Here is a 72,089-nt window from a genome sequence, read left to right on the forward strand (position 1 = left end):
ACCGCTCCTCCCAAGGGCTGCTGACTCCCAGAAGCAGCAAAGTGCCTCCTGCCAAAGACCATAACCTCCACGTGGGTCTGTAAAGGTAAGAGCCACTTCCAAGATGGCAGATCACAGGGTGAAACACCACATTTTACTTTCTTTGGCTCCACATGAACAAGCATCTCTTGTTAAAGACAAGTTCAGGGTGTTGAGATAGAAGTGAAATACTAATGAGGTGGTGCTGTCCCTCAGCTGACATGCTACAGTTTTATTTTCTTCAGAATACATCATCTCATTCATCCTCACAATACCCTTGTAAGATATGATCTGTCCTATTTTGCATCTGAGGAACCTTAAGAAAAATTGACCAAAGTTGTAAGTAGTTTAAGTTACGAACTCCCAACCCCAAAACCTGTGTTCTTTCTCCGCTACCCTGGCCACTTACTTCTAATTTTTGTTCTATTCTGGATTAAGATGGAATATCTTTGTTTTCTATCGATGTAGATTTCACAGATGTGGTATTTGTATGAGAAAATATGTATCTGGATGTCTAAACCTTTTCTATAAACTCTAAAGCACAGTTTAAATGTCTTGTGACTCATCTATTGCTGAAACTGCTCACCTTTAACAACAAAATGAACTTCATAGCAAGATCTTATCCCCAAAATGGCTTGTTCCTAGGAATAAGGCTTGTTGCGTAAGTAACTATTACTAGTCCACTAAGAACCTTCCAATATTTTTTTCTGTGAAAGTGTTAGTTAGTTAGTTGTGTCCAACTCTTTGCAACGCCATGGACTGTAGCCTACCAGGCTCCTCTGTCCATGGAATTCTCTTGATATTCCCTTCTTCAGGGGATCTTCCCAACCCACCGATCAAACCTGAGTCTCCTGCACTGCAGGCAGATTCTTTACCATGTGAGCCACCAGGCAATAGCCATTAATTTTTAACAAACTGGGCAATGCAGGAAATATGGTTCTTTTTATGTGTCCCAAGTGTCATCAGAGAAAATGCCTTCCCCATTCCACAGCAATACTGATCATTCCATGAAGAGATGGAGTAGGGTGTCTACCTCCCCCCTGCCACCAGCCCTACAGGCCAGCACGTTACATCAACTAGCCAAGCAGACCTTTGCCAAAACTACAGGAAAGATTTTCTCTTTTTGAGGTACGTGCGAGCTGAAGAGATGCTGTGGCTTGATGCTGCTAATTCCAATACTATTAGCAAACGTAGAATTAAAACTGGAAATGATACCCAGCAAGGCTGAGAGGTGGACAGAGTAAGCACTCCTATTTTAACCTCCAGAGCAAACTACATTTTCTTGAGCCTTCCAGATTCAAGCCAAAATAATCTCCTGGTTCAGAAATTTAGGTATCTGTCTTTTACCACTTAAAAAGTACTAATGCAAAACTCTTCCTAAAATATTCTCTTTCTCTGGATGTAAAATGAGACTAGTGAATGCAGTCTATTACCTGTGTATGATACATTAAAAATGCCAACCGCCACATATAGAATTCAACAATACCACATCATTCCCCCTTTCCTCCATTACCTTTCCAAAATATCAACAACTTGAGCATCAGATAGTTCTAAGTGTTTTTCATGCATCAACTCATTTAATGTATGCAAGTACCATGAGCTAGAGACTATAATTAGCCCATCTTATAGAGGGAAAGGGTAGTATCCAGGGACACACACATTGAGGGAGCTCTGAGACACAAATTGTCACATTAAGTGATTGAAGTCCTGGGTTTTTTGGATTTCATTGTTGTTTTATGAAGCTAACTCTCACTCCTCCTTATGTCACTAAACCTGTCTTCAGAAAACCTTTCCAAAATTTAGCTATTCTACTCATTTGTAGATGAGGAAAGCAGCTCATCAATCACGTTGCATGGTCAGTGCTGAATACAGTCAGGGATGTGCGAAGCACAGGCCTAAGAGGCACGATCTATTTGGTGCAGATGTCTTAATTCAGAAGTTTAGAAGCTCTTTTTGCTTATATTGTACTCAAAGTATAGTGTCAGTCTATCACGTACACATCTATGCTCTATTTCTTTCCAATTATTCCCTCAAGGAAACTCTCTAAATAGCTGTGACGACAGTTGATGTTTACTGTTTGTCAGGTACCAGGCACCCTGCCAAACCTTAACCTAAGTATTTACTCCTCATAGCACATCTGACTCTTTGTGGCCCCATGGATTGTAGCCCACCAGGCTCCTCTGTCCATAGGATTCTCCAGGAAAGAATACTGGAGATGCCCTTTCTACTCAAGGGCATCTTCCCAACCCAAGGATTGAATCCGTATCTCTTGCATTAGCAGGCAGATTCTAGCACCACCTGGGAAGCCCAAGCAGGATTATAAAAGACCAGTGAGTGCTAAGGAACCCAAGGACACCTAGGGAGTGGACAAAGGGCAGGGGTTGCCTCGCTCCACGTCCACACTGAGGGTGGGGCAGGGCCTGACTCTTCCTGGCACCTAATGCTGAGCGGGGCACCCTCAGGAAGCAAACAGTTAATGAATGAATACATGCCATGCCCTTCACAAAAGTAAAAAAGCACTTTCCAGTGATATAAAAGGGGACTTTAATGTGAAAGGGGCACGTATTGTGCAGAAAGAAAAAACGCTGTAAGAGCAGATCCTTTCTTGACAATTTATGGTAATTTCTTTAATCCTAGAAAGTCCACACTGTCACAGTAATACGAATTTCCCAACCCCTTTTCACCAGGCAGACTTGCGGGCTCTACCCAAGTAACACCCAGCCCAGGACAGCAGAAGTGAGGCATGTCTGAAAATGAGGTGGAGAGGAGGGTCAGAACAACAGCGAGTCAGCCATGAAATGGGTTTATGACTCAGTTTAATCCTCCTTACCTTTGAATATTATGAGCAATATATGCCATTATGATAGCTATTAAGGGTGAAATGAATAATTAAAACTAATTATCTGATAAGACTAAGCATACTGTCTAACCTGATTTAAGGCAAATTCATCTACTTCAACTAAAAATACTGAACAGGAAAATTAAAAAGGTGAATAATGAAATAAAAACCCTTCAGGTCTCATTTCCACTATATATTTCCTAAGTGACCTAAGGAAAGTATCATTCAAACAGAGTCACAGTGTATTTTAAAGTTTTATTAGTAAGAGTTTGGAGTACAAATAAAATTAGAATACTTTTGGCTGAAAAATTAGCAGCTATGAAAAAAATTAACATTATATAATATTGTATCAAGAACTGCATTACAAAAATATTGCAGCTTACATATATTAGAATGATTTACAACATAGTAAATGCTTATTTATATCAATCCAAAAATCTCTTTATAAAAAAATTTGATATAGTTTAGCACTTTTGAGAGATTCAGTTCCTAATAAGTAACAGGAACACAATTTAGAAGATGTAGGTAGTACATCTTGTAATTGGAGACCTAACCAGTAAGTCTTGTCAGATAAATATGAAATTGTATTCAATAATCATTTATAAGAACTCAAGATAGAAACTCTGATTCCCTGATCAGTATGTATGCTTGGCATCAGAAATCCTACTATGAACAAATATGTAGCAAATTCTTGAAAACTACAGTTCACTTTAGAATAAGTGCCAATCACCACTTGTTCTTTCCCTGACACACTGTTTCCACCACTCTTCATTTGCACTGCCTTTTCTCCTAGGTTGGTGGTATATTTCTGCTTCTTAAAGACCAATCATGCCCAGCATAATCCAAGGTCATCAACTCCTTTGCAGTTGAAGTGGGCTATGAAACAGCAAAAAAAGCCCAAACACTTTTCAACAGAAAAATCATCCACCCAACTCAGCAAGGGAGGAGCTCCATCTGTAAAACACTTTTCACCAAGGCTGCTTTAAAACTAGTCCTCTTAAGTCCAGTGGTAACACATGATCATCGTCTCTTTGGTTTGACAGTAAGTTCAAATCTTGAAGTACATGTTAAAATTTCCAAGTTATGTTACTCTGAGTTGAAAATCTTGCTCAAGTGGGATGAAATTTCTTCCATTCTGTGCATTTGGTATGACATCTCACACTCAATCACTGAGATACAAAGAGCGTTAGGAGTTCAAGGAGAGGAATTACTGATTACACTTCACCGGAGCCTCTGGAAGCCAAGACAGGGAGGGCGTCATTCCTGCGAACAGAAAGACGTCTTCTGAATCCAACCTGATGAGTTAGCACAGCTGTAGGTGAGTGATGTACTGAGACTCTGTCACTGAGAAATGAGTAGCACTTAACTGTGGTTACTTCCAGAAGAACGGGAAATTCCCACGTTGTCACCGTTTCCACTTAAGAGTAGCTCAGCCTTGGCATGTTAGAAAGGGACCCCCCTCACTCCTAGTCGCAGTGGAGAGGTTCCTAGTGGCACCAGCTCCCCACTTCTGGTAACTGCACTTCCCTACAGCACCTCTCACTCTTCATTTCCACGCAACCATCAGTGGGAAAACTGTATTTAGCTCAGTGAGGACAGGACCAAAAATAATAGGGATAAAACAGAAAATGAATGTGTATGCCAATGGAGTAAAACTCCTCATAGAGCTGATTCAAGAGGTAAAACCTATTTGCAAAAAGGAAGTGAGATACATCTCTATTTGCACAAAGAAAGTAAGATACATCTCTATTTTCGGTTTCATTCAAAAGAGCCTCCTTCCATATTGGCAAACTAGCTACACTGTGTGGTATGAGCTACTTTTCACTGTATTTATATACTAAAAATTATTCCTTAATAAGGACTTTTTAATACATTAATAGAAATATATTAATAAAATATAATACAAGAAAATATACATTGATAAAATATATTAATAAAAATATAATACATTAATAAAAATGTTTAAAAGTCCTTATTAAGGAATAATTTTTAGTATATAAATACAGTGAAAAGTAGCTCATACCACACAGTGTAGCTAGTTTGCCAATATGGAAGGAGGCTCTTTTGAATGAAACTGAAAATAGAGATGTATCTTACTTTCTTTGTGCAAATAGAGATGTATCTCACTTCCTTTTCGCAAATAGGTTTTACCTCTTGAATCAGCTAAATACTGTATTAAAATATCTTAATTACAATTGGAAAAAGACATTCTAGTCAGTCATCTCAGCACTACTTCTTCAATTTCATCTTCTACAGAATCAACTGCTTTTACCGCTGGTTTACTGTTTGCATGTCTTAATCGGTGTCTGCTTGGATTAAAACTTCTTCCTTTGCTGAGGAAAGACTCATCATCATCTCTATGTTCCCTATCCCAGCTGCTTTTATCCCCAGGGAGAAAATTTAGAGAGTCACAGTCTTCTTTAGTGGCAGCCAGAGAACTTGGGTCACTGCTTTTGGAGGAAAGGCTGCTGCTGCCACTGGCACCAAACAGCAGTTCCATCAGGCTGGCTTTTCTTTCTCGTCGGGTAACTGAATCTATACCGTCTTTACTAAATTTCTCTGTATTATTTCCTGAGAAACCCAAAAGGTCACTTTTTTGGCTAACTGGATTTGACCTCACTGGTGTTTTTGCAAATGAAGGCACATAGCTACCAAACACAAGCTCAGCTGGAGAGGCTGGGCTTCGAGTACGGCCTGGATCCTGACCATCTTCTCTGGTCGTTGAAAGACTGAGGTCTTGCAGATGATGCCCGTTAAGTAATCTCTCTGAGGATCCAGAGGACATGTGTGTTCTAGGGTTTCTCTCTGGGGAACGCAGTTTTGGTTTCAAGTCAGGAAGCGATGGCAGCAAAGGATATTTTACATTCTGAGAGTCTTGTTCTCTGTTGATTTCATTCAGTTTAGCAAGTAGCATTTCTCTCCTTACCCTCCCTTCTTCCAGTTTATCAATTTTCTGAACTTGGTACATTTCCGCTTGGTATTGTCCAGTTTCCAACATTGGCTTTCCTACTCTTTCCAACAAAGATGTCTTTTGCTTTGTCTTTTTAGCAAGTTTTTCTCTTTCCCATCCTGTAAGAAATCAAATTTTTAAAATGGGATTTTATAATAGTCAGTATTTTCAAATAAGAAAACAACTCTCATCTTAATTTACAAACCAGTTTCAGCTAATTTGTGTATGCTCAGTACACTATAAATTTCATTTTTATACTTGATATTCTGGGTTTAAAAAACATACTTAAAGACTTAAAGTCTTCATTCTTTGTCTTTCCTTCAAAACTTCATTCAGATGTTTGCGACTCTTGATAAAGGGGATATTAACCCTTTCTTTCCCAAGGGATGTTTACTCATCATTTGCTTAAGCTCTTACCATTCTCCAGCTTCTCAACATCCTGTTTCACAACACGGAGTCCTTGATCTTTAGCAAATTTGTCTTCTCTTTCCACAGTTGGGTTTAGAATCCGAACTTCTCCAAGATTCTCTCTCTCTTGAGATTCCATATCCTATTATGTGTTTAAAAAAAAAAAATGCAAAGCTCACATGCCGGAAAAGGGGGAAAAGTAAGTATCATAAATTTATCTCCCATTAAGCATATCTCCCATTAAGCAACTAAGTTAGAAATTAAAGCAAATTTTCCATTTCCAAAGCAGCAAGCCACAAGTTACCACCTTTGAAAGATTTTCACAAGCACACAAAATTCTTACTTTAGTTAAAATTTTTAAAGAGGCATTTGGAAGACATATCAGAACCAATATCCTACATAAAATTCTAAAGTACCCTTACTTCATACATTTCACAACAAAATCTGATGAATTCAGTTAACAAGAAAAGGCTATTCATCAACTATTAAAGGCCCAAGTGACACACTCAATCTTTCAAGTTTATACTATGCCCAAGGCCTCCAATTAGTAAATCTCATAACATTTAAAATCAATTAAAAATATAAACTTAAATGTATTGTTTCTTATAGTCCCTTTCATATGTGTGTGTGATTTTTCTTAATAAAAGTAGAATATATAATTAGTGGACATGCAGAAGAAAGAACTGTCTCCTAGTACCCATTTCCTCCTTCTTCCTTTTAGTTACAGAATCCCTGGAGTTTCAGCAGAATATAGGGCTCCCTAACTGGAGGTCTTATTTGCTAGCCTTCCCCTGAAGCTAGACAGGACCAGTGGAAAGTGAGTGGAAGTACATATGCAACTTCTGACCACATTTATTTAAACAAAAACTGCTTGCCCTGCACTTCCGCATTCCTCCTTCTCCCAGGTGTGGTAAGCCAATTCCAGCCACACAGATGAGGATACATTCTTTATGACTGAAAAACAGGCCAAGAATGGCTACCATGGAACAAAGGTGTCCACCCATCCTGGACTATCCCCTGACCTTCAGTTTATTACAAGAGAAAGTGTCTTGAATCTTGCTTGCACCACTGTATTCTGGGTCTCTTTCCAATAGTAACGGCTCCCATCTGCTGGGACCCCTTAAAGTTACAGGATAAGCTTCCTGATTAGTTACTACCACAGACCTGAAGGGTAACCCGCCCTTGTTTTATAGATTAGGAAACTGACGTTCCAAGAAGTCATACAAGTCACTAAAATGTTAGAATCATAATTTAATTAAAAAGCAGCGCTAACTCCAAGGCCACATCCTCTCTTTCACCACACCAGACTGCTGCTGCTTGTGCTGACTCTTAAAAAAGAGCATTTTTTTTTTTTACTTTTCTAAGATTAAGAATTACTTTGGTATTCTACGCTTTACCTTTAAAAATAAACCAACATGATCTAGTCTTGACGGGCTTTCCAGGTGGCACTAGTTGCAAAGAGCCAACTGCCAATGCAGAAGACACGAGAGACGCGAGTTTGGTCCCGGGGTTGGGGGATCCCCCGGAGGAGCTTCCTGTATTCCTGCCTGGAGAATCCCATGGACAGAGGAGCCTGGTGGGCTACAGTCCATGGGGTCGCTAAGTGGGACACGCTGACTTAGCACACACACACAGTTTCAATGATATTCAAACGTAGAAAGAAAAGAGATACCATAACTTATATTGTAAAACAAAATAAAGGAAAAAACTAGAGTACACACAGGAACCAATTTAGTCCATCCTTTTTATTTTATACCACAGGAGGAGATCTCAACTGTAAACACCGAAGACAAAACCCTATTAGAGAAAAGGACCTTTCGATACTCAATGAATCCTTTTTAATGAAGATCCAACACAGAGCTCCTGAAGGCCACTCTAATTTGAATGATATAAAGTCAGATTCTACTGCAATTACTTGGTTCAACATTCATCTAACCTATAAAAGTCTCTTATGCAGGAGGCCAAAAAAATAGTCAAATTCTAACAGATCATTTGAAAGCTACTATAGTTTGCTATTAAACACAAAAGCAAGAAGGATTGTGAGACTATCTGGTAAGAAACATAAAAGGTAAGACACTTAAAAACTTTTCTTCTTTCTCCAGCCCAGAAAGTACAACCTTTCTGAAGCACCTGAAAGATAGTGCTAACTGACAGTCAATCCAAAGGAGTTTAATAAAATGCACAGATGTTACCTTTTTCCTTATAAAAGGCTAGCTGCGTATTTATACAGCTACAGCACTCACTCCATTGTTGAAATTTGTAAATGTTTGATATTGTGTATTTAGGAATACTTTACACCTAGACTTTAGTACCTAATCATATTGCTAAACTCACCAAAGAAAGACGTTCAGGTTCTTCCCTTTTGTTTTCATAACACATAACTGTCTGTGGTGTTATAGGATAGTCCTCCAGCTTGAAGTCGTCACTGGTTTGTATTCCTTTTGTACACTGGTTTGTAAAATCACTCTGGCATGCAGCTACCATGAAAATTATAAAAGAATTTTTCTAATCGTACAGTGCTAAGATTTATGGAATTCAGCTGGTATATGTTCACGCTCTACATGAGATAATGCATGTTTCTCAGCTCCATGACTACTCACTATTACTATTTTTTCTTTTATTTCTAGGATTTGCTGGCAATTTTGTGACTTAATCCCATGGATGGACGAGCCTGGTAGGCTGCAGTCCATGGGGTCCTGAAGAGTGGGACACGACTGAGCGACTTCACTTTCACTTTCACTTTGTGACTTGAAGACAGTTCTAAGGAATAAATCCTATTAAACTTTTAGGAAGTTTATGTTTTTAACTCTTCGGAATTCAGAGAAAAAGGAAATTTACACTTTTGTTTTTTAAAAAAAGTATGGATATGCATAAAAACACCAAAGTATTTATGAGTGAAATGAACAACAGCTGGGATTTCCTCTAAGGTAGAAAAAAGTAGACAAACTAGATGAAATAAAATTAGTAAAATGTATAACTGTTAAAAGGCAGGTAAGCCATAAATAAAGGTTCATTATACTATAATCTCCCATTTAGGGTATGCTTATATTTTTTCATAAAAGATAAAAAAAATAACATATTAAAATTTTTTTAATTATGTAAAATAATTTTAATGACCTCAAGGGAAAAAGCTGAGAAAGTGAAAGATTTCTGAAAAGTACCTATAAGGGAATTTAAATTTATTTCAATAAAGTTTTTTCCCCTCAGCTTCCTTCTACTTAAAAATTAATTTATTTTATTAATAAGAAAAACTGCAATATGTCTTTCAACAATAACTACTATACCATTTTTTCTTGATGCAAATTCTTTTTCTTTCTTTGAAGTCTTTGGCAGACGATTAGAATATCTGTTTTTTATGTCCAGTTCTCTCTCCTTTTCCTAAAAACAAACCCAATATAATTAAGAATGTATAGAGTTTCAGTTTAAAATAAAAATCCTCATCTTGTCCACTGGTATTTTCCTCATCAAATTGGAATATACCTAAGTCCAGCTTCCCTTTGCAACTACCAACTATAGAAAGGAATGCTTTTAGGGCATTTAGGTTAGGGTAGACCAGTGATTCTCCATTAAAAATCCAATACACACTAGCAGTCAAGAAAATCAGAATAAGGCAAAAGTCTTTTTCTACCCACTCCTATTGTCTTCAACTGACTTCCAGGCCTAGCCTCAGAGATAAAGAATTTAATTAGCATCTCTCAAATTTGGGTTCCAAATTAATGATGAGTTAAAAATTAGGCCATTTTTTAAAACACAAGTGTTCTTCACCATTTTGCAGCTAAGACTTTCTCTCTCTCAAAATCTGATTAACAAAATGAAAATTCTATGAAAGATAACGCATAAATGCTTTAAGTCGCACAATGTGTCAACCCATCAGTGACCTTTGGGTAGAATTAAGAACATCTACTTCAACAAAATTAAATAATTCGAATGTTCCCTCTAAATACTATGAAAAGAAAGGGCATTATTTGAAACAACTTTAAAAATAATCAATCATGGGGTTATATGAGGAAGAACATTGGATTATTCAACCATGCAACACAGAAAGACTCTAGACCGATAATTTTTCTTCCAGGATTCTATAACGTTTTTCAGTTGTAGCATTCCTATCTACATTAGTGAATCTAATGTCTCATTTTTAGTTACAGTGATTATATTAATAAATATTTTCTTTATAAGTGTCAAAATCAAAGTTCCAAATATAAATGATAACAGTGTTAAAATACTGAGTTTTCATCTAAGATGTATCATGGGGAGAAATGATGCAATTTAAAATAAAATGCTTACCTTTAATTTGTCATATAGTCCTTGTAGCTCCTTTTGAAGAAGTTTATTTTCATCATGAGCCTCACATGCCCTTTTCCTTTCAGCAAGCAACTGTCGCTGCAAACTGTTAGTACTTAGCTCAAGGTTTCTTGATAGTTCCTATGATATATATAAATACATAGGAAAAAAGTACTTAAAAAATAATTCAACAGTAAAATACTGCACACAGTGTCAAATGACATTTTCTGTGGTACCAAACAAGACACACAAATTAGACTGGGCTTCGTGTTCATAAATATACAATGAAATGGAACACAGATTTATCAACAATTTAGTAAGATATTTAGCCTATTATTTCACTTACTGTATTTCACAATGATTTATACATAAATGCTGCATGAAGAATACATGGATAGTCATTTAAATTGGGAGCAAAAGACAGCTAAAAGATGTGATGAGAAACACTGGCTTTGGGAACCATTGTTTAGCAAACAGAAACTGAGACAGCTGTGTAAAAACACAGCACTATTCAAGGTGCAGAGAGCATCATCCCAGTTTTTACTTATTTCAGCTCAAAAGACATACGAGATCAAAGTGAAAGGATGGAATATGGTATTTTAAGCAAACAGAAATCAGAATAAAGTGGCACAGTTTTACTTATATCAGATAAAATAAACCTCAAGCCAAAAAAGGTAACAAAAAACAAAGGTCAATGATAAAGTAGTCAATACATTAAGAACATATCATAACATATACACTATCAACACCCAAACAATGAAACATATTAAGCAAATACTGATAGATATTAAGGGAGAAGTCAACAACAATACTATAACAGTAGGAAAGTTCAATACCACACTATCAGCAATGGAAAGACTGTCCAACCAGAAAACCAACAAGGAAATGTTGGAACCACACTTTATATCCAACAGTAGCAGAATACTTATTCGTCTCGAGTACACATGCAACATTCTCCAAGACTGATCATACTGATCACAAAACAAATCTTAGCAAATTTAAGAATGAAATCATACCAACTATCTTTTCTGATGACTTATGCTTATGTGCTTGTGCTAAGTCACTTCACTCATTTCTGAATCTTTGCGACCCTATGGACTGTAGCCCACCAGGCTCCTCTGTCCATGGGATTCTCCAGGCAAGAATACTGGAGTGGGTTGCCAGGCCCTCCTCAGGGGATCTTCCCGACCCAGGGACTGAACTCTTGTCTCTGCACTGACAGGCAGGTTCTTTACCACTAGTGCTATCAATCACAAGAACAAAGTTAAAAGATTTTAAAATGTGGAAATAAAAGAACACAGTTCAGTTCAGTTCAGTCGTGTCTGACTCTTTGCGACCCCATGAATTGCAGCACGCCAGGCCTCCCTGTCCATCACCATCTCCTGGAGTTCACTCAGACTCACGTCCATTGAGTCAGTGATGCCATCCAGCCATCTCATCGTCTGTGGTCCCCTTCTCCTCCTGCCCCCAACCCCTCCCAGCATCAGAGTTTTTCCAGTGAGTCAACTCTTCGCATGAGGAGACCAAAGTACTGGAGTTTCAGCTTTAGCATCATTCCGTGTTGGAGAACACTCTTGAGAGTCCCTTGGACTGCAAGGAGATCCAACAAGTCCATTCTGAGGTAGATCAGCCCTGGGATTTCTTTGGAAGGAGTGATGCTAAAGCTAAAAGAACACACTTCTATACAACCACTAGGTCAAAAAAGAAACCAAAAGGGAAATTTTAAAAATTATCTTAAAACCAACAAAAATGGAAATATTTAATACACACACCAAATCTTGTGTAATGCAGTGAAAACTCAAAGTTTAGAGCATTAATGCATATATTTAGAAATTAGAAAGATCTCAAATAAGCAACCTAACTCAGATGACCATTATATCTACTACTGTGGGCAGGAATCCCTTAGAAGAAATGGGAGTAGCCATCATGGTCCACAAAAGAGTCCAAAATGCAGTACTTGGATGCAGTCTCAAAAACGACAGAATGATCTCTGTTTGTTTCCAAGGCAAACCATTCAATATCACGGTGATCCAAGCCTATGCCCCAACCAGTAACGCTGAAGAAGCTGAAGTTGAATGGTTCTATGAAGATCTAAAAGACCTTTTAGAACACCCAAAAAAGATGTCCTTTTCACTCTAGGGGACTGGAATGCAAAAGTAGGAAGTCAAGAAACACCTGGAGTAACAGGCAAATTTGGCCTTGGAATACGGAATGAAGCAGGGCAAAGGCTAATAGAGTTTTGCCAACAGAACGCTGGTCATAGCAAACACCCTCTTCCAACAACACAAGAGAAGACTCTACACATGGATATCACCAGGTGGTCAACACCGAAATCAGATGGATTATATTCTTTGCAGCCAAAGATGGAGAAGCTCTATACAGTCAGCAAAAACAAGGCGGGGTGCTGACTGTGGCTCCAATCATGACCTTCTTATTGCTAAATTCAGACTTAAATTGAAGAAAGTAGGGAAAACCACTAGACCATTCAGGTATGACCTAAATCAAATCCCTTATGATTATGCAGTGGAAGTGAGAAATAGATTTAAGGGTGTAGATCTGATAGATAGAGTGCCTGATGATCTATGGACGGAGGTCCACGACATTGTACAGGAGACAGGGATCAAGACCATCCCCATGGAAAAGAAATGCAAAAAAGCAAAATGGCTGTCTGGGGAGGCCTTACAAATAGCTGTGAACAGAAGAGAAGCAAAAATCAAAGGACAAAAGGAAAGATATAAGCATCTGAATGCAGAGTTCCAGAGAATAGCAAGAAGAGATTTTAAAAAAAGCCTTCCTCAGCTATCAATGCAAAGAAATAGAGGAATATAACAGAATGGGAAAGACTAGAGATCTCTTCAAGAAAATTAGAGAATACCAAGGGAACATTTCATGCAAAGATGGGCTCAATAAAGAACAGAAATGCTATGGACTTAACAGAAGCAGAAGACACTAAGAGGTGGCAAGAATATACAGAACTGTACAAAAAAGATCTTCACTACCCAGATAATCACAATGGTGTGATCACTCACCTAGAGCCAGACATCCTGGAATGTGAAGTCAAGTGGGCCTTAGAAGGCAGCACTACAAACAAAGCTAGTGGAGGTGATGGAATTCCAGTTGAGCTATTTCAAATCCTGGAAGATGATGCTGTGAAAGTGTTGCACTCAATATGCCAGCAAATTTGGAAAACTCAGCAGTGGCCACAGGACTGGAAAAGTCAGTTTTCATTCCAATCCCAAAGAAAGGCAATGCCAAAGAATGTTCAAAAGTGAAAGTGAAGTTGCTCAATCGTGTCTGACTCTGCAACCCCATGGACTGTAGCCTACCAGACTTCTCTGTCCATGGGATTTTCCCAGCAAGTGTACTGGAGTGAGTTGCCGATTCCTTCTCCAGGGGATCTTCCCAGCCCAGGAATTGAACCCGGGTCTCCCACATTGTGGGCAGATGCTTTACCCACTGAGCCACCAGGGAAGCCCCAAGAATGTTCAAACCACCGCACAATTGCACTCATCTCACACTCTAGTAAAGTAATGCTCAAAATTCTCCAAGCCAGGCTTCAGCAATACGTGAACCGTGAACTTCCTCTGATGTTCAAGCTGGTTTTAGAAAAGGCAGAGGAACCAGAGATCAAATTGCCAACATCCGCTGGATCATGGAAAAAGCAAGAGTTCCAGAAAAACATCTATTTCTGCTTTATTGACTATGCCAAAGCCTTTGACTATGTGGATCACAAGAAACTGGAAAATCTTGAGAGAGATGGGAATATCAGACCACCTGACCTGCCTCTTGAGAAATCTGTATGCAGGTCAGGAAGCAACAGTTAGAACTGGACATGAAAAAACAGACTGGTTCCAAATAGGAAAAGGAGTCCATCAAGGCTGTATACTGTCGCCCTGCTTTTTTAACTTACATGCAGAGTACATCATGAGAAACGCTGGACTGGAAGAAACACAAGCTGGAATCAAGATTGCCGGGAGAAATATCAATCACCTCAGATATGCAGATGACACCACCCCTATGGCAGAAAGTGAAAGGAACTAAAAAGCCTCTTGATGAAAGTGAAAGTGGAGAGTGAAAATGTTGGCTTAAAGCGCAACATTCAGATAACTAAGATCACGGCATCTGGTCCCATCACTTCATGGAAAATAGATGGGGAAACAGTGTCAGACTTTATTTGTTTGGGCTCCAAAATCACTGCAGATGGTGACTGTAGCCATGAAATTAAAAGACACTTACTCCTTGGAAAGAAAGTTATGACCAACCTAGATAGCATATTCAAAAGCAGAGACATTACTTTGCCAAGGTCTGTCTAGTCAAGGCTATGGTTTTTCCAATGGTCATGTACGGATGTGAGAGTTGGACTGTGAAGAAGGCTGAGTGCTGAAGAATTGATACTTTTGAACTGTGCTGTTGGAGAAGACTCTTGAGAGTGCCTTGGACTGCAAGGAGATCCAACGAGTCCATTCTAAAGGAGATCAGTCCTGGGTGTTCTTTAGAAGGACTGATGCTAAAGCTGAAACTCTAATACTTTGGCCACCTCATGCGAAGAGTTGACTCATTGGAAAAGGCTCTGATGCTGGGAGGGATTGGGGGCAGGAGGAGGAGGAGAAGGGGATGACAGACGATGAGATGGCTGGATGGCATCACTGACTCAATGACAAGAGTTTCAGTGAACTCTGGGAGTTGGTGATGGACAAGGAGGCCTGGCGTGCCTGCGGTTCATGGGATCATAAAGAGTCAGACACGACTGAGTGACTGAACTGAAATGAACTGTACTTTACTTTGAGGAGCTCAAAGAAGAAGACCGAATTTAGCAAAAGGAAGGAAATAATAAAGATCAAAATGGAAGTAAGTGAAATAGAGACCAGGAAAACAACAGAAAGGATCAATGAAACTAAGAGCTGGTTCTTTGAAAAGGTAAACAAAACTGACAAATCTTTACCTTGGACTAAGGAAAAAAGAACTGGAAATGAGAGGGGAGAGATTACAGCCAATACTACAGAAATGCTCTGCATCATAAGTGACTAGTATGAACAATTATGTGCCAAAAATTTACATAACCTAGAAAAAATGAAACACACAACCTACCAAGAATGAATCAGGAAGAAACATAAAATGTGAATAGGCTAATAATGAGTAAAAAGACTGAATCCGCAATCAAATTCCTAACATGGAAGAAAGGAGATCAAGATGGTGGAGTTAAGGGGACATGGAGTTCACCTGCCCCAATGAACACATCAAAAATATGTCTACAGATTGAATAATTCTCACAGAAAACTAACTAGAAACTGAAAAAAGGGCTGTATAACCACAGCTGTAAGGAAGATAAACAGGTAAACAGGAATGAGAGAAAAGTGACTGGGTAAGGACTTGTGCTTCTGGGCAAGAACTCAGGAAATGAGAAATTGCATGGGGAGCAAGTATGTTTAGCCACAGACTGGGGTCCCAGTCCTGGGGTCTTAGTGGAGGAGAGAAGCACTCTGGACTGCTTGGACAGACGGAAAGGCTGGGGAACCCTGGACTCCACTGACGAGGAGCACATGAACACTGGCCTGCCTCTGAGGCTGGCTGGAGTAAGGTCCACTCTAGCAGCTACTGGGTTTCCCACAACCGTGTCACTCCAGGCCCCAGCTGAAGCCAAGTGAACAGTCAAGCCCCGCTCACTCCATGCCACCACGCAGCAATGAATCTGGGGTAGCCAGCATCAGGGGAAAGACTCAGCTTTGGGACACAGAGGCAGCAGAGTCCTGGGGCAGGGCCTGGTGTGTCTGCAGCAGCCATTTTCGGCACTTTTTAAAGCAGTGCCCAGAAGCAGGACGTATTTCTGGGAGCAGCCACTGTACCACACCTCAATATCCCCTGCCACACAAATGCAGAGAAACCACACAGGCTCCTCCTCCCCTGTGGAGCGAGGTGGGGACTGGGGACAGTGATCTGCTGTGAGGGGTCTTGCCATGCCTCTGAGGAGAGGTCGGGCTGGTTTCTGAGTTTCCTGAAACTCCTTCACTGTGTGCCCCAGCCAAAGCCAAGCAGATGCTCTATCCCTACTCAGTCCCTGCCACAGCGTGGCTCTGGATGTGGGATGGCCACGGCCAGGGAAAAGACTCTACCGTGGGCTGCATCTAAAGGAGCCAGACACCTGCCCGAGCAGTGCGCTGAGCCTGTCTGTGCACAGCCCCACCTGCTTCAGCAACCCTGCCTGGGGGCGAAGGTCCTGGTGCTGAGAGAGAGAAACATACACACTTAAAGGGAACAGAGGCAGCTTGAGCCTGACAAGAAGAGCTGCTGTTTTGGCAATTTGGGATCAGACCCTGGCCCTGACAAAGAGGTGACAGCCACTGAACAGAGAGAAGTCCCATCTCATACCATGAAATTATGGCTGAAAACTTCCCAAACCTGAAGAAGAAAACAGATATTCAGATAAAGCACAGAGGGTTCCAAACAAGATGAACCCAAACAGACCTACACCAAGACATACAATAAAATGGTAAAAGTTAAAGAGAGAATTCTAAAGGCAGCAAGAGAAAAAAGTCATATGCAAAGGAGAAAGGTGTCCCCATAAGGCTATCAGCTGATTTCTCTGCAGAAACTCTGCAGGCCAGAAGTGAGTGACATGATATAGTCAAAGCCCTGAAAGGGAAAAACCTGTAACCTACAATATTCTGCTCTGAAAGATATTTATCATTTAGAATAGAAGTGATAAACAACTTGTCAGACAACCAAAAGTAAAAAAAATTCAACATATGAAAACTACCCTAAGGAAATGTTGAAGGGTCTTGTGTAAATTGAAATGAAGTAAGAAAATCCCTGTAGGAAAGGCAGTATGTAGATTAAAAGATGAAAAAAGTAGAAAAGCAACTGTAACTAAAACAGTTAAAGAATAATCAGGAAGATGTAAAATGTGACATCAAATACACAAAATGTGGGTTATGCAGCTTAAAAATGTAGATCTTTCAGAATGTATTTGAACATTTAAGTTCAAATGTTTAAGATTACCCAGTTTAAACCAAGTAGATATGAGTCAACGTATGTGAACCCCATGGTAGCCACAACCAGAAAATAAGCAATCAAATGGCAGTAAGTACATACCTGTTAATACTGACTTTAAATGTCAACGGACTAAATGTTCTGGTCAAACGATGTAGGTGACTGACTGGATTTAAAAACAAAAACCAAGACCCTTAAATATGCTGTCTGTGTGAGACTCACTTCAGGGCTGAAGACAAACACAGTGTGTAAGAGAATGAAAAAAGATGTTTTATGAAAATAAAAATGACAAAGTGTGGGTAGCAATACTCACACAGTCATATCAGCCTTTAAAATAAAAACTATAATGAAGGCAAGGAAGGCCTTGTATAATGATAAAAGGATCAATATAATAAGAGGGTATTACACTTGGAAGGAATGATGCTAAAGCTGAAACTCCAATACTTTGGCCACCTCATGCGAAGAGTTGACTCATTGGAAAAGACCCTGATGCTGGGAGGGATTGGGGGCAGGAGGAGAAGGGGACGACAGAGGATGAGATGGCTGGATGGCATCACTGACTCGGTGGACGTGAGTCTGAGTGAACTCCGGGAGTTGGTGATGGACAGGGAGGCCTGGCGTGCTGCCATTCATGGGGTGGCAGAGAGTCAGACATGACTGAGCGACTGAACTGAACTGAACTGAACACCTGTTAACGTATACACACCCAATACAGGAGCACCTAAACACAGAAAGCAAATACTAACAAACATAAAGAGAGAAACTGATACTAATACAACAGTAGTATGAGATGTCAACACCCCACTGACGTCAATGGACGCATAGTCGAGACGGAAAACCAAAAAGGCACAGGGGCCTTAAATGACATAACAGACCAGTTAATCTTGATACCTACACATGAAGCTACATGCAAGAGAAAAGCAGAATACACATACATATCATATGCACATGGAATGTCCTCCAGGATAGATCACATACCAAAATAACAAAACAAGCCTCAACAAATTTAAGACAGAAATTATTTCAAGCATCTTTTCCAGCCACAACAGTATGAAACGAGAAATCAACTACAGAAAGAAAAGTAGATAAAGAACATATAGAGATTAAATAACATATTAATGCTAATTTAAAAAATGGGTCAATGATAAAATCAAAGAGGAAATCAGAAATACCTAGAGACTAATGAAAATGAAAACACAACTCTCCAAAATACACCAAAATGAACCCTTAGAGGAAAGTTCATAGTGATAGGGGCCTTCCTCGAGAGAAAGAAGAAATCTCAAACAGCCTAACTTACCACCTTAATAAGAAAGAGAGTAAAGAATAAGAAAAAGAACAAAGGCCAAAGTCAGCAAAAGGAAGGAAATAGTAAAAATCAGAGAGGAAATAAAGATTTAAAAGAAACAGAAGAAAAGATCAAATGAAAACAAGGGCTGTTTTTTTTTTTTTTTTTGAAAGATAAAATTGATAAACCTATAACCGGGCTCACCAAGAAGAAAAGAAAGAGGACTCAAGTAAATAAGCAATGAAAAATGATAAACAGCAACCAATACAACAGAGATCCAAAAAAATCGTAAGAAAATACTATGAATAGTTATATGTCAACAAACTGGACAATCTAGAAGAAATGGACAAATTTCTAGAAGCACACAGTCTGCCAAGTCTGAGTCAAGAAGAAACAGGCAATTTAAATAGACCAATCACTAGAAGTAACATAGAATCTTTAATTAAAAATTAATAATTAAAAAAAAAAACACCCAGAAAACAAAAGTCCAGGCCCAGATGGCTTCATGGGGGAAATCTACCAAACATGTAAAGCACTTATACTTATCTTTCTCAAACTATTCCAAAAAACTGAAGAGGAGAGAACACTGCCAAATTTATTCTACAATAAATTATCATAATTTATTTAACCATATTCTGCTTCTCAACATCCAAGCATTTTCAGTTTCTCCTATGGTGGACATCCTATTATACACACATTTCAACTTAGTTTTATATTATTTCCTCAGGGTAAATGTAAAGAAATGAAGTTTCTGGATTGATAGATATTTATATGATTTTAAAGCTTTTTGAAAGGCATTATCAAAATGCCCTCTGGGAAGACTGTAAACAATAACATTCTCTTCAAAGGTCTAGTAGCCTTTATTTTACTATATTCTTGGAATGATTGGATACTGACATTTTAAAATCCGTGGACTAGCAAAAAACAGAATATTACTGTTTTAATTTCTATTTCCTAGATTAATAATCCTGAAGTTAATTTTTATGTTTATTGGCCATCCATATCCTTTATAAACAGTTTTATACAGTGTAATAGGAATTTAGAAGACAATGACAAAATGGGGAAAAACAATATTAAAAACAAAACAAAAAGGCTACAAAATTTCTAGAACTGAAGATATAAAGAGAGAGATTAGAGCTGGAAAACCATCATGATAAAGATTGAATTACAAAAGAATCATCAGTGGATGTTAAATTTTAATAGGGAAAAAGATATATATACATCCCAAGTGGCTCACCACAGATTGCTTATTGGTTTCACTGAAGAAGGAAAATAGTAATTTTATCAAGCAATACATTGGCAAGGTGATCAAAATTAACATCAACAGTAAAGGACAGGTGAACATCATGTACCTCCAGCTGTGATAGCTTAACAAGGAAATAACACATCACTTATTCAGTATTCTGCAGAAGAATACAAAAACCTCAGTCTAATAAGAAAACATCAAAGAAATACAAATTAACAATATTCTATTAAATGAAAAGGGATGGGGTACCATATTCTTCAAAAACATGAATGTTGAGACTTCCCTGGTGATCCAGTGGTTAAGACTGCCTTCCAATCAGGGGACATGAGTTCAATCCCTGGTCAGGGAACTAAAATTTTTTAAATGTGAATATCGTAAAAGAGACAACAAAAGTATGAGGCAATGTTCCAGATTAAAGGAGGCTAAAGATATCTGGACAACCAACACAATACTTGACTTTAGATTGAATCTTGTACTACAGCAGTGAAGTGGTATAAAAGACACTATTACATCAACTGGAAAAAAACAATATAGTGTGGAGGGATTCTGGCAAATCATTTTATAGATGTAAATTTATATCATAATAGTACTATGTTTATACAAGGACATATCCTTACTCTTAGGAAATAAAAGCAATACATTTAGAGGTGAAAAGCATATGTATAGAACTTTCAGGAGCTTGCCAGGTGGTGCAGTGGTAAAGAATCTGCCTGCCAATGCTGGAAACATAAGAGACACGGGTTTGATCCCTGGGTTGGGAAGATCCCCTGAAGTAGGAAATGCAATCCACTTCAGTATTCTTGCCTGGAGAATGCCATGGACAGTGGAGCCCAGAAGTTTACAGTTGACAGGATTACCAAGGGTTGGACACAACTAAGCAACTGAGGAAACACATAGAACTTTCTCTCAAATAGTTGAGAAAAACGTTACATGTGTATGAATGTGCACATGTATGTTTGTGTTCACACAAGACAGAGAAAGAATATGTGTACATAAGACACATGGAGCAAATGTTAACAAAAGGTGAAGCTGGGTAAAGAGAATGAGAGTGTTGCTAGAACTATGTATTTATTTGCAACTCTCTATAACCTTAAAATTATCCCCATATAAAAACTTAATTTAAATAAGTGTACCTTTAGACACTTAGAGGCAAAACAAGAAACCGCTGAATTCAAACAAAATGTTTAAAAAGCTGCAGGAAGTAAAAAGAGAAAATCAAATTCTAAATGATAGTAACTGTCAACCAGCAATCCAAGACTCAGTAAAATTATCATTCAAGAATGAAGATAAATTAAATAGAAAGACTAGAAAACTAACCACTCAAAAGCCCTCATTGAAAGGATGACCAAAAGGATCAGAAGGAAAGTGAACCCTGAAGGAAAGGTGAACACTAATGAAAAATAGTGACATGCAAGTAATAACAGTGTGCCAAGAAACTAATTGTAAACCTCAAAAAATGATTGAAGATTGAGGAGTTTTAAAATAAGGTAAATTAAAACAGACAACAATAATATGATACTAGAGAAAATGCTTCACTGTCCTGATGGAATCTGAAAAAACACAAGTACTAAGACTTTCAGTTCAGTTCAGTCGCTCAGTCGTGTCTGACTCTTTGCGACCCCATGAATCGCAGCACGCCAGGCCTCCCTGTCCATCACCATCTCCCGGAGTTCACTCAAACTCATGTCCATCAAGTCTGTGATGCCATCCAGCCACCTGATCCTTGGTCGTCCCCTTCTCCTCCTGCCCCCAATCCCTCCCAACATCAGTCTTTTCCAGTCAGTCAACTCTTCGCATGAGGTGGCCAAAGTACTGGAGTTTCAGCCTCAGCATCAGTCCTTCCAAAGAACACCCAGGACGGATCTCCTTCAGAATGGACTGGTTGGATTCCTTGTAGTCCAAGGGACTCTCAAGAGTCTTCTCTAACACCACAGTTCAAAAGCATCAATTCTTCGGCGCTCAGCCTTCTTCACAGTCCAACTCTCACATCCATACATGACCACTGGAAAAACCATAGCCTTGACTAGACGGACCTTAGTCAGCAAAGTAATGTCTCTGCTTTTCAATATGCTATCTAGGTTGGTCATAACTTTTCTTCCAAGGATAAGCGTCTTTTAATTTCATGGCTGCAGTCACCATCCGCAGTGATTCTGGAGCCCCCAAAAATTAAGTCTGACACTATTTCCACTGTTTCCCCATCTATCTCCCATGAAGTGATGGGACCGGATGCCATGATCTTCGTTTTCTGAATGTTGAGCTTCAAGCCAACTTTTTCACTCTCCACTTTCACTTTCATCAAGAGGCTTTTTAGTTCTTCTTCACTTTCTTCCATCAGGGTGGTGTCATCTGCATATCTGAGGTGATTGATATTTCTCCTGGCAATCTTGATTCCAGCTTGTGTTTCTTCCAGTCGAGGGTTTCTCATGATGTACTCTGCATATAAATTAAATAAGCAGGGTGACAATATACAGCCTTGACGTACTCCTTTTCCTATTTGGAACCAGTCTGTTGTTCCATTTCCAGTTCTAACTGTTGCTTCCTGACCTGCATATAGGTTTCTCAAGAGGCAGGTCAGGTGGTCTGGTATTCCCATCTCTTGAAGAATTTTCCACAGTTTATTGTGATCCACACAGTCAAAGGCTAAGACTTTAGACTCCCTTAATTCAAATACAGATTATCTTAAAAATTCGAGGCTAAACTCTAAAAGAAGAGTAGTAGAATCTGTCATTCTGAAATCAATGCAAAGGCAGGGTAAAGAGTAAGAGGCAGGATGAAAAAAAAAGCAGAGAAAAGGTGACAATAACTTTGTTTTTAAAAAATAACCCACGTAGATCTATCTACCTCAGTAATGCCAACAAATGTAGTAAATAAATACGGAACAAGATATTCTTATGCTGAATTTGTTTAAAAAATTAATTTAGTCAAATAATGTACAAGCACAGAGATAAAACATTAACACAAACAAGATGAAAGGAAAAAATATATTAGGCAAAAGAAAAAAAGAAAAGTAGTGTCGATTAAATAGGCTTTAAGACAAAAGTATTAGAGAGGATTTTTCATTTAATGTAAAAGAAAACAAAACAATCACCAGAAAGGTAAAACAAACCTGAACTGGTTTTACTTTTTATTTATTTATTTATTTATTTTTAATAAATTTTTTTTTAAATTTTAAAATCTTTAATTCTTACATGCGTTCCCAAACATGAACCCCCCTCCCACCTCCCTCCCCATAACATCTCTCTGGGTCATCCCCATGCACCAGCCCCAAGCATGCTGTATCCTGCGTTAGATATAGACTGGCGATTCGATTCTTACATGAGAGTATACATGTTAGAATGCCATTCTCCCAAATCATCCCACCCTCTCCCTCTCCCTCTGAGTCCAAAAGTCCGTTATATACATCTGTGTCTTTTTTGCTGTCTTGCATACAGGGTCGTCATTGCCATCTTTCTAAATTCCATATATATGTGTTAGCATACTGTATTGGTGTTTTTCTTTCTGGCTTACTTCACTCTGTATAATCGGCTCCAGTTTCATCCATCTCATCAGAACTGATTCAAATGAATTCTTTTTAACAGCTGAGTAATACTCCATTGTGTATATGTACCACAGCTTTCTTATCCATTCATCTGCTGATGGACATCTAGGTTGTTTCCATGTCCTGGCTATTATAACACAGCTTTCATACATGCTACATTTTTTGGCAAGCTTTATCAAGAAGAAGAGGAACATATTAACTGTATTAGGAATTAAAATGGGGCATATAACTACAGAAGTAATAGAAATTTTAAAATCATTTCTTGTTATTCAGTTGCTAAGTCATATCTGACTCTGTGGCCCCATGGACTGAGGCATACCAACTCCTCTGTCCTCTAGTATCTCCTGGAGTTTGCTCAAATTCATGTCCATTGACTCAGTGATGCCACCTCACCACCTCATCCTCTGCCATGCCCTTTTCTCCTTTTGCCTTCACTCTTTCCCAGCATCAGGGTCTTTTCTAATGAGTCAGCTCTTTGCATCAGGTGGCCAAAGTATTGGAATGTCAGCTTCCACAAAAAATCTAATGAATTCAGGGTTGGCTTCCTTTAGGATTGACTGGCTTGATCTCCTTATAGTCCACAGGATCCTCAGGAGTCTTTTCCAGAATCATAATTCAAAAGCATTATTCTTCGGTGCTCCACCTCCTTTACAGTCTCTCTCTCACATCTGCACATGACTACTGGAAAAACCATAGCACTGACTATACAGACCTTTGTTGGCAAAGTGATGTCTCTGCCTTTTAATACGCTGTCTAGGTTTGTCATAGCTTTCCTTCCAAGAAGCAAACATCTTTTAATTTCATGACTGTGATCAGTGATTTTGGAGCCCCCCAAAACAAAATCTGTCACTGCTTCCACTTTTCCCCCTGCTATTTGCCATGAAGTGATGGGACCAGATGCCATGATCTCAGTTATTTTTTAATGCTGAATTTCCAGCCAGCTTTTTCACTGTTCTCTTTCACCCTCATCAAGAGGCTCTTTTTTAGTTCCTCTTCACTTTCTGCCATTAGAGTGGTATTATCTGCATATCTGAGGTCATTGATATTTCTCCCGGCAATCTTGACTCCAGCTTGTGATTCATCCAGCCCTGAATTTCACATGATGTACTCTGCATATAAGTTAAATAAGCAGGGTGACAACATACAGCCTTGTCATATTCCTTTACCAATTTTGAACCAATCTGTTCTTCCATGTCTAACTACTGCTTCTTGACCTGCATACAGGTTTCTGAGAAGACCAGTAAGGTGGTCTGGTATTCTCAACTCTCTGAGAATTTTCCACTGTTTGTTGTGGTCCACACAATCAAAGACTTTAGCACAGTCAGTGCTAAAGTAGATGTTTTTCTGAAATTCCCTTGATTTCTCTGTGATCCAATGAATGCTGACAATTTGATCTCTGGTTCCTCTGCTTATTCTAAATCAAGAACATCTGAAAGTTCTTGGTTCACACACTGCTGAAGCCTAGCTTGAAGGATTGTGAGCATTACCTTGCTAGCATGTGAGATGAGTGCAATTGTGCGGTAGTTTGAGCATTTTTTTGCATTGCCTTTCTTGGGACTGGAATGAAAACTGACCTTTTCCAGTCCTGTGGCCACTGCTGAGTTTTCCAAATTTGCTGGTATATTGAGTGCAGCACTTTCACAGCATCATCTTTCAAGACTTGAAATAGGTCAACTGGAATAGCTCACCTCCACTAGCTTTGTTTGTAGTGATGCTTTCTAAGGCCCAGTTGACTTCACATTCCAGGATGTCTGGCTCTTGGTGAGTGATCACACCATCGTGATTATCTGGGTCGGGAAGATATTATTTGTACAGTTCCTCTGTGTATTCTTCCACCTCTTAATATCTTCTGCTTCTGTTAGGTCCATACCATTTCTGTCCTTTATTGAGCCCATCGTTTCATGAAATGTTCCCTTGGTATCTCTAATTTTCTTGAAGAGATCTCTAGTCTTTTCCATTCTGTTGTTTTCCCCCTCTATTTCTTTGCATTGATTGCTGAGGAAGGCTTTCTTATCTCTCCTTGCTATTCTTTGGAACTCTGTATTCAGATGCTTATATCTTTCCTTTTCTCCTTTGTTTTTTGCTTCTCTTCTGTTCACAGCTATTTGTAAGGCCTCCTCAGACAGCCATTTTGCTTTTTTGCATTTCTTTTCCTTGGGGATGGTCTTGATCCCTGTCTCCTGTACAATGTCGTGGACCTCCGTCCATAGATCATCAGGCTTGCTATCTATCAGATCTAGTCCCTTAAATCTATTTCTCACTTCCACTGTATAATCATAAGGGATTTGATTTAGGTCATACCTGAATGGTCTAGTGGTTTTCCCTACATTCTTCAATTTAAGTCTGAATTTGGCAGTAAGGAGTTCATGATCTGAGCCACAGTCAGTTCCTGGTCTTGTTTTTGTTGACTGTATAGAGCTTCTCCATCTTTGGCTGCAAAGAATATAATCAATCTGATTTCAGTGTTGACCACCTGGTGATGTCCATGTGTAGAGTCTTCTCTTGTGTTGTTGGAAGAGGGTGTTTGCTATGACCAGTGCGGTCTCTTGGAAAAACTCTATTAGTCTTTGCCCTGCTTCATTCCGTATTCCAAGGCCAAATTTGCCCGTTACTCCAGGTGTCTCTTGACTTCCTACTTTTGCAGTCCAGTCCCCTATAATGAAAAGGACATCTTTTTTGGGTGTTAGTTCTAAAAGGTCTTGTAGATCTTCACAGAACCATTCAACTTCAGCTTCTTCAGCGTTACTGGTTGGGGCACAGGCTTGGATCACTGTGATATTGAATGGTTTGCCTTGTAAATGAACAGAGATCATTCTGTCGTTTTTGAGATTGCATCCAAGTACTGCATTTTGGACTCTTCTGTGGACCATGATGGCTACTCCATTTCTTCTAAGGGATTCCTGCCCACAGTAGTAGATATAACGGTCATCTGAGTTAAATTCACCCAACCCAGTCCATTTTAATTAGCTAATTCCTAGAATGTCAATGTTCATTCTTGCCAAGATTGAACCCAAGTTCACAATGTAAGAGAAACACAAGTGGGACTGTAGGTGTTGTGAGAGGGAATCAGAGGGCAGACACACTGAAACCATAATCACAGAAAAGTAGCCAATCTTATCACATGGACCACAGCCTTGTCTAACTCAATGAAATGAAGCCATGCCGTGTGGGGCCACCAAAGATGGACGGGTCATGGTGGAGAGGTCTGACAGAATGTGGTCCACTGGAGAAGGGAATGGCAAGCCACTTCAGTATTCTTGCCTTGAGAACCCCATGAACAGTATGAAAAGGCAAAATGATAGGATTACTAAAAGAGGAACTCCCCAGGTTGGTAGGTGCCCAATATGCTACAGGAGATCAGTGGAGAAATAACTCCAGAAAGAATGAAGGGATGAAGCCAAAGCAAAAAACAATACCCAGCTGTGGATGTGACTGGTGATGGAAGCAAGGTCCGATGCTGTAAAGAGCAATATTGCATAGGAACCTGGAATGTTAGGTCCATGACTCAAGGCAAATTGGAAGTGGTCAAACAAATGGCAAGAGTGAATGTCGACATTCTAGGAATCAGTGAACTAAAATGGACTGGAATGGGTGAATTTAAAAACATGACCTAAGCAAAATTAGCAAAATATCAAATAGGTAGATGAATGTTTTAAGTATTGTTGTCTTCTCTATATTCAACGTATTTCATAAGGAAAAATTTTAAATATTTTAAGAAACTGAAGATGTGGGATAGAAAAAGAAAAAAAAAATCTTTCATTGGAAGGATCATGGGTGTTTTTTCCCCTATTTCACTTTGAAAGTGAAAGTGAAGTCGCTCAGTCCTGTCCAACTCTTTGCGACCCTGTGGACTGTAGCCCACCAGGCTCCTCCGTCCATGGGATTCTCCAGGCAAGAATAATGGAGTGGGTTGCCATTTCCTTCTTCAGAGGATCTTGCCGATCCAGGAATCAAACCCAGGTCTCCTGCATTGCAAGCAGACGCTTTAACCTCTGAGCCACCAGGGAAGCCCTTGTCTAAAACTGTAACAAACATTTTCATTACAGAAAAAAAAAATGTAAATATCTGAAGAAATAAGATAGAATTCTAACTCTTTAAAGAGAGAAATAAAGCTTTACAGAATTGAATTTTTGCAAGTAAACCCAAAGAATAACTGAACTTCTTTTCAATTATTTTTCTATTAGTTAATAAAGCAATATATACTTTAATACTGCATTTGTTAACACAGGTCTATAAATGTCAGTTGTTTTGTGTATAGCTCAGTGTTATTGTAACTTAATTAGAAAGGCCTTAGACCCTTGTATACCAAGGACCTTCATGTACCCTATAGAAACAGTTTTTACATTCCTAGTTAGGTGGTCATTCAATCTCTGTACAAATTGGGAAAGGAATACATCAAGGCTGTATATCATCACCCTGTTTATGTAACTTATATGCAGAGTACATTGTGAGAAATGCCAGACCAGATGAAGCACAAGCTGGAATCAAGATTGCTGGGAGAAATATCAAAAACCTCGGATATGCAGATGACACCACCCTTACAGCAGAAAGTGAAGAAGAACTAAAGAGCCTCTTGATGAAAGTGAAAGAGGAGAGTGACAGTTGGCTTAAAGCTCAACATTCAGAAAGCTAAGATCATAGCACCTGGTCCCATCACTTCATGGCAAATAGATGGAGAAACAATGGAAACAGTGACAGACTTTATTTTCTCAGGCTCCAAAATCACTGCAGATGGTGATTGCAGCCATGAAATTAAAAGACGCTTGCTCCTTGGAAGAAAAGCTATGACCAACCTAGACAGCATATTAAAAAGCAGAGATATTACTTTGTGAACAAAGGTCCATCTAGTCAAGGCTATGGTTTTTCCAGTGGTCATGTATGGATGTGAGAGCTGGACTATAAAGAAAGCTGAGCACTGAAGAATTGATGCTTTTGAACTGCAGCGTTGGAGAAGGCTCTTGAGAGTCCCTTGGACTGCAAGGAGATCCAACCAGTCCATTCTAAAGGAAATCAGTCCTGAATATTCATTGGAAGGACAGATGCTGAAGCTGAAACTCCATACTTTGGCCACCTGATGCCAAGAACTGACTCATTGGAAAAGACCCTGATGCTGGGAGGGATTGGGGGCAGGAGGAGAAGGGGACGACCGAGGAGGAGATACATACAGTGGAGTAATACAGAGCCTTTAAAAAGAATGAGAAGGCAAGAATGGCATAACCAAGATGATGACACAGTTGCTCCTGACTTGGCTCCACTTTAAAAGAAAAACAAGTAACTATGCAAGAGAAGACATCACTGAGCGAATCTCAGAACACAGAAATGAGGCTGAAGCACGTCCTGCACCACACAGACCAAGACAGACTGCAAGGAAGGGCGAGAGGAACAGCCAGGCGCTGACCGCAGGGCCCTCTCCCCAGTGTAGCACCCTATCTACAGCTCCTCCGGGGGCAAAGGAGCGCACAGAGGTGACATCCAGCACCCCCAGCACTGGGGGGTCACCTCTGGGAAGTCCTGCTCTGGTTTTACCCCATGGGAATCACAGAGCATCTGTGGGCTCAAGCACTGGGAATCTGACTGTGACAGACAACGGGAGGAGGGGCTTCCCGCCAGCAGCACGGGGGTCTTGGAGGACAGAGCTCCTGCCTGCAGAGCACACACAGGAAGCCCAGCCAGCAGCTTGCTCTGCTGCGGCCCAACTGGCTGGCACAGTCTGGCCAGGGAACTCGGGTGGGGTGCAAGTCTGCCTAATTTGGGCCTTCAAATGAAGAGATCTCCCAGCCCTGCAGCCTGGTCTGCCCACATCCCGCAGAGGAGCTGAGTTTTAGCTCCCCTGCCCCACCACGTGGATCACGGCGCCCAGCCCCTCCTACCAGAGAAATTGTTCAGGAAAACTGGGGAGCTGCCTGAAGTGGGCTCTCCCAGCTCCACCCAGGCAGAAGTCGGGTCACAGCCCTGCCCACCATGGAGTGTGGCCCCTGCCTGGCCCCATCTGACGGGAAGGGCTGACAAGAACACCCGGAAGCTGCACAACGCAGCAATTCTTGAGCTGATGGGCAGGTGAGCAGGCAGAACGGGTGGCCCCCAGAGCAAAGTCAGTAGCACCTGTTCAGCCAGTGAACCTGGGGCGCAGGCTGACTCGAGTCAAGATCACAAAGAGCACCAGTGGCCTTGGAGATACTTAGCTGATGAGCTCGGGTCAGGAAACGAACTCACAGCCTCACTTGTTGCTGAAGACAGTGTTCAGCCTGCCTGACCAGGCAGCCTCAGCAGAGCACACCGCGGGCTGTGGAGCCAACCCAACAGCCCTGCTGACAGTGGCACTTGAATGGAGAACAAGGCCTGTGTCTCTCCCTGTCTGCAGATTCACATGTATAGAGAACAAAGTAGCGGTTACCAGTGGGGAGAGGGAAGGCGGAAGAACAATACAGGGGTAGGGGTTCCAACTACTAGGTATAAAATAAGCTACAACGATATATTATTGTTCAACAAGGGAAATACAGTCAATGTTTTACAATAACTATAAATGGAGTATAACCTTTAACATTTTTGAATCACTATACTGTACACCTGTCACTTACATAATACTGTTCAGCCAACTATACTTCAACTACAAACATATATATATGTATCAAGACTGGTTCAAGAAGAAACAAAGCCTGAATAGACCAATTGCTAGTAAGAACACTGAATCAGCAACCAAATGCAGTGAAGTAAAGCACAGGACCCAGATGGCTTCACCAGTAACTTTGCTGAACAACAAAAACAAAATCAAAGTAGAGGAAATGCTTCCAAACTCACTTTACAAGGCCAGCATCACCCTAACACTAAAGATAGAAAATATCAGTACCAGGAAACAGAAAACTACCAATCAATATCTCTGGTGAATAGAGATGCAAAAATTCTCAATAAAATACTAGCAGATCAAAGTCAGTAGCACAGTAGAAGGATGATCATGATTAGGCAGGATTTATAGCTGGGATGCAAGGATGCCTCAATACATGTAAGTCAATTAATGTAGTACATCACATTAACAGAACGAAAAGAAAAAAACTCATATCTCAATAAATGGAGGAAAAGTATGTGACAAATTCAACACTTGTTCTTGATAAAAATTCTTAACAAATTATAAGAATTATATCTCAGCATAATAAAGGCCATATATGACAAGCCCACTACTAATATGATACTCAACTGTGATAGGTTGGAACCTTTTCTCTAAGATCAAGAATAAGACAGGTGCTCACTCTCACCACTCCTGTTCAATACAGCACGGAAAGTCCTTGCCAGAGCAATCAGGCAAGAAAAGAAAAGGCATCCAAACTAGAAAGGAAGAAGTGAAAACTGTCTATTTGCAGACGACATGATTTTATATACAGAAAATCCCAAAGACTTCAACCAAAAAACTGTTAGCTATCACCGAATTGGGTAGAGTTAGAGAACCTAACATTAACATACAAAAATTAGTAGCATTTCTATACACTAAAAAATTATCTGAAAAAGAAAGAAAACAATCTCATTTACAATAGCATCAAAACAATAATATACTTAGCAATAAAGTTAACCAAAGAAATGAAAAAACTTCTACTCTGAAAGATACAAGATACTAATAAAGAAATCAAAGAAGACATAAGTAAGTGGAAGGTATACAGTGTTCATGGATTGGAAGAATATTGCTAAAATGTCCACATTTATCCAAAGCCATCTACAGATTCAATGCAATCACTGTTAAGATTCCAATGGTATTTTTAAAATTCTCTCTTTTTTTTTGAAGTATATTTGAGTTACAATGTTGTATTCGTTTTTGCTATACCTAATGGCATTTTTTTTAAACAAAAGCAGAAAGAAACAATCTTAAATTTTATATTGAATGGCAAAAAAACCCGTTACCCAAAGCAATCCTCGAGAAGAACAGCAAAAAGCAGGAGGCATCGCACATTCCTGACTTCAAGCTAATACTATATAGTAACTAAAGGGGCTTCTCAGGTGGCTCAGTGGTAGAAAATCTACCAGACAATGCAGGAGCCACAAGAGACTTAGGTTCAATTCCTGGGTGAGGAAGATCCCCTAGAGAAGAACTGGCAACCCACTCCAACATTCTTGCCTGGGAAATCCCATGGACAGAGGAGGCTGGTGGGTCATGAAGAGTCAGACATCACTGAGGATGCACATACTCACATAGTAATTAACACAGTATGGTCGTGGCATAGAAACAAAGAATCAGTGGAACAGTTTTGAGCCAGAAATAAATCCACGCATATAAAGTCAAAACTAATATTTGACAAGGGAGTCAAAAACATTCCGTGGGAAAACACAGCCTCTTCAACAAATGGTCCTGAGATAACTAATCACATATAAAAGAATGAGACTAGACCCCTATCCTCACAAAAATCAATTTGAAATGGATTTAAAAATGTAAGATGTGAAACCATGAAACCCTTAAAAGAAAACACTGAAAGTGAGCTCCTCAATATAGGTCTTGGCAATGATTTTTTTGGATATGACACCTAAGCACAAGCAACAAAATAACAGATAAAATAAGTGACAGGACATCAAACTGCAAAGCTTCTGCACCGCAAAGGAAACAATCATTAAGTGAAAAGAACACCTACAGAATGGGAAAAAAATTATTTGCACTAAGAGGTTAATATCCAAAATATATAGAGAACTCATTCAACTTGTTAACAAAAGACACAAATAACCAAAGTAAAAAATGGGCAAAAGACCTGAATAGACATTTTTCCAAAGAAAATATATGAAAGGCCAAAAGTACATGTTCAACATGACTAGTCACTAGAGAAATGCAAATCAAAACCTCAATGAGCTAACACCTCATACCCATTAGAATGATGGGTACTAGGATTGTAAACTGGTATAGCCACTATGGGATAAAGGATGGAGGATCATCAAAAAATTTAAAATAGAACTATTATATGATACAGCAATTCCATTTCTGGGGATATATCTCAAGGAAATTAAAATACTAACTCAAAAAGATATCTGCATTCTCATGTTTATAGCAGCATGTATTTATAATATCTAAGACATGAAAATAACCTCAGTGTCCAATGATGTCCATTATTCATCAATGGATAAAGAAGTTGTGAGGGGTGTGTATGTGTGTGTATGTAATAATCCTCAAAAAAAGAAACTCATAGAGAAAAGAGGTCAGATTTGTGGTTACTGGTGGTGGAGGTGGAGTTGGCGGGGGTTGGGGGTGGTAAGGAGAATTGGATTAAAGTAGTCAAAAGGTACAAACTTCTAGTTAAAAAGTACCAGGCATTTGATGTATATATAGGATGAGGACTAAAGGCAACACTGCTGTAGAATATATATGAAAGCTGTTTAACAGAGCAACCAAAGAGTTCTCATTACCAAAAAAAAAAGAAATTCTTTTTTGGCTTTTTCTTTTCACTGTATCTATATGAGGTGATGGCGATTTAAACTTGTTGCAGGAATATCTTCGCCATATTTATGTCAAATCTTTATGCTGTACACATTAAACTTATACATATGTTAAACTGTACCCCAATAAAACCAGAAAACCAGAAAAGAAAAATGAGGCAGATTTAATATATGTGTATGTGAGTATACACACATATATATATTGCGCATATATCCACAAGGATATGTAAAGAGCACCAAAATACATTTTCAGTGAAAAAAACATGAAGCAATGTGTATGGTACACCTTCACTTGTAGTTAGAGAGTAAAAAAATATACACATATATAACCATGTGCATGTAGAGATGATTTCTTAACAGAGATTACTTCTTGGGAAGAGGGTTACAAAGGATAGCATAGAAGGGATACTGGTGTTTCATTACATACCTCTCTGTATTATTTGAACTTTCAGGCCTTTTTTAGTGCTTCTATTATTTTTTCAGTGGAAAGTTATGATTTTAAATATCAACTTGAAATTCGTATAATAATTGTTCTATCTAAATGGGCAGTTTTTAGGAACACTACAAAATGTACTCTCTGCAATGGTTTAAACTTTGCCTTTCAATCACAGATCTTCTAATTTCATTGTAAATCTTTGTCTACCAAAAATGATTAAAAAAAGAAACTTGTAAATAACAAAATCTAGCCAATTTCTTAAATTATTCTGCAATAAAAAATTAACAGGATCTCAATAAATATTTATTTTACAATCAGTTCCTTTTTTCAACATTAGAAATCTTTCATTTCTGCAACATTCAGTAACAGACATAAGGATAATGTTTTAAATAAATATGGTTTACCATACTAAAACCTTTTGACACACAAAAAGTTTAAAAATATGATTTAGACTCATCGGCTTTCAGACCTGAGAGTGGCCTCAGAATCATTTCGTTTAATTCCACAAATGAAGCAACCGAAGTCTGAGCATTTAGAGGACTCAGAGCAACAGAGCAGGGGAAGAAGCGAGCTGAACTCCTGGTTTGACTTCTATTACTCTGTCTTAGTTAACTTCATTCTTTCATTAAGACACAAAGCAGGTAGGTGAGGCAAACATGCCTTCTGGATTTGAGTTTCGGCGGCCGGGGGGGGGGGGGGGGGGGGGGGATGGGGAAGTAAAAGAGCAGAAAAACATTTAGAGCAGAGACCTAGCCTCTAGAATAACGTATGGCAGGGAAAGATTCAGAAAAAGGAATCTACCTGGCCAACACTGCACAGCTCAGTTCTCATTCTGAATAAACTAGGAAGGGTAGAGAAGACAAGGCTGAATCAATTCTTTCTTCTGAAACTGATTTCCAGTGGAGGACGATATTATTATTTTATCAACAAGAAACAAATACCTACTTGAAGGCAGCTTTCAGGTGAAAGGAATCTGAATGCCAGTTTCTCATAAGAAAAAATAACAAAAGAGAAAGAAGTCTATTCAAACTTTCTTTGAGAGCGCTATAATATTCAGGCTACTCAAATCATTTCCCCAGATCTTAAGAAATTTTTTAAAAGCGAGAGAAAGTAAACTTAATAGTTTCATTATGTTTTTCTGACAAGGTTATTCACTCTGTGCCAATTTAATGTTAAAACAGAGCTGGATTTAACGTATTAAAAATGTGTGCCCTACAATTTACTGGAGTACTTGTAATAATTATGTACATGCTGTTACACTTATGATCTTTTCTTAAAGCTTAGTAGATAATTTCCCATTTAGTGATTCAGGATACTTACAACAGCTAGCAACACTTCGGTATCTGCTTTACGACAGAGTTGATTGTGGCTCTGACTCATCTCTACCACATCCTTAGATCATGAAAGCAACCTCCACTGTAAGTCTTTCTTACAAGGGATGGGAGAGAACTGGTGTCTTAGGCCCCTACTGGAGGCCAGTTCCAGGCCCAGTGAACAATGGTGCAGTTAGTTGGGCAGTCATTAATAGAAACTGCAAACTGGGGAAACTGCTAATGAAGCTGATAACAATGAACCACTGATATTCAGTCAGTGATTCTCAAAGAGTGGTTCAGGGACCCTAAAGATCTGAGACACTTTCAGGAGTCTGCAAGGTCAGAACTACTTTATGATACAATATTGCTTGCTATTTTCACTCACCATCATGAATGTATGGTGGAGTTTTCAAAAGGCTATATAACAGGTAAAATTACATAACAAATGAAACGTCAACACTTATTGCTTAATGCAACAAATGAACATTTTCCAAATGAGTAATGTACGGTAATACAAAATCATTCATGGATAAAACATTCATTCAAAGGAGAAGATCAAGGGATTTTAATGTGACAGAGTATGAAAAGTTCTCTGATATGATTTTAGATTCCACATTGCAACAAACCTTTGAGACCACCACTTACCAAGTTTTAATATAGTATCAAAGAATATCCAGTTAATCTGAAAAGCTTTTAAATATTCTTCTATTTTCTAACTCCTATAGACATCTGTGTGAGGCTGAATTTTCTTGTACTTATCAACCACAACAACATATCGAAGCAGACTGAATGTGGAAGCAGCTATGAGGACCCAGCTGTCCTCTATTAAGCCTAACACCGAAGAAATTTGTGAACATATAAAATGATGCCACTCTTGACCCAATTTATTTTGGTTTAGAGAATAGATGTTTTTCATTCAAAGATTTTATGATACCATGTAGTAAGTTTTTATTAATTTTAAATAAATTAAGAAATATGTTTAAATGTTCTCAATTTTAATTTCTAATATGGTAAATATCAATAGATATACCCACATAAACAAAACTCCTGTGGTACTGGGGGGTGTGCAATAATTTTTAAGAGTATAAAAGGGTCTTAAAAACAAAAACTTTGAGAATTGCTACATTATATAACTATTAATATTTTATAAATGTTAGCACCTTAATAGGTTTTTTTTGCAGCTTTTTACAGTTTGTTGCAGTTTTATTTAAATATTAATTATATGTATATAACTATTAATATGAAAATAAATATATTTAAACGGGGCTGATACTTTGACAGGACTCTATTCAACAATCTTTCTGAAGTAAAAGCCAAAATGAAGGTATAAAGCCAACTGTAAATAAAGAAAGAAACATGCAGCCTGATTTAGCTGTCTGCCCTTTTGGACAGAGTTCAAATTTAACCAATTTTAAATTTAACAAATTTAACCCTGTCAAGCAGCTCTTTATCCCAAGCATACATATGGCCTAGGACCCAGCAGACCATATCACACAAGGTTGGCAAGAAGCAACTGCCATGGGTGACTGTCCCGACTCATACATTTTTTGGTTCTGTCTAAGCATCTATCTACTTCTAAGCCACTGTACTCTTAAGTTACCTAAGACTATGCGTTCTATACTTACACTATGCATTCTGTCACTTTCACCAACTAACAAAATAAACCTGTAAACAACCTATAGAGGGTGCAGAGATAAGTTTTTCACAGCTCAACTATTTAGAGGTAACCTTGAAGAATGCTTTCTTTTTCCTCCCCTAAAAAGAAAATGTAACACAAGGGGAATAAGAATTGTGGCTTAAAATCCCTTCCAGGATGAGGCAGTCTACAAATAAACAAATCTGCGTGTCACAAATTCCAGTTGAAGGACTCTTAAAATGCTGTGTGTTAGTAGCTCAGTTATTTCTGATTCTTTGAGACTCCATGGACTGTGTAGCCTGCCAGGCTCTTCTGTCCTTGGAACTCTCCAGGCAAGAATACTGGAGTGGGTTGTCATTTCCTACCAGAGGATCTTCCCAACGCAGGGATTGAACCCAGATTTCCTGCACTGCAGGTAATCTGCTTTACCATCTGAGCTACTAGGCTATACCAAACAAAAACAAAAAACACCAGTCATCCTTAGTAGAGAATGGCACAAAACTTAAAGTCAGCACTACAAGGATTTTACTGCAATTTCAAGGGACACTCAGGACTTCGATTTTAGTTCATTTGCAAAATGAAACACCACAATAGTTCTTAGACGCCTCCCTTACCCTTACAGTCAGTGGTACTGAGGTGGGAAGAAAAAAGATTAAGTGAAATTTGAAAAACTGAATGAGGCCTGAAACAAAAAAACGAACAACTACCTGGCAAAGAATCCGCCTGCAGTGCAGGAGACCCCAGTTCAATTCCTGCGTTGGGAAGATCCCCTGGAGAAGGGAAAGGCTACCCACTCCAGTATTCTAGCCTAGAGAATTCCAACTGTATAGACCACGAGATCGCAAAGAGTTGGACACGACTGAGCAACTTTCACTTTAAAAACAAAGCATAAGATGAGCGGAATCACTCTACCATAGTCACATATATAAGGTTTACGACGTAGTCTATAATGAAAAGAATGTAGTGTCAGCAGAGGAAAAGACATATACATCAGAAGAAGAGACCAAAGAATCCAGAAATAGACCCACAAAAATATGCCCAACTGATTTTGGACAAAAGTGCCAAATTCAGTGAAGGAAGAATAGCCTTTTCAACAAATGGTACTAGAACAACTGGGCACTACATTGGCAGGGAAAAAAAAATAGAAATGCATTTCAACCTAAACCTCACAACTTAAATAAAAACCAACTCAACATGAATCATGAACTTTAAAGTAAAACATAAAACTGTAAACCTTTTGGATAAAATATAGTAGAAAATCTTTAAGTCTACAGGCAAAGGGTGACAGGGATAGGCAAAGAATTCTTAGACCTGACACCAAAAAGCACAATCCATAAAAGAAAAATCTGACAAATTTGACCACATCAAATTTTAAAAACTCCCTGAAAGACTCTGTAAGAGGATGAAAAGACAAGCTACACAGTGAGAAAATATCTGCAAACCATGTATCTGACAAAGTACCTGTATCTATTATATATAAAGAACTATCAAAAATCAACAGTAAAAGAACAAACAATTTGAAATATAGGCAAAAAACAAACAAATGAACAGGATCTACTAATGGCAATAAGCATTTAAAAAGATGCTCAACATCATAAGCCATTAGGAATAATATTAACACTAAGAGATATCGCTACATACCTATAGGAATGGCTAGAATTTTAAAAAGCGGTTAACACCAAATGCTGACAAGGATGTGGAGAAAGTGAATCACTTATACATTGCTGGTAAAAATGTAAAATGGTACTACTACTTTACAAAAGAAAATGGCAGTTTCTTACAAAACCAAATGTGCTTATCAAACAATTCATCAAGTGAACTTTCATTCATATAACCCAGAGAAATGAAAACTAATGTTCACACAAAAACCTGTTCATGAATAGCCATAGACCCAAGGACTGCAGCCTACAAGGCTCCCCTGTCCATGGACTTCTCCAGGCAAGAATACTGGATTGGGTTGCCATTCCCATCTCAAGGAGATGTCTTGAGACATCCTCAGGTCTCCTGAATTGCACAGATTCTTTACTGTCTGAGCCACCAAAGAAGCCAGTAGCTTCATTAGTTAATACTAAAAACTGGAAACAACCCAAATGTCCTTCAACAGGATATACCATAACACTCTTGATATCCATGTCATGGAATACTACTTGGGAATAAAAAAGGAACAAACTATTGATACATGCAACAACTCTGATGGAGCTCAAGGGAAAAAAATGAAATCTGCCAACCTTGAAAGGTTAAATACTAGAAGATTCTGTTTATATTACATTCTTAAAATAACAAAATTATAGAAATGGTGAACAGATCAGTGGATGCCACAGGTCAGAGTGCTAGGGAAAGCAGGAAGGTCACTATCCCTATAAAAGTTGGAAACACACGGGAGCCTGTGATGGAACTGTTCTAGATCTTGACCACAGTGATGGGCATGTGAATATGCACGTGATGAAACTGCACAGAACTAAATACACACACACATACACACTCAAACACAAATGAGCCCATGTAACACTGGTTAAGTCTGAGTAAGATGGATGAGCTGTATCACTGTATCACTGTATCACTCCCAATTTCCTGATTATAATATTATATTTGTCTATGTGCTTCCCTGGTGGTTCAACAGTAAAGAATCCACCTGCAATGCAGGAGACCCAGGTTCAGTCCCCAGGTTAGGCAGATTCCTTGGAGAAGGAAATGACAATCGATTCCAATATTCTTGTCTGGGATAATCTCATGGACAGAGAAGCCTGGTGCACTACGGTCCACGGAGCTGCAAAAGTGACTAAACAACAACATATTGTAGTCTGCTTATGCTCTGTGTTACCCCTGGGGAAAATGGATGGAGGGTATATGGGATCTATTTTTTTTTAACTGCATGTAAATCTACAATTGACACCATTTTCTTTTAAAATTTCTTATTCCAGTAAGAAAAACCTAAATATTGAGAACACTATACAAAAGACCTGAAGCTTCCCTGAGGGCCCAGCAGGTAAAGAATCTGCCTGAAAGGCAGGAGACACAGGAGATGCAGGTTCAATCCCTTGGTCAGGAAGATCCCCTGCAGGAGGAAATGGCAACCCACTCCAGTATTCCTGCCTGGAGAATCCCATGGACGGAAGACCTTGGAGGTCTACACAGCACGGGGTCACAAAGAGTCGGACGTGACTGAGTGACTAATACTTTCACTTTCACAGACTTATCACAGACGACTGATTTCCATGCACTCAAGTGGGTAGCCACATAATTCAACTCCATCTACAACACAGAATCCACAGATTTGTTCAAGTTTTCCTTTCTTCCTTCTCTTTCTTTCCTCCTCTATCATTCCTACAACCCCCTTCATAACAGGCTATGAGAGAGAACTGCAGTATACGTGTGTGGGGTGTGTGTGTACATGTGTGTGCACTACAATTCCATCTTCTCTCTAGTTTTACAGAAATACACACAGAGGTGTGGGTTGTTTTTAACCATACTTAATAATCAACCTTCTGTGCTCTTGGTTCCTAATTTTAAAACCCACATGGTCACATTTTGTACTTCGCTTTAAAAGTAAACGTCAGCTATTCATGACAATAGATGCTTCTATCCCCTACCCTCACCCCACTACATAGGTAGGTAAATGGTCCTACAAAAAAAGTTTTCATATGTTTGCTCTGCAGTTTGACTTGATCACTGGTAGAACCTATGCAATAAGATATCTTCTGTATAACTGAAGCAAAAGTTAATGATTGCTAATTTTGGAGAATAAGCTAAGTTCTTTTTCTGGCCACTGATATATACTCTATTTAATAAGCCACTCTCTTTGGGCAGGGCATTGGTATATAGAGTCTGGTATATTATATAGACTAAGAAGTACTATTTATATACCAGGTACTAAAAACACCTAATTAATACATTGCAGAAAAGCTATTTTATAGTTCTGACTTTCCCTTGTTCAAAGAATTTTTACAGCAAACATTATTCTCATACTTTTCCCCAACTTTTGCTTTCTAAACAGATTATATATATATATATATATACATATATGGTAGCATTTAATATATGTTCTCCATAAACAGTCATGGGCTAGTACTCTTTTTCTTTAATTTCAAGAAAAAAATTTTTTGTAAGATCTGCTGTATTCTCAGACTATTAACTCAGCATCATTCCACCCACTTTTCACATCAAGTCTTATTTGAGGGAGTAGAAGCACACCCTGCCCCAAAATATATCTTTCACAAATGTTCAAAGAAATAAAAACAGAAATTATTCATGTGGCATTTCTTACACAATGGCCCCAAATGTCAGTTTTATATACTATAGCTCTTATAGTATCATTTTCAATTTTAAAGAAACAATCACATAATCAAACAGTGTATTTCCCCCAAATAGCTAAGATTTTGGGAACTAAACATCTATCATCTTGTGGCCCATTAATGTATACAGTCTTTCACATCTTGCTCTTAAAGATAAAATCTTAAATTTTTCCTAATCTCTTACTCAGAAAGATACTTAAAAAAAAAAATCAGATTTCATTTTCAAGCAAATGCTGAACTGCAATAAGCAGTCTTAAAAGTGCACATCAAATGCCCAATAAAAAACAACACAAAACAGCACAATTAGAAACTGTGGGAATTTTACCTTAATTCTTCTCTCTGTGTCATCTAATTTTAACTCGGCAGAAGCGAGTTTCTTTGCTAAATCAACTCGTTCAGGTAGGTGTTTAGCTTCAGAGATCTTTTTCAGTTTCTGTAAGGAAATTTTTGTCCTAAGTAGTTCGCCTTCTGTCTCCTTCACTCTTTTTTCAGACACTCGTTCTTTCTCTTGAGATTTTCTTAAGCGGTCTTTGAGTGCTGCAATCTCATTGTTATGACGAGCAATAAGTTGTGAGATTTCGTTTTCTGTGTCTTCATACTTATTTAGGGCTTTCTCCTGCCTGTACTGAAGCCTTTTCAAAGCCTTATTTTCTTTTAGCAGCTCGGCTAACTTGACCTGGAGTTCCGTTACTTCGTTCTGCAATTCATTGATTTTTAGCTGTCTTGCGCAAAGAACCTGTTTTGTAACACGATCAGGATCTTTTTGAAGTGGCTGCCTATTGAGGCTCTGCGAGCGAAATCCTGCTCGGACTCCCTTTCTGTTTGGTGGGCCCTTAGGGCTTGGTTTCCTAGGGGCTGAAAAAGAAACAGTCATAACGTAAAGTGAAAGCTGTATCAGATGTAGAATTATTGACTCATCCTAACACAAATGACTCCATAACATTCTTTAGTCATTTTGTTTCCTTTAAGGAAACTTTTTTTTTTTTTAATGATTTTACAATACTTAAATATTTGGTTTTACTTAGAGCTTTTAATATATTGTTTTTATTAAGAAAGATTTGAAATCTTTTAAGACAGTTCAAGAAACATATTCTGATCCAGCAAAACAATATCCCATGGTTTACAAGGAATTATTTTACGCTGTTTGAAAAGATGGCAACATCAGGCTCCAGCATTGTTACCTTTGCAGATAAGATGGTCACTGTCAGCATTAGCACGGTGCCTAATAAATACAAAATGTCATGATAATCAAGTCATCTGTGCCAAGATATTTGGGATCATAATTTGAAACATGGAAATGTATGGTTTTTTAAAATTAACTAGAAACCTTTCTTTCAGGAAAGATGATGACAACATGACAGAGATTTGGGACTTGGAGTTAGTACTTCACTGGTCCTTGGGCAATTCAACTTAAACCCTTTCCAGGTCTATTTTCCCTTTGGTTGTGAGGATTAACTGAAGTATGCGTATAAGACAGAAAATTCTCCAAAAATATTCTCTGTCAGTGTTAGGAACTTAATCCCACGTATCAGTGAATGAAAATGGAAAACACTTTAGCAGTACAGATGTGATTCTAAACGCTTTCTCAGAGGCTTTCTTTTGTGTGATGTTCAAATCAAAAACATCTGGCATAATTTAAGAACAAGATAAATGACTCCAGCCTAAAAAAATAAAAGCACACAAAATCTTTAAAGTGTACATATCACAACATTTCACAAAAATTTTGAATATTATTTACTCAAAGTTCATTAAATCTTGGCCTCAATATACAGAGCACCTGCCCTTTAAAAGAGGCATCTGGAAGTTTGCCATAGTTGAAAACAGCGAACTTTAATCTCCAAGGTTACTGCATTTTTTCTAGAAGGAAATGCATTCCAGAGGGGAAAAAATGAAGAAAAACTAGAAAATCCAATCTTTCCCTACCTACTTCCCGAGCCATGGATTTGATTATGTAAACAGGTAAAGAAAAACATGTTTACAATTTAACATTATAAAGTTTCATTTAAAGAGACAGAAATTTTGTAGAGGGTATATTAAATGTGTACTGGTTTGGGATGCCAGCTCTATACATGCCTAAATATTTGAAAAGAAGTAGTAATAAAAAGAAATGAAGGAAAGCCTATTAGCAACTTTGAAACTATGCTATCCAATATAGTAGTCACCAGCCACATGTGGCGGAGAAGGCAATGGCATCCCACTCCAGTACTCTTGCCTGGAAAATCCCATGGGTGGAGGAGCCTAGTGGGATCCTCAGTGGGGTCGCTAAGAGTCGGACACAACTGAATGACTTCACTTTCACTTTTCACTTTCATGCATTAGAGAAGGAAATGGCAACCCACTCCAGTGTTCTTGCCTGGAGAATCCCAGGGACGGGGGAGCCTCACAGGCTGCCATCTATGGGGTCGCACAGAGTCGGACACAACTGAAGTGACTTAGCAGCAGCAGCAGCCACATGTGGCTACTGAAAACTGAAATGTGAGTGATCCAAATTGAGTCCATAACTGAAATACACATGAGGTTTTAAACACCTAATTCAAAGAAAAAAAAGGAATGCAGAATATTCCACACACTATGATTTATACTAACTATATTTAGAAATGATAATATTTTGGATATTCTGGGTTAAATAAAAATTATTAAAATTAATTCCACCTTTCTACCTGTTTTTCTTTTTAAATGTGGCAACAAAAAATTATATTTGTGGCTTGCCATTTGTGATTTGCATAATACTTCCATTGGAGAAACTGCTCCAATTTTAAATTGGAGCATCTATCATTTCAATTTTCTTTCTTTCCTAACATACTGAGTGAACAGAGTTTTAGTGACTATATGCTATTATAGAGTATGTATTCAGCTCTTGGAATGACAGAAACTTTATACATAAAAATGGTTGTACATAAGAATAAATGTTAATCATCCCAAATCTCTGATTTTTATGTATAAAATTATATTGCTCAGCAAATAAGATTTCATGCACATGGAAACTTAATTTGAGAAGTGAAAGCCTAGATATTATACGAATCAGGTTATAAATTCTCCACTAATATTTTATTCTATGATATAGCCAGACAAAAAGGGCTTCTGCCACCAACATTTGACATCCTAAAAATCTGAACATTGTTTTCTACTATATTCTATTAACCAGAACTCAAAAAATATCTCTCACCTTTCATCTATCTCTTTCATTTTCAAAACAATCAAGATGAAATACAGGGCTAGTAACACTCAGAAGAAAGATGACTGACTGTTGTATATATCATTCTTCATCTCCCCCTTGTTAAGTTACCACCAAAAAGAGGGCGGACAAATACTGTTTTCCTTCCATCAGGTGTTAAAATTACAGTATGACTCATTAAAAAAACATGTAACAAAGATAAACTATGCATCTACCAAAAACTTAGTATGTTTATATTACTGATAAAATGAGAAACAGAATATGTACATAATATGTAATATATAAATATGTATAACCTAAATTATTATTAAATTGTATTATACATGTAACTTCTGATAGAGCACAAATTTTATTTCTGAAATAATTAGCTGAAAATGTAAAAGGAAGAACGAAGACTATGTTACCAAGTGTGAAATTCTGCAAATTCAAGTGTTCAAGGTGCTTTTTTAAATCACATTTGGTTTTTCTTTAGGTTAGTCTGAAGTGAAGTCGCTCAGTCATGTCCGACTCTTTGCGACCTCATGAACTGCAGCCGAGGCTCCTCTGTCCATGGAATCTTCCAGGCAAGAATACTGCAGTAGGTTGCCATGCCCTTCTCCAGGGGATCTTCCGGACCCAGGGATCGAACCTGGGTCTCCCACCTTGTAAGCAGATGCTTTTACCGTCTGAACCACCAGGAAAGCTCAGTTTAGTCTACAACACTGATAATTGCCAACTTAAGCCAAAAGAAATCAGTGTTTAAGGACGTTATCAGTTTGGCCCTGTTGGCTTGCACTAAAGTGCACAGACTTTAATTAAAAAGACAATGCAAAGCAGAAAACAGTATAAGTCAGGTTGAAATTTTTCTGGGCGATACTCAAACTGTTTCTCACAGCTTTTTCTCAATTATCTTCTTAAATAAAACTGCTTCTAGGTAAGAAGTGAAAAATTAAAGTATTTCTACCAATAATTCCCAAGGTATGTGAATGATTTCTTGGGAATAAAGTCATTTTCTAAGATTCAACCCTAAGGTCTATTTATTCTTAATTATGCAGCAAAAGTTTAGTATCAGATCATGCTCTCAACCACAAAATCAAAACAAGAAAATGACACTGGGATAGATTTGGAGGAAGAAACTATGAAACCTGCAGCACTGTACTTGTAGCAAAAACAAACAAAAACATACCAGCAAAAACCATATAGAAAAAAAAAAAAAGCTTGTTAAAGTTTTTTAAAGTTGTTAAAAGTGTCAACGTCCCTGGGAAGGCTGATCGAGGATTCACGAAAAGGTTGCTTTCAAAAGAAACACACATTCTTTGCAGATTTTAAAAAGGCAAATGTTACTTTTCAAAGTAAAAATTTATAAAGGCAAATGTAATCAAACCCCTGCTTCGAACTTTTCAATAGCTAACTATTTCCCCCACAGAAACAGCCACTATCTTAACACAAGATTCTAGGCATTTCATTACCTCACCCTATTCTCCTTTTCAGCTCACATACTACTTCCCGCCTTGCAATCTTACCACTCGAAGCTACTAATGTGATGGCTGTATTGTATCTATTAACCGATACCATAAAACCTCATTTTACTGATGCTGGGAAAGACTGAAGGCAAAAGGAGAAAGGGGTGGCAGAGGATGAGATGATTACACAGCATCACCAACGCAATGGACATGAATCTAAGCAAACACTGGGAGATAGTGAAGGACAGAGAAGCCTGGCGTGCTGTGGTCTATGGGTTTGCAAAGAGTCAGACACGACTCATCGAGTGAATAACAACAAATAAAACCTCATTTCCCTTAGCTTACCTATGATGTACTAGTGGTCCTTACATATTTTATTACTAACTATATACAGATTTTCTTGACTAGGGATTTATTAAGATGAAGAAGAGATTTCCAGAACATTATGCAGTCAAATATGTATTAATACCTAGCTCCAGACTAATAACATTCTAACAAGAAAAATTATTTCTAAAGATTTATGCTGTTCCATTATAACACCATTTAATAGAATACAGACTGGTGGTCCCAAATTCCATTTCTAAGCTGAGTTTGAACTTTTTCAGTAAGTAGAAGTAATTTTACCCAATCTATAAAAATGCCCCTTAACCACTTTACATCCATGCTTTTCACAACTTTCTGAAAATAAAGAAAGGTACAAATGTTTTGTGATTTTTTTTTTTTTTTTTTTTGCCTTTACAAACCCCAAGACAATCATTTATTCAGGAACAGGCGAAAACAAAAATGAGAAACCTCAGTTAAGAGTTCATTGTTCTGGATACAGTATGGCTGTGAATGTAACAAAGGATAGTAACACTGTGAACAACATTGATAAAAATATATCCTATTCTCATTCACACAGGTTTCCTTAAGCACTCAGAATGAATATTCTAGGTCTACTGGAGTCTTTTAAAGGATGCTTACCGTGATGATGCACTTGGCTATCTGAAGTTTGTTTTTTAGGATATTTTCCCTTAATACTTGCAGGCGGGGAGGGATGCACCAGCGACGACCGGCCGGAAGACTGTGGAGTAGTTCCAGAATCAGATGAAGAGTAAGACGAACAGTTTCTGCTTGTCTTACCTTCCTGATCAATGGCTGGACTTCTTTCTCTCTCCCCCATGGCTTTGCAAAATAAGTCTCTATTCACATAATTTCACAGATTCTTCTCAGAAAAATCCACAACAAGCCTGAAGAGCGATTTTTGAGTCTTCAGATCCTGGGGATGATATTCGGGTCTGGGCAATCTGTTTTCTCTCTGTATCTTTAGTTCACAATTCACAATAGCAACCAGAAGATAGGCTTTTTTCCTCTACAATTAAGGAAGAGGGAGGGAAACTCATCATATTTCATGAAATAGATTTCAAGAGTTAATTACAATGAAAGATACCAAAAGCAAAACAACATATTGCTTAGAATTTTAAAAAGAGGCCATAATTTAATTCATCTATATTTTCATACACAGTTCTCTACAGTATTTGGAGAAAAGATAGACTGTGAGAGACTAGAGAGGGAACATCTAAAGTACCTGACATACACTTGCTTCTGAATAAATGTTAACTGAATCTGACTCCCTTGAATCTTAAGATTTATAACAAACACAAATGCTAGGTGAATAATAAAGTCACCAGTTTTTGGTTTTGGTGGTGGGGGTGGGGGGAAAGGTGGTAAGGAACAAGCCTGCTAACAAAAATAAGAAAAATACCTAAGACTGACTGCATAAAAATGTAAAACTAAACCATGAGAAAAATAAATCAAATTAAGGCACTTGAAGAAAAATATTTACAACATGACAGAAAAATCATGACCATCCTTAACAATCAATAAATACCTCATATCACGCCACAAGAAAGACAGCAGGTCAAAAGATAAATGGGCAAATACATGTTAAGACCCACAGCAGGCAACAAAAATAGGCACAAAAAACATTCAACTTCACACATCATTTTTAAATCTAACAAACTTCCAAAGATTCCTCAAAATAACAATGCTTCTAAAATGACTATCAAGACAAGACTGGGGAAAAAAAAGCTGGCAAAATAGGTTAAAACTTTAATTATACTTTTAACCTTTGATCCAATAATTCTACTCCTGGATACCAAGAAAATTACCCTAAAAACAGGAGGAAAGTTATGCACAATGTTGACTGTGGCACAATTAAAAAGAAAAAAAAGTAACCTAAATGTCTAACCACTGCAAAATAAGAAATTAAGAAAAGTATTGAAAAAATCAATACAGCATAATATTATGCAGATGCCAAAAATGTTTACAAAAAGTTTAACAAGGAAGATGCTTATACTATTACAGTAGAGGAAAAATTCAAAGTGTTGTATACAATATGATCTCCACTACAGAGTCATTGAAAAATGCTGAGTACTCTCTTTAACCAAACTCAGGAACTGGAAACAAACACACACACACACACACACACACACACACACACACACACACACACACACACACACACACACACACCCCTGCAAAAACCAAGGTATACACGTACACAAAAATGATTTCTGTCTGGGCAACACGGATTTTAGATAAGTTTATCTGTTTAACAGAGCTTAATTTTCTAGCAAAATGAAACCAGATTACTTTTATAATCAGAACAACTCTTCTTAATATTTAGAAGAAACAAAGTCCATTGAGGAAATTAGTATTAAAAGAATACTGGGCCTGGTAATAAGTGAAAGAGACATCCTCAAGGCAGCATTACTGCCGTTCACTGCGGCACTGGGCGGTGGGAAAGGACCACATCCGTCCAAATGACCATCAACAGGGAACTGGCTACCCACACTGGACACCTCCACACAGCGAAGTACTGTGCCACCAAGCTCTTGAGGCAATGAGGACTGCTTCTGCATAATCTCTGCAATCTGCAGTGATCGCCAAGAGACACGAAGAAAAGGAAGAGGCAGCAAGGCATGCGTAGTATGCTACCACTTATTGAAGGAGGGTTATAAATTCATATCTATAACTTGCACATTTTTAAAAAGTAGAGGAATAAACTATACACTTCATGAAAACACAATGGGTTCTCCAGGGCAGGAGTATCCAACGGAACTGTGAGCAAGAGTGGAAACGTTCTTAGAGTAGAGACTGGTGGTTGCCAAGGGGGAAAGAGCTGGGAGAAGAATGGAGTGGGAGGTTGGGGTTAGCAGATGTAAGCTTTTATATATAGAATGGATACTGCACAGCACAAAGAACTACATTCAGTATCCTATGATAAAGCATAACGGAAAAGAAGGTATGTATTAAAAAAAAAAAAAGAAACCAAGGTACGTATATGTATAATGGAGTCACTTTGCTGTACAGCAGTAATTAGCACAGCACTGGAAATCAACCATACTTCAATTTTAGAATACAGAAATGTTTTAAAATCAGTTCAGTATGATAGCTAGCCGCACGCAGCTACCGAACACTGAAATGTGGTAGGTGTGAATGAGGAACTAATTTTTAATTATGTTGAACTTTAATTAACTGTTAAAAGCCAAATGCACTGGTGGTTAGCTGACTGGACGATACAGCTGCAGAGGAAGGTAAGAAGCTGAGCTGAGGGACAGGGATAGGAGTTAGACTTCTTTACCTTAACGTCTGTAGACTCAATGCTGGAAATCATACTTTTTGGAAATTAGGTTTTTAAAAAGCATTTCCTCTGAATCAAAAGAAAATCTAACTGTAGGTGGCTCAGACAGTAAAGAATCCAACTGCAATACAGGAGACTCGTGTTCAATCCCTCGGTGGGTAAGATGCCCTGGAGAAGGAAATGGCAACCCACTCCAGGATTCTTGACTGGAGGATCCCACGGACAGAGGAGCCTGGCGGGCTACAGTCCATGGGGTTGCAAAGAGTCAGACCCAACAAAGCAACTTTCAGTGAGCAACTAACACTTTCACTTTCATATATACGGCTGGTGGCAAAGCCACACAGATTAACCAGAACTAACAACTTTAAAGAACACAATCCCTAGGGAGATGATCCTACTGACAAACGAGGCTCGGAATTTTTCTAAAAACAATTTTCAATAATCTCATTGCTGGTATTATTCTACAGTCTAGAAATGTGGTCATACTAGAGAGCAAGAAAGCTCTGAAACACTCGTGATGGAGTGTCACAAGGGCTCAGGACAGTGCTCCAGGAAGCTCTGACCAGTCAACATGGGACAACAGCATCTGCAACAAGAACTGTACCAGCAAAGGATTCAAACACATAGAACGTGTTTAAATTCATGAGGTCATATGTTATTTTAAAAAACTAATGAGTTACCTCTGAAAGATACTAAGGAACCAACTCATTCATCTGAAAATTGATACATGAAGAGGAAAAAATCCAACATGTATCCTGTCTACACTGTTACAAGCTCTATCTTAGAACAACAAAATAGTAGATTAGAGGAAGTATTTCTTTACAGAATTATTCTAGCTAATAAATTAAAAAGGGGATTTTCGAATGACAGAATTAGAACATTGTCATTTTGTAGTTACTAACGCAATAATGAAACTAGATCATGCTCACTAATGGCTAACACCACAGAAAATAATCAGACACAGTGTGCCTCCAGAGGAGATGCAACTATTCCCCTGAGGTAACAGATTCCTTCTACAAGAAAAATAAAATCTGATTTTGATCAAACTTCTAAACTGAAATGACAATTTATAGAAAATTCAGGGGACAGAGGTACAAGGAAGCAATTAGCAAAATCTACTCTGTGGCCAATTCTGTAGGACCAACTGGTTTCTTTAACATAAATTGCAAGCAGAAAAGGAAGAGATAGGGAAAGGTATCTATATATTTTAAAGGCCTCAAGAAAACAAACAACTCCCATCTATGAGCCTTGTTTCAATCCTAATTCAAACAAATTATGCAAAAGAAAATTATAAAACTGAGGAAATTAAAACACTGACTAGATATTTAATGACATTAAGGAACTGCTATTGCTTTAGGTAAGAGCACGATATTATGGTTATTTTTTTTTTAAGAGTCCTTATATTTCAAGGTAGATGTTGAGAGATTTATAGATAAAATTAAATAATGCCTGGAGTTTACTTCAAAATAATCCACGGGGAAGGAGGTAAAAGTATATAGTAAGTAAGACTGGCCATGAGTTAGTAAAACAATGTAAAAACTGTGGACACCTGCAGCTTCATTACTCTAATATCACTGCTTTTGTATTTGTTTGAAATTTCCCTTAGTAAAAAAAGAATTTTTTAATAAATAAACAAATGGTTCATGAAGGAAAGGTGAACTTATGAAAATCAATTGTATTTCCATGTACTAGTGACCAACAGTGGAAAATATAGAGAGGAAAACAATGCTGTTTAAAAAAAAAAAAAAGATTTTTAAAAAATCAAGCAAACTAACTTAGACTTTATTGCCTAGCAATCTCACTCTCTGTTACAATTAGCTATTTGAGCTGAAATCAGCAAAGGCAAGGACTAATATTACAAATATATAAATCAGTCTGAATCTTTCACTTTGCAAATCATGAAAGAAAATATTTACACATGTAAAAAATTGTCCGAGGAAAAAGGATAATGAATTAAGGCAATTAAGTGGATCCATCACTTATCAGCTGTGCAAATCTCAATCTACATCTAAATCTCAATTTTCTCATCTGTAAAATGGAAATAATAATGGTATCTTCCTTAGAAAATTGCTGTGACAACTAAATGGAATAATTAACTATCCCACAGTAAGCACTTGCTAAATATCAATAATTATATTTATAATACAAACATACAAGATGCTCGGTAAATTCTGATTAACGTTCCCTGTCAAAGACTTTCAGTTTTAATTTTAATAGCATAATTAAAAGTTAACTATATGATATGGCTGAGGATTATTTCTGTTTATATGCATATAGCAGAAGTAGTTCCCTATGACCTATCCCCTCTAAGTCAGGAATCCACCTAACTCTTCTTGCAAAGGGTAAGAATCCACAAAAACATTACCTGTCATTCATCTCCTATGTACCAACACTAGCTCTCTCCCTACCCACCCCCTGCCCCCAATATATGCATCTTTAAAAAAAAATAATAATAAGGAAATATCCATTGCCCCATTATCCAAGTCTTGTTCCCTGGGACAACCATTTTAATGGCCTATACTTTTTTGCTTTTACTATTTCTTTTTATTACTGAAGTATAGTTGATTTAAAATATTGTGTCAGTTTCAGTGTGTGTACGTGCATGCTAAGTCGCTTCAGTCGTGTCCGACTCTTCGCGACCCTATGGACTGCAGCCCGCCAGGCTCCTCTGTCCATGGATTCTCCAGGCAAGAACACTGGAGTGGGGTGCCATGCCCCCTCTAGGGGTTCTTTCCGACCCAGGGAACGAATCTGAGTCTCTTAAGTCTCCTGCACTAACAAGAGTTCTTTACCACTAGCTCTATCTGGGAAGTTTTAGGTGTACAATAATTATATATACATACATATATATACACACATATATATTCAATTTCAGATTCTTTTCCCTTACAGGTCATTACAAAATATTGAGTATAGTTTCCTGTGCTTTATAGCAGTTCCTTTTGGTTAACTGTTTTATATATAGTAGTATGCTTATACTATTTCTTCAATTAGTAATTTTAGACTATGAAAGATAAGGATTTAACTCACATCTCATTTTTAAATGGCTGCGACATGCAACTACACGTTGGTTATGCAGTTTTTTCTTTGGAATTTCTGTCCTTTTTTCTTGAGAGGAAAAAAACATCCGTCTTACCATGTCACTGATATCTATCAGTTTCTTAGTCATCCTATCTGTAGCCTGAAATCTGTTATTCTTCTTAAAGACATTTTTTTCTTGGAGTAATTTCCTATTCTAATTTAAACTAATTACTTTCTACTTGCTGTACTACTGTCATTCCAGAATTATTTTTATTGTACTTCTGTGTTAATCTACCTTTTCTAGTAGTCCATGTTATTTTTATTCATTTTCATTGTGTTTCACTGCTCCATATTCTCACGAAACTTCTTCTGGAAGGGTTATCTGAAGTGAAAGCTCTGAGTCTTTGTATGCCTGAGAATTTTGCTGCATACTTGATTATTTTTCTAGGTTCCAAATTCTAAGTCATTCTCTCTCAGAACTTTGGAGACACTGCTCCACTGTCTTTAAAACCTCAGAGCCGCTTATGGGATGTGACAGTCATTCTTTTATTCACCATATGTTTCTTGTGCTCTCATTATGCAATAGTAATGAAAAAAAAAACTACAAAAAACAAATATCTGTCTTTCGGAGCTTACACTCTAGTTATGTCCACTTGATTCTCATTCTTTATAGGTAATCTTTACAGAAAACAAAACAAAACTCCTTAGTTGCCTTTAGGACCTTTCCTCTAGCTATACTGAAATGTCACAAAGATATACACATAGGTGTGAGGTTGTTTTTTTCATTCATTGTGTTGCCCTTTGCTTCCCTCTTCCTTATTGTGCTTAGGTTACATTTTTGATAGCTGACTTTCCCTTTACTCTTTTTTAAACTTCTACTGGTTAAATAACAGACTTTCTCTCTTTGTCTTTTTGTTCTATTTTCAAAGACATTTTTTGGAATTTGTGCAAAAATCTTATTTCCTAAGAACTCTTTGTTTTGATTTTTTAAAACAATTATTCTATTCTTGCTTTAATGAGGCAATACTTTTTTTTCTTCCCCTGAGAACACTCTAACTAGACATTTTGTTTAAGATCTCTTCTGATGCAGAAATTACGTTTCACACAGCTACAGTTTTTCACTTTGTTTAGCCTAGGCTTTTTAAATACTGCTGATTTTATTTCTGTGAATTTTTGGTCACCCATAGGAAAGAAGAATGAACAAAACTGCACGTGAGCATGGCCTCCTGACAAGCACATGTTGCTTCAGGATGAACAGCAGAGAATCAGCACTATATGGGGGACTTACTGAAAGTTAGCAAAGAGGAGGGATTATCTCCAAACACAAATGTCCGCCACGGCAACTCTACTTTTTAAGTGTTATCATTTCCAGAAGAAATTACGTCTGTATTTTTTAATGGGAAAGAGAGGAAGGGGTGAAGGGCAGAGAGAATCATACTGTTGATGTGCACAGGCTTGAGACGCAACTATTCCAGTCACAGTTTTTCAATTACTCTTTCTTCCCATCTTTAATTTTTCCTTTCTTTTTAAATCCTAAGATTCTCTGAGAATCTGCAGGATACATCAGAATACTTCTTTCCCTCTTGAGTATCTTGTGACATAGTTCTCTCTGTTCTAATCTGTTCCATGCATCATCTCCCTTTCCTGTTTCAGAAATGTGTTGTATTAATAATCTCTCATCCACTGAGGGCACTCTATCGTCTTTTCAATGTCACAGGTTTATTCTCTCTTGTCCGTAATATGATTTAATGTTGTCTCCAACTAGAAGAAAAATACATATGGTCAGATCTACATCTTTAACAGCAAATTTAGCTCTTTGCTTTAAGTAAATGGCTATTTCTTTCTTTTAAATTTATTTTTAATTAGAGGATAATTGCTTTACAATGTTGTGTTGGTATCTGCCATACATCAACATGAATCAGCCACAGGATGAGTCATCTCTAGGCTAATTATTCCTAATAATAATTCTCAAACTTTTAAGAGAATTTGATACAAGCAATCACTCTTCCAAAGTTTATGAAACTACTATTCAATTCATACATCTATTCAATTCAGTCAACACAAATTACTAAATTACTAATGGCTACAGATGCCATTTAAAGACAATGAGGAAATTAAGATGAGCAAAACACACTAGGAGTTCCTTTAAGGTAGGGTCTGGCTCTTCCATCAAAGATGGCCAATTAAGAAAAAATCACAATAAATTATTCTATGTATCCTTTATATATTCCCTAAAAATATTACATGTTAACTACATGAAAACATTTTTCAAAGTGATAAAGTCAGCCTCAGGTTATATATCCAGAGAAAACTATAATTTGAAAAGATACACGCACCCCAATGTTCACTGTAGCACTATTTACAATAGCCCAGATGTGGAAGCAATCTAAACGTCCACTGACAGAACAACAGATAAAGAAGATAAGGTACACACATAGAATGGAGTATTACTCAGCCATTAAAAGAGTGAAGTAATGCCACCTGCAGTGGATGCCACGGATGGACCTAGAGATTTATCATATTAAGTGAAGAAAGCCAGACAGAGAAAAACAAGTACCATATGATGTCACTTACAAGTAGAATCTAAAAGAAAAATGATACAAATGAACTTATTTATGAAACAGAAACAGACTTACAGACTTCAAAAACAAATTTATGTTTACCAAAGGGGAAACACTGGGTAAGGGATAAATTAGGAGTTTGGGATTAACATATACACATTACTATATAAAAAATAGATAATCAACAAGGACCTAGTGTACAGTACAGGGAACTCTACTCTATAGTCTGAAAAAGAAGAGATATACATATATGCATAACTGAATCTCTTTACTGTACACCTGAAACTAACAGAACATTGTAAATTAACTATACTCCAATATAAAATTAAAAAAAAAAAAAGTCCCTGGAACACTCGACAATATTTTTCTTGCCTCTGCCAAACTTCTGATTACTTAGCATCTATGCCAAAAAAAGGTAGGCTATTTTTAAAATGTGTCCCATATTGTGTTACAATTCTTCATGACAACAAACAAGCCCTCCTTAGAATGTACTGCAATCCAAAGATCTAAGCATTCCTAGAGAAGAGAAATTTAGACACTCGTGAAAATTTTCTTTTATAAAGTTAGGTCTTAGTCCTTGTAAAAACACAGTTGCCTGGCTAACACTACTGCCAGAAAAAAACAGTTCAAACAAGCAAACAGGAAAACAAAACAAGTTAAAGAACATACACGAAGTATTAGACCAAAAAGATGAAAGGCAAGAAATGGATACAGACATGATAATGCAACTATTAGAATAACAACTAATAACTTTGCTACAAAGTACAAGCAAATAAAAACCGGTGAATTACTACTAAACAAGACTGCGTAACAATTTAGCACTAGAAGGAACCCTGAGAAATCGGCCCTTTCTTTGCATAGATTAAGGAAACTAAGACCCAGAAAAACAAAGTGATTTACCCAAGATGGCATTTTACCTAAGGTCACAGAGTTAAATTAGTAAAATCTGAAATGGGCTGTAAGTTTTCTCTTAGTTGAGGGACCTATTCACTGTTTCAATAGCAACAATCAGGTGAGAACTACCTTACCTTTAAAGGCGCCTCCATCTGCAACTACACGGTTCTGTGGCACTCTCCTGCTAAAACTGAAGAAGCACTGCCGCTCCTTTTAAGAGCAAACTCACCTGCCTTCTCTCCCACTCCTCCTCTCCATCTCAAGGACTGTACCTGCAATTCAGCCCTCTTTACTGGATCATTCCTACTAACAGAGGCTCTAATAAAGCTATTGCTTGGCTCCAGGTCCCTATTGCATCTACAACCCAATTTCTCCACACCAATCTTCCAATAAAAGAAGACTATTCTATCTATACTAAAATAGTCTTCCCAACCCAGGGATCGAAGCCACGTCTCCAGCATTGCAGGCGGATTCTTCACCAACTGAGCCACCACGGAAGCCCAATCTATACTAGAATATTATACTATATTATATGGTAATCTAGAACCTCTACCTCCTTCCCAACGTTTTTCTAAATTTGCACTAGTCAGGTTTTCATCTTGACCATTCCCCTGAAATAGCTTTCATCAAAACAAACAATGATGTTCACCCTGGCGAAATCCAAAAATCGATTTTCTGTCCTATTTGTCCTTGACCTCACAGAGCATTTGAAAAAACTAACCATTCCCTCCTTCCTGCAACACCCTCTTTTTAACTTCCTTAGCCTCCTCTTTCCTGGTTTTCTCACTGCCTCACTGGCCATCTCTTCGTCTTCTCTGGTGAATCTGCCTCCTCTTTCTGGTCTCTAAAGGCCGGAATACACAAGGCACCATGTTCTAGGCCCTCTTTTATCTACACTCTCCTCTTGGGTGATCTCATCTAGACCTCACTTGCCCTGCCTTCCAGATTCATATATTCACCTTCCTGTTTGACAACTCCAGCTGGGTATCTAAACATGCCAATACAAAATCATGATCTGTTCGCTTTCTACTCTCACCAACTCTTTCCTGTTTTTCTGACCTCATTAAGTGGCATTTCCATCTACTAAATTATCCATGTCACAAATCGAAGGATCATCCTGGATTTCTTCTTAATCTTACATCCCACAACCAAACCATCTGTAAAACCAGGCTGGTTTATCTCCAAAATATATTCCAAACTGGATGATTCCTTATCATCCCCACTGCTACTGCCCTGGTCCAAACCACCAGCTTCTCTCTGCAATAGCCTCCTAACTGATATCCTCCTAACTTTCATTCTTGCTGCCCCAGTTACAGAAAGCTACCTGACACAGAGATCAGACAGCATCAAGCAGACCTTCTACTTAATAGCTTTCAGTGGCTTTCAACAGTCATCAGATTCCTTAGCCAGACGCGCAAACTCCTGTGAGATCTGGCCCTCCTGCCTACTTCTCCATCCTTACCTCATGCCTTATCTCTTCCCCTCATCTTCTGCAGCCACACTGGCATTCTTCTGTGCCTCTAACGTGCTAAACACGTCACCAACTCAGAGAGCTGCTACACCTTTTACCTAGGACTTTCCCTTAGATCTTCACAAGGGTGAGATTACTCTGCTTTATTTTCTTCACAGACTTTGTTACTATTGGGGATAATCTCACATTTGTCTCTTCCTGTTAAATATAAGACCCATGGGAACAGAAATCTTCTCTGTCTAGTTCACCAGAATGATCACAATACCATGTATTAATCTTTTTGTGAAATGATTACTCTATAATGCTATTTTGAATATATTAGTACTTTCATTCAATAAAATGTACCTTTGTATTTTAAAGAAAATAATTAAATCGTCCCACATTCAACTAATTGTATAAGACTTACATAAATCTCTAAAATGTCTAAGAAGGGAGAAAATGAACAAGTCAAAAGTTTTGCTCTGAGCCATTCCATCATAAAGTTGGAATATTCTTACTGGGTTAATTTTAAATGATGGAAATAACCTATAGGGTTTCAGACAAAATAAATTTCACCTGCAGTTACAAACATTTCTATTAGACTAATATAAACTAGTGACATTAAGTGAATAAAATTTTTTTCTTAAAAAATTATCAACAGAGAACACTGAAGATTTATACTTCACGTAAAGCTCTCCAGCTAATTTAAACTAATTTTTTTGTGACATAGAATGAGTCAGTTAACAGTTGTTCATCTGTTTCTCTTAATTGTACAAGGGTAACCAGATGAAAACAAAAACTATAAATCTTGTCCAATTTCAATTTCTAAGAATTGTTTATCTTCCAAAAGTGGCCAGGAGTGCTATTGTGGCAATGCTAGAAAGCCACCAAGTTTAGCACTTATCATTTTCCAACTCATCTTTAAAAAGTCCCAAGTAGTACACACACAAGTCAGAAAAAAGATTAGTACAAGCTTCTGCAGTAACAGAAATGCCTCCTATAAATGATATACAAATCTAGTTTCAAATGAATCAGAAAGTAAACCAAAGCTGTAGAGTCCACTGTATACTGAATATTATAATAAGCATCTCATCCACGTGACTTTAAGAAAAATTCATTTTAAGGAAAAAAAAACTATGTAAAATCAAAGAACTGTTAATTTCCTGTTATTTCCCTGTGTTTAACTTCTTTGCATAAAACATTGCTACCTGGCTACCTCTGCTGCCAATATGAACTCACATAATAGCCAACTAGATGAGTGAAATAAAAATAAACCAGGAGAGAAAGAGATGAGCAATATCTACCCTCTCTCCCACCAAAACCACAAATAACTGAAGATGAGATTAAAGTAAAAACAATATTGCTGCATTAAAGCTATAACTCTTTCTCTCCTATAAGGGAGAAATGATTAGAAACAAGTCAAGTGTTTCCATTCCTCTACTTCTCGACATTCTAGGATGTTGCTAAGTGGTTCCTTATTCTACATATATTTACACAACACTGACTTCTGCTTAAAAATCAAACTATGTTTAGATTTTAAGTATAATTTCCTAGACTCTAGGTCAGATCACAGTAAAGGTTAGACTTAAGATTTAAGGTATAATCAACTTCCTTTAAATAGCACACTGAAACATGGGTCAAACTAAAGCATCTTAACTACAGTATGTATTCCCAAACTTCAGTCAGTCAAATGAAAACACAGAATATTCATTCATTCGGCATTTACTGAATACCTACCATCAGGCACTGGACTATGGATAAACTTGGAGACACAAAAATGAGTCAACTGATCCCTAGTATTAAGAAACTCCCAGCCTGAAAAGAAAGATAAGTAGTATTAAATACTAATGATAAAGGGAAGTAACGGAAGCTGAGGAAACTCAAAACTACGATTAGAGGACAAAAGGGAGCTTGGGAAGACTGCCAGAGGAGAAAATGCCTGAAATTGAGTTATTTGGTATTAGCAGAGGTCAAGTACAAGTATGATTTGGGTTGTGTATTTGTGTTCTGTGGGGGCAAGATGACAGCTAAGGTTAGCAAAAGAAGACAGTTGATGAAGAAGATCCTATTTCGGTAAGAGGAAACAACATGTGCAGAAGTAAAAGGCATGAGATAAACTGCAAATAGTTCATAACTGTGCTGTCCACAACAGTGATGACTGAGAACCTGAAATACAGCTAGTTAGAACAGAAAGAAGCTGTTAAGTAAAAACTATACATGGGATTTTGAAAACAGTACATGAAAAGAACATAAAACACCTCTTTAATAATCTTAATATTCAATATGTATTGAAACAGCATTTTGGATATCTTGGGTTAAATCAAACATTATTAAAATTAATTTCACCTGTATGTAATTTCTTGTGCGGATCCTGAAAAGTACATATACAGTTCACATTATATTTCTATTGGACAATGCTGGTTTAAAATGACAATATTGACTGGAGGTAGTGATAAAGTATTGATAATAATAAGTGAGACAGAGTTAAGTGTAAGAGACCATTACAAGAAGGATTTTTATGCTAAACTAAGTTCACTGAAACCAAAGGATCTTCAATAAGATTAAAATAACCACACCGACAAAGATCTGACAATGATTCAAAAATACAATGATCCATCCAAGAACTTGAGAGCAATAAAGCTTAAGGAATAATAGTCTGAACTAAGGTTCGGTAACTTAGAAATACAGAATGCAGAACTGATTTAGCCATGTTTATCAAGTAAAATAAACTGGACATTGTGGCCAATTATATATGGAGTAGGAGAATGAACCTAAGAAAAACCCTTGAAAAATTGGGTGAATATGGTACCATTCAACAGTACAGATTTGGCGAGGAAACCTGATGAGTTGGATATCAGACACAGTGAGCTGAGGATGTCTATGGGAAATCTATGTGGAAATACCAAAAAATCAATTATATAAATCTGTAGCTACCTCAAGTGTTCCAGGAAAGAGATTTTTAAAAAATGCATTGTATATTGACAAAAATATGGAAGGTGGAAGCGAAGACTATCAAAAGCCTGAGAATGAACTCAGCCAAGAAAAGAACACAGAGTGAACAGAAGGCAGAAGACTGAATTATGAGGAAACACAATAATTAAGTGGTGGATAAAGGAGGATTCCACACAGGAGATGAGGAATGACAGGCAGGAGAAGAATCAGGAGAGAGATCAGCATGTTTATCCTAACAGTCCTCTACTGTGTCATACAGAATCATGGTTCCATGATCGTTTAACAGAAGATATGCAACTCTGACAAAAGAAAAATCACTTTTCTGAAGTCACAGTTTTTGACATCTAAAATGACACTCTGTCAACCTAAGAGAATCAAAACAAATTATTTCCTCTTATGTTTTGAATAAACATGCAAGTCAACATTCAGCAAAATCCTAAAGTGAAATATTTAGAACAGTAATACAAAATTCAAATGTAAAACTACAACTGAAAAAGATTAAATAACCACACTAAAGTGAGAAAAAAAGTAAAGAAATCTCCAGAACTGTATCCTTTTCTGTTTTACTGTTTTCCAAATTGCATGAAGGGCCCTCAACAACAACAACAATCATTTAAATGATAACTTTGATCCCAAAGAGATACCTAATCCAAACTCTTAACCTCAAATAAAGGACCATCATAAACATGTAGGTGCCCAAGTGTACTTTTGTAGACAGAAGCCAAAACTTTCTTCAGACTTTCAGGGGGGTGCTCCACGACTGAAAATCACCACTCAGGGCAGACTATTTAATATCCAATTCTTTTTTCACGTATGTAGGTACAGATGTGAACAGTCTCAATAAATTTAATTTTCACGATATCTAGACCATTCCCATTCTGAAATGGGAAAATACGATGCTAGTCATTTGTTCCCAGCTAGGAATCTGTTACTAATTGATGTTTGTAGATTATCCAAGGCAGCAAAGTGCATGAGAGGGATTTAGGTTCAGGTGAGATGAGAGGGGGGTTAAGCCCAGGTGAGTCAAAGAGAGGAGATGAAGCTAAGGTGAACTGGACCCGTGTTCTTCACCACTGTTAAACACTATCCCGTGGTCCTGCCAACTTAAAACACCAAGTGTCTGAGCACCCACTGCAACTCATCTACGCCAAAAAGGCATTTTTGGGGGCCAACTCGTTCCTCCTCTCATCCCATCTCTGAAGGATTCATAAAAATTTCACAGCCTGCACCAAAGATCCTCTCCATGCTAACCAGTCTTCATTTCCCATCATTTATCATCCGAGAGCTACCCAAAGCCTCACAGCCTCTTTCCCCTTCTTGACTCTGGTCCTCCTTTCCCATCTTCAGTCGAGAGGCCTCTGGGGTTTTCTAATAACTCTGAACCCCTTTCTCTAAGTATTCCTGCAATGCGTTCCCTTCCTTCTCTTCCCGATCACCAAATCAACCTCTCCCCCCAACTCGCTCCCCTCAAATTCCCCTCTTCCCGGGACCCTCCTAGTGCCGGGCTCGAGATTTACTTTCCTAGGGACTTTCTCCTCCCCGCGTCCCCAAGTCCTCCTCCATCCCTAATCCTTTGAAAAGTCCACTCGCACGCCCCTGTCCACGAGAGCCACCTCGCCAGCGCCCCTGAAGCCCGGCCTCGCCCCGCACCCCCTACCCCCCCCCTCGTCTCCACGCCCACCCCAAAGCCCACCTCCAACCCGCTGCGGCCCCTCCTCAGCGCCGACTCGGCGCCCGCCGCCTTGCCTTCTCTCCGCGGGGCCTCAGCGTCTGCGGGCTAAAGAGGGGGTGGGGGTGCTTGATTCGGCTGCGGGGCGGGGTGGGGGGGCAAGGGAAGCTGCGGGGCGGGCGCCGAGGGGGCCGGGGTGCGGGAGGTTTGAACACAGCGCCAGAGCAGGGGCGGAGACAGACACCCGTGGGCGGCCGCGGCGCGGCGGCCTCGGCTCCAAGGAAACGGAGGCGGAGGCCCAGACTGCACCGCGGGGCGCGCGCAGCCAATGATCTGCCCGCCCCCGACCTCCCATTGGCTTCTGTTGCTACAGGATTCTCTTTCTTGCGTACAAGGGGAGGCGGCCATTGGCTGAGCGCTCTAGCTGTGGCGGCTGAGGAGAGGGGCGAAGCTGTGCGAGCCGCAGCCCCGAGAAGCGCGCCCGGCCCTTTTGAGGCTGCGCGGAGGCAGCCGTGGCCGCAGAGAGGGTCTAGGGGCTTCGTGGGTGGCTGCGAGGTGAAGGCCTCTGGTGAAGTGAAATGTAAAGATGAGCCACTGGCTAATTAAAACCATTGAAAATTGTCTCGGATCGCTTTTGGAAATCACTTGGTTTGAAATTAGAAACAGCCAGTCGCTTCTCTGTTTTCAGCACTGAAATTGCTGATATTCAAGAGGACGTAGAGTAACCATAATGATTCTTCTGCCTCGAAGTCCTGGCTTTCGTGAAGGACGAAAGCGCCCCGTGTTTTAGAAGGGGTTTGAGATGGAATGACATATGAAACATTTGAGCTTTTTTTTTTTTTTAAAGGAAACGTCTGTGGCGTGTGCCAGTAACTATTAAGAGCTGCTGTATGGCCTATTTTCCCTTTAAAAATAATGGACAGTGTATTAAACGGCATTAATTGCGGGAGGCGAGGAAGGTTAAAAAAAATTGCTCTTTGTGATGAAGGTTCTTTTAAGCCCTTCTAAGCCTTCTGAGTATCAAGATGGCTTAACACCACACTCCGCTGTCTCGCCATTGTTAAAATCTCTAGAACTTCATTCTGCAGACAACCTAATTCTTGAAGGCAAAGGTGTTCTAATCAATCTTCTGACCGTGGATTATGATAATTCCGTTTCTTGCTTGGCCTTGTTTTAGACTTACACTGTTTCAAACCTGTCGTTTTATCCTATCAATATATTTCATTTCAAGTTAAAGATTAACCCACTTAAACAAAACCATGTGTGCCTGCGTGGTCGCTTCAGTCCTGTCGCACTCTGCGACCCTATGAACCGTAACCCGCCAGGTTCCTCTGTCCGTGGGGATTCTCCAGGCAAGAATAGTGGAGTAGGTTGCCATGCCCTCCTCCAGAGAATCTTCCCCACCCAGGGACTGAACCTTCGTCTCTCATGTTTCCCGCGTTGGCAGGCGGATTCTTTACCACTAGTGCCGCCTGGGAAGCCCAAACAATAACATAATTAAATGTAATTTTCTCTATGTGCTAATAATCATTTGAAGAAAAGTAATTATCTGTTCGTGAAAAAGATGAGTAGTATCAGAAAATGCACTGAAATAACTTTTCATTAGTTTAAATGCTAATACTCTTCATTAAAACAGCTCACTAGTTAGTACTCCGTTAAAGTTAATACTACATAGTTTAGTAAACGCATCAGTGGATTACTTTTAAAGGAAGTTGTATAAAGAATCAAAAAACATGCTGTAGTTAGGTTTTAAAAAATCTGAAAGACAAGTCTCCAGAATCAACTGGGGTTTGCTAGCACTCAAGGACAGTTGAGAATGAATGATATTTATTCAGCCATCAAAATTTGATAGTGTAATCTCATTCTATCTTCATTCAGATACTAGACAGGTATTGTTATTCATCGTTCTACATGAAAAAAATGATTCTGTGAGGTTAAAGGACCTATCACTAGATACTAAAATAGTAAGTGGTTGAACCAAGATTTAAGTCAAGGTAGCTAAATTCCAGGTTTCAAATTTAAGGCCTTTAATATGTTTCACCAACAAGTTGGTAAGAGTTTCTGGAAAGCAAGAAAGAACTGAAAACTTTAGGAGTCTCCATAAAATTGTCTAATTGGATGTGATACATTTTCAAGATCTTTACAATGTAGAGTTTTATTCACTCTTATCATATTTGAAATAACAGGGATTATCAATTTATTAGACCTAGGGAAAAAGATCAAAAGAATTTATAAGCCTACAGAAGTTAGAGATCAGTTTATTGAACTAGGTTATCCCAAAATAGGAGATAATTTCAGATGTTTTTATTTGATTTTACATGATTTTGATACTCTGATAAGACTGGAATTTTCTAAGATTATACCATTTGCCATCTCATTTCACTACACTACATAGAATTCTGCTTTTCAAAAAAAAAAGGAAGCAAAGTCAATAAAACTACACCTTTATATTTCTGCCACTTGAAATTATACTCAACAGTAACCAGGCTTCTTGTTTTTAAAGATTATATTTATGAAAAAATTTTCTAATAATTATTGAGCACTTAAGAGTTTTATTTTTAATACTCTTGGGCTTACATTGGTATTGCAATATCTCCAGTTTAACTGAATGTGAATTTTTTGCAGCACTCTGATTTCCTTGTTTAATGCTATATGGCCAATGATGCAGATGATATTAATGAAAAATTTCCTAGACATGCTTATGAAGAGACTTATTCCCATTTTCCATAGGGGGAAACTAGAAAGTGTTTGAACAATTTGTTAGAAGCTTCATAAAATTAATAGGCAGAGTAGGAAGTAGACTTTGCAACTGTAGACAATCCAGAAATTACAATGACTATAATTTTAAATGGCCATATTAGAAATAATCACAAATTAGAAAGTTCACCAGCATATAATTATTCTTAGCTAAAATTCAGTTGTCCATTTATATAATTAAAAAAAATACTGTCACAGTTTTGTGTATTTTACCTAGATACGTGATACACAATGCAAAATTCAAAAATTCTAAATCTAACTTTTCGTGATATATTGCTAGAAAATTTTAAATTCATTAATAACTTCCAGGTAAATAGTAGATTATCAGCACATACTATTAACTTTAAAGCATAATCTAATACACCAGATGTTTAAAAGAAATTCAGAGACTTCCCAGGTGGTTCCGTGGCTGAGGAACCACCTTCCAATGAAGGGGACACAGGTTCCATCCCTGGTTGGGGAACTGAGATCCCACAGCCCTCAATCTTTCCCAGCATCAGGGTCTTTTCAAATGAGTCAGCTCTTCGCATCAGGTGGCCAAAGTATTGGAGTTTCAGCTTCAACATCAGTCCCTGCAATGAACACCCAGGACTGATCTCATTTAGGATGGACTGGTTGGATCTCCTTGCAGTCCAAGGGACTCTCAAGAGTCTTCTCCAACACCACAGTTCAAAAGCATCAATTCTTCAGCGCTCAGCCTTCTTCACAGTCCAACTCTCACATCCATACATGACCATAGGAAAAATCAGAGCCTTGACTAGACAGACCTTTGTTGGCAAAATAATGTCTCTGCTTTTGAATATGCTGTCTGCGTTGGTCATAGCTTTCCTTCCAAGGAGCAAGCGTCTTTTAATTTCATGGCTGCAATCACCATCTGCAGTGATTTTGGAGCCCCCCAAAATAAAGTCAGCTACTGTTTCCACTGTTTCCCCATCTATTTCCCATGAAGTGATGGGACCAGATGCCGTGATCTTCGTTTTCTGAATGTTGAGCTTTAAGCCAACTTTTTCACTCTCTCACTTTCATCAAGAGGCTCTTTAGTTCTTCTTCACTTTCTGCCATAAGGGTGGTGTCATCTGCATATCTGAGGTTATTGATATTTCTCCCAGCAATCTTGATTCCAGCTTGTGTTTCTTCCAGTGCAGCGTTTCTCATGATGTGCTCTGCATATAAGTTAAATAAGCAGGATGACAATATACAGCCTTGATGTACTCCTTTTCCTATTTGGAACCAGTCTGTTGTTCCATGTCCAGTTCTAACTGTTGCTTCCTGACCTGTATACAGGTTTCTCAAGAGGCAGTCAGGTGGTCTGGTATTTCCATCTCTTTCAGAATTTTCCACAGTTTCTTGTGATCCACACAGTCAAAGGCTTTGGCATAGTCAATAAAGCAGAAATAGATGTTTTTCTGGAACACTCTTGCTTTTCTAATGATCCAGCCGATGTTGGCAATTTGATTAAAGAACAGTAAAACTGGAGACATACAAAGTGGTCTCCTTGTATAAGAACAAATTTAGTCTGGTGGTTGTTATTATTTGCCTTTGCAGTACAGAAAGGCTGATACCCTTTGATTATTGCTTTATTTAAATAAGGGCTTCCCTGGTGGCTCAGGTGGTAAAGAATCTTCCTGGAATGCAGGAGATGCAGGTTTGATCCCTGGGTTGGGAAGATCCCCTGGAGTAGGGAATGCCTACTGACTCCTGTATTCATGCCTGGAGAAATCCACGGACAGAGAAACCTAGTGGGCTACAGTCCATGGAGTCCCAAAGAGTTGGACATGGCTGAGTGACTAACATACTTTTATTTAAAGGATAAATTTTATTTGATCACTTTGAAATTTACAAGTTAATTATTTTGTTAGTGGAGAAAGAAAAGTATTGAGATATTAACTAGTATTTTTATTTCATAATTGGTGAGCAAATCACTAATAGTTTCTCAATTTCATGGAGTCTATTTGTAAGGGGGAGGGGGTGTTGCTTTTGTTTTGCCTGAGTGTGTGATTAAGTGAAAGTTGCTCAGTCCTGTCACTCTTTGTGACCCCATGGAGTGTAGCTCACTAGGCTCCTCTGTCCATGGGATTCTTCAGGCAAGAATACTGGAGTGGGTTGCTATTTCCTTCTCCAGGGGATCTTCCTGACCCAGGGATTGAACCCTGGTCTCCTGCATTGCAAGCAGATTCTTTACCATCTGAGCTTTGTTTTGCATAAAAAGAATTAAACCCAAAGTTGTTTTAAGCTAGTTTGTAATATATGTTTTCATATTTTGTTCCTCCACAATTACATCTTTAAGTAAGTCAACTTATAGATCAAAATGCTGTCTTCAACACTGTTTTGGACTAGCATTGACAGAAAATGTAATCCTATTTGTATTCACATTGTTCAGTGTGAAAGGGAGAATAATATAGTTTCCTTAGTAGATAACTTGCCTGTTCTCAACTGAAAATAACCCACAGGAGATTCTGTTAAAATAAGTGACGATTTTTAATTAACAATAAATATCCTATGTAAAGAAAAAGTATTTTTAGTACTTCAGAGATCTAGCAGAATAGGCAGCTATTTTTTTTTCAGTGAAAACAGGTAAACGGCATAGAGAAGAACTGCCATTTGGAAAATGGAAAATCTGAGCTAGAAAATTTCATTCATTCATTAAATACATATGGAGTACTTGGGGGAATACAGAGATGAAAATTGAAATCATTGTCTTCCAGCTGCCTGCTATCTAATGAACAAGAAAGGTAAGTTTTCTGACAGCAAGTCCTATGTAATAAGGGCAATTATAAAGACATGCCTAAGGTGCTAAGGGGACTTGGAGAAGAAACTCTCAACTCAGCCTGGTGGCCCAGATATGCTTCCCAGAGGAAATGACTCTTGAATTAGAGTTTATGTCACCTAAAGCTAACCAGAAGTGGAAAGATATATAAGGCAGAAATAAATCAGTATATACCCAAGCAGGACAGCGCATGCCCAGAGATGCAGGGCAAATCCTTCAGTAAACATCATGGGGAGGGCGAGGGGAAATGCAGAGCATACACTGGGTGAGGGAATGGCCCCCTCTCTCTCCAGTGTACACCTGAAGAGGAAGCAAAGGCTAGATTTTAAATGAATTGGTGTTGTTTTTTTTTTAATGTATTCATTTGGCCGTGCTGGTTTTAGATGCAGCACACGGGATTTTCGGTGCATCATGAGGGCTCACTAATTGCAGCAGATGGACTCTTTAGCTGCTATGCGTGACCTTAGCTGCTCCAAGGTGTGGGAATCCTAGTTCCCCAATCAGACTAGAGATCGTTTCTGTGTCCCCTGCATTGCAAGGTGGATTTTTAACTACTGGACCACAAGGGAAGTCCCTAAATACCTTTTTAAGCTTCTGTTTAATCCCAAAAGCCATGAGGTAGTGACTAATAAATTTGGGGATCAATATGATTTGATCTCTGCTTTAGAAAGAATTGACAGGCTTCCCTGGAAACTCAGACAGTAAAGAATCTGCCTGCAATACAAGAGACCACAGTTTGATCCCTGAGCTGGAAAGATCTGTGGAGAAGGGGATGGCTACCCACTCCAGTATTCTTGCCTGGAGAATTCCATGGACAGAGGAGCCTGGCGGGCTATAGTCCATGAGGTTGCAAAGAATTGGACACGACTAAAGCGATTTCGAACACATGCACACTTCACCAAAGATGGTGAGAACAGAAGGGCAAGTATGAACAGAATTTATTCATTACTTGTCAAGGACAGTAATAAGTGGTTTGATGACCATGTTTGAGATATCTTTGGGACATACGTTTCTAACGAGACTTAGTAATTTCACTCCAAGGTACTTACACAGGAGCTATAAAAACATATATCCAAAAAGTACTTAATCAATAGTGTCTATAACAGCTTTATTCATATTAGGCAAAATAGGAAACAATTCAAATACCCATCAACATGAGAATAAAAATTATAATGTAATGCTGGTCATCAATAGAATTAATGACTGATCAACATGGATGAATTTCAAAGACATGATGTTGAGCAAAAGAAGTCAGACACAAAAAAATATATATGATGTATATTTCCATGAATCAGTTCGAAACAGACAAAGTTCATCTGTATCGGTAAAAATTAGAACAGTCAGGGTAGTGACTGACTGAAAGGGAGTGAAAGAGAATTTTAGAGTGATATGAATTTACTATATCTTGACTGAGAGTTACAGAAAAACATCTATTTCTGCTTTATTGACTATGCCAAAGCCTTTGACTGTGTGGATCACAAGAAACTGTGGAAAATTCTGAAAGAGATGGAAATACCAGACCACCTGACCTGCCTCTTGAGAAATCTATATGCAGGTCAGGAAGCAACAGTTAGAACTGGACATGGAACAACAGACTGGTTCCAAATAGGAAAAGGAGTACGTCAAGGCTGTATATTGTCACCCTGCTCATTTAACTTCTATGCAGAGTACATCATGAGAAACGCTGGACTGGCAGAAGCACAAGCTGGAATCAAGATTGTCGGGAGAAATATCAATAACCTCAGATATGCAGATGACACCACCCTTTTGGCACAAAGTGAAGAGGAGCTAAAAAGTCTCTTGATGAAAGCGAAAGTGGAGAGTGAAAAAGTTGGCTTAAAGCTCAACATTCAGAAAACGAAGATCATGGCATCTGGTCCCATCACTTCATGGCAAGCAGATGGGGAAACAGTGTCAGACTTTATTTTTTGGGGCTCCAAAATCACTGCAGATGGTGATTGCAGCCATGAAATTAAAAGACGCTTCCTCCTTGGAAGAAAAGTTATGACCAACCTAGATAGCATATTCAAAAGCAGAGACATTACTTTGCCGACTAAGGTCCATCTAGTCAAGGCTATGGTTTCTCCTGTGGTCATGTATGGATGTGAGAGTTGGACTGTGAAGAAGGCTGAGCGCTGAAGAATTGATGCTTTTGAACTCTGGTGTTGGAGAAGACTCTTGAGAGTCCCTTGGACTGCAAGGAGATCCAATCAGTCCATTCTGAAGGAGATCAGCCCTGGGATTTCTTTGGACGGAATGATGCTAAAGCTGAAACTTCAGTACTTTGGCCACCTCATGCAAAGAGTTGACTCATTAGAAAAGACTCTGATGCTGGGAGGGATTGGGGGCAGGAGGAGAAGGGGATGACAGGGATGAGATGGCCGGATAGCATCAGAGACTCAATGGACGTGAGTCTGAGTGAACTCCGGGAGTTGGTGATGGACAGGGAGGCCTGGCGTGCTGTGATTCATGGGGTCGCAAAGAGTCGGACACGACTGAGTGACTGAACTGAACTGAACTGACTGAGGTAGTAGTTAAAAGAGTGTTTCCTTTATCTAAACTCATCAGAATTTATACTTAAGATAGATGTTTTTCCCTGTATGTGAACTTAACCTCAATTTTAAAAAATGGCTTAGTAAAAAAAGAAAAAAAAGAAGAAGATTACGTTATATAATAGGAAAATCTAGAAGTAGACCCAGCTACAATATGGTGGTGGTTTAGTCCCCAAGTTGTGTCAGACTCTTGCAACTCCATGGAGTGTAGCCCCACCAGGGTCATCTGTCCATGGGATTTTCCAGGCAAGAATACTGAAGTGGATTGCCATTTCCTTCTCCAGGGAATCTTCCCAATCCAGGGATTGAACCCTGGTCTCTGGCATTGCAGGCAGATTCTTTACCAACTGAGCCACCAGGGAAGCCCAATTAAATTTTTGTTTTCTCTTTATCTCTTGCACGTATTTTCCAACGTGCAGGTTTTATGTCTGGCAGGCTTTCCCTGCCAGGTTTGACCACCAAAGCTCCGGGCTTACATTCTATTCGTCTAACAACCCCATTGGAAAAGAATACCTCCTTTCTGATTGATCCAGAAGAAATCCTGGTATTAAAATCTCTGTTCATACCTGAGCATGAACTAATTACTGTGGCCAGGTGGATCCTTTGGGTGGCGAAGGCAGAAAAGAATTTTCATGTTCATCCAGAAGAGTTGAGAGAGGTGGTTATCCAAAGGAAAACTGGAATCTTGCTACAAGAAGGAATATGGGGCAAAACCAATAGATGTCCCCAAAAGTGATGATAAACTTTATTCAAATGGGTTCACAGTGTCTGGTGATTTTTTAATTCTTTTAAGAAAAGCACACATAAGTCTAAGTTCCCTAGTCTTTAATATATATAAGATCAGCCAAACTGGTTGTCTGCTGACCCCTTCTGATTTATAGCACCTCCACTGTCAAAACTTCCCTGTCAATAATTTCCAGGACTTTCCAGACAGTATCTCATACTTAAACTAACCTCACTGGTAATCCTTAGGAAAGGAAACAGGGCTACTGCCCTGGCATATGACAATCTACCTCATTTCTCTCCAGAACCCAGCAGTTTTCACTGGTGGCTGTCACTGATTGACCGAGTACCACGACTTATGTCCATGCCAAAGTTGAACTGGAATGCTGCCAGTTATATGCGATTGTTTCTCAGTTCCTAGCCTGCCTTTCTATTTTCTATTATGTGATGCTGAGACTAGAACGCAGCTAACTGCATCTCCCAGGCTCCTTTGTGACTTGGCTCACTGCCGGGTTCTGACAGCAGGAGGCGTTAAGGAAAGGGCTGGAAGGCAGGCAGTGAGGAGAGGGATGTTCTTCTTCATGTCCTTGTTCCTATAATGTTACTCCAGCAGCAGCAGCAGCAGTTGGTTCTAGTCTGACATGATTTTTGCTGCTCCTTGCACCAGATACCTGGATTTCTCTCCTGTTGGATCTTCTCTCTGAGTTCCTAAGTTTTAGTGACCCCCACCTCTCCTTTTTGGTTCCCTTAACCCGTACAGGTAATTGCCTTTTGCACGGCCCTTAGAATATTAGTTAAAATTAAAGGCTACACATAAAACAAGGAGAACATTAAAAAAAAAAAAAACTATCAAAACTGCCCTCTGAGAGGGGACTGATCTGACCTACCTCTCTCAGTCTTCTTCTGCTTCTATTTCTGGCTAAGAAGGTATTTAAAGGTCACTGTAAACGACTGCCCGTCTCCAAGCTTCTCAGTTGGCTTCGTGCCTCCTTCTATTTAATCCTCCCAACTGAACATCTGATTCATCATTTTAACAATAACCCTTTCCCTCTGCCTCCCCTCCCTTCATGGCTCTCCTCTCTGGCCTGTCTGGACATGCTTGTGATGTCAGATGCCTGCACTTGAGCTGTCCTTTTTGTATCCATGGTGATGGATGAAAAATAAGCTGCTTTGGAGTGATTTAAACTTTAATCCATTCAAATGATGCATGCTTTATTACTATGCAGGTGACTTTTTTCCCCCCAATACTTTCAGATCACTGAAATCTTGAATTATTAAAGAATTAACATGCCTTTTCTTTTCTCCCTCTCTTTTCTTTTTCTTCCTTTTTAAAAATATTTTTCGCCTTGCTAAATTCAAGTAATTTTTTTCATCTCAGGATTTGCAACTCTTTTCTTGATAATTAAATCAACACAAAAATAATTTCAGAAATATGATTCCAAAGGAAAAGGAATTACAAAAGATATTTAAAGTTCCTCCTCACTACATGTATATAAGGGACTTGTATTAGGCTAAGCAAAGCTTGGAGAGCCTATATAACACTTGGGAAAACATAAGCAAACTGTAAAACATTTACAAAGTGTCACTTCCCAAAACGTTGGCCTCTTAAAACCAGTATGTGAAAAGACTTCAGTGGTCTCTAGGTATAATATTACATAACTGGCTGCAAATCTTTCTGAATTCAGGAAAGAGAAAATGTCAGCCTGGTAGCAGTTTTCAGCACTAATGCTAATACCTGCTGATCATTTTTTAAAAACAGGCTTTGTTTTATCAAAACAAGCTTTTTAAAAAACAGGCATTTTTTTTAAAAACAAGTTTTGCAAGCAATGGTTTCTAGCTAAAATGTATTAACTCTTTCTATTCTATCAAT

At 38.4% G+C, this 72,089-nt stretch overlaps 1 protein-coding gene across 1 annotated transcript; it reads right to left on the reverse strand.

Annotated features, from left to right (window-relative positions):
• Window positions 1-5,075: 5,075 nt before the first annotated feature.
• Window positions 5,076-46,410, reverse strand: LCA5 (lebercilin LCA5). The gene is made up of 7 exons (XM_052645991.1): window positions 46,212-46,410; window positions 40,957-41,486; window positions 10,500-10,637; window positions 9,500-9,593; window positions 8,550-8,692; window positions 6,225-6,357; window positions 5,076-5,926 (listed from the first exon to the last, which is right to left on the reverse strand). The coding sequence occupies exons 1-7, from the start codon at window positions 46,408-46,410 to the stop codon at window positions 5,076-5,078; spliced, it is 2,088 nt and encodes a 695-aa protein (XP_052501951.1).
• Window positions 46,411-72,089: the final 25,679 nt, after the last annotated feature.

The sequence above is a fragment of the Budorcas taxicolor genome, chromosome 9 (assembly GCF_023091745.1).
Source record: "Budorcas taxicolor isolate Tak-1 chromosome 9, Takin1.1, whole genome shotgun sequence".
NCBI lineage: Eukaryota > Metazoa > Chordata > Mammalia > Artiodactyla > Bovidae > Budorcas > Budorcas taxicolor.

Coding starts and splice junctions, on each gene's coding strand:
- LCA5 (XM_052645991.1), bottom strand. CDS start 46,410: ATGGGGGAGAGAGAAAGAAGTCCAGCCATTGATCAGGAAGGTAAGACA. Junction 41,487..46,211: donor TAGCCAAGTGCATCATCACG/GTAAGCATCCTT, acceptor TTTCTTTTTCAG/CCCCTAGGAAACCAAGCCCT. Junction 9,594..10,499: donor GACTATATGACAAATTAAAG/GTAAGCATTTTA, acceptor GTTTGTTTTTAG/GAAAAGGAGAGAGAACTGGA.